The following is a 72,089-nucleotide window of genomic DNA, read 5'->3' as shown; positions in this document are numbered from 1 at the left end:
ATTCTGCCCATCCACGAGCATGGAATATGTTTCCATTTGTTTATGTCAGCTGTAATCTCTTTCAGCAGTGTTTTGTAGTTTTCTTTGTAGAGGTTTTTCACAACCTTGGTTAGGTATATTCTTAATTTTTTTTTTTCAACTATTGTGAAAGTGGTTGAGTTCTTGATTTGATTCTCAGCTTGGATGTTTTTGAGGTATAGCAGAGCTACTGATTTGTGTACATTAATTTTGTATCCTAAAACTTTGCTGAATTCGTTTACCTGTTCTATAAGTTTTTTGGGTGAGTTTTTAGAATTTTCTAGGTTTACAATTATTTCATCAGCAAACAGTGACAGTTTGACTTCCTCTTTACCTGTTTGGATGCCCTTTATTTCTTTCTCTTGTCTAATTGCTCTGGCTAGGACTTCCAGTACTATTTTCAATAGAAGTGGAGAAACTAGGCATCCTTGTCTTGTTCCAGTTCCTGGGGGGAATGCTTTCAACTTTTCCCCATTAAGTATAATGTTGGCTGTGGGTTTGTCCTAGACGGTTTTTCTTACCTTAAGCTATGCTCATTCTATGCCAATTTTGCTGAGGGTTTTAAACATAAAGATCCCTTGATGTGATGTTCTCTGACTTTCCCTAGGAATGAGGCTTCCTGAGAGCCAAACCATAGTTATTGTTTTTGCTCTTCCAGGTCTAGCCACCCAGTAGAGCTACTGAGCTCCATCCTGGTACTGGGGAATGTCTACAGAGACTCCTGTGATGTGATCCATCTTAAGTCTTGCAGCCATGACTACTAGCACCTGCTCCAGGTGAGGTAGCAGGGGAGCAAAGTGAGGGTCCTTGATTGTGTTTTTGTTTAGTGTGCTGGCTTTTTGTTTGTTGGCCTCTAGCCAGGAGGTGGTGCTTCCAAGAGCTCATCAGCTGTGGTCCTATAGGGACACACCTACAACCGTCTAATTTTCAACAAAGTCAACAAAACAAGCAATGGAGAAAAGGCCCTCTAGTCAATAAATGTGCTGGAATCACCAGCTAGCCATATGCAGAAGATTGAAACTGGATCCCTTTCTTATACCATATACAAAAACCAACTTGAGTTGGATTAAAGACTTAAATGTAAAAGCTAAAACTGTAAAAACCATAGAGGAAAACTTAGGATATACTATTCTAGACACATAGGCATTGATGAATATGCCCAACATCACTAATCATTAAAGAAATGCAAATCAAAACTATGGAGAGATACCATCTCACACTTGTCAGAATAGCTATTATTAAAAAAGTCAAAAAAATAACATGCTGGTGAGGTTGTGAAGGTTGTGAAGGGAATATTTATACACTACTGTTAGGAATGTAAATTAGTTGAACCACTGTTTTAAGAAGTTAAAACAGGACAACCATTTGACCCAGCAATCCCATTCCTTGGTATATACCCAAAGGAATATAAATTGTTCTACCATGAAGACACATGCATGTGTACGTTCATCTCAGCACCATTCACAATAGCAAAGACTTTCAATCAACCTAAATGTCCATCAATAGTAGACTAGATAAAGAAAATGTGGTACATATATGCCGCAGAATACTACACAGCCATAAAAAACAACAAGATCATGTCCTTTGCAGCAATATGTATGGAGATGGAGGCTATTACCCTCTGCTAATTAACACATGAACAGAAAATCATATACCACATCTTATCACTTATAAGTGATAACTAAACATTAAGTATACTTGGACAAAAAGATGGGAACAATAGACACTAGGGCCTACTGAAGGGTGGAGCACGAGAGTAGGATAAGGACTGAAAAACTCTCTTTTGAGTACTGTGCTTATTACCTGGGTGACAAAATAATCTGTACACCAAGCCCCTGCAACATGCAATATACCAATACATGTACTCCCTGAACCTAAAACAAAATTTTGAAAGGGGGGGAAAAAAAAAACGCAGAGAAAGACAAAACCCTTCAAGAAGCTGAGGAGCTAAGACCAAATAAGTGAACCATCTTCAGGGATCTGTGACACAGCTGAGTATCTCTGCTGATTAGCTGAGTTCCTCAAGGTCATGTGGACATAGGACAGGAATAAGACAAGAAGCAGAACATGCTAGGGAACCTAAAGATAGGTCTGCCCCCCTGTAGTGGTTAAAAGTAAATTTGTGTGGGTATCTTTTAAAAATTATCTCGGAGCTTTATTAAAATATTAAATTCATAGTGTGTATTCTTACATGCTGTGGAGAATAAGAGCCTCCCCCATGCTTAGGGAGAAGCAGACAAGTAGAGCTTGAAGTTATTTCCCCAAGACCAGAGTTGGGTAATTAGGCTATCACCACCGGAGAAAGGTCATCCTTATCATAATTGCCAATGCCCAGAGAAGCTTCCAGAACCAGTCAGAAAATACTATGCTGGCACCACTTCCCAAGACAGGAGAGTTTGCACTGTCATAATTTGGATTAGATCTGGATTTGGGGAGCAGGACAGTATCTTGGAACCTGAAGCCACCCTGCTTGGATTGAAGTCCCACTCTTTTGCTTACTAGTTATGTGATCTTATATGAAATACTTAACCTGTCTGTGCCTCAGTTCCTTTATTTCAAAATAAGGATAATAATTGGACCTATGATATAAAAATGATTTGAAGACTAAGTGAATTCAGTATACACAGGGAATGGAAAAGTACCTGGTACATAATAATTGCTCTGTAAGTATTAGCTATTACTACCAATGTTAGTATTAGTATTGCTGTTGATGTAGTTATGTAACTCTTAGCATAGAAGAGGTAGAGTAAATGTATGCATTGGAGGAGACTAATAGAGTCCATAAACAGGTTCCATATCTTCAGAATATAAATAAGAATTTGCAAATTTTGCATTTAATCTATTGTCAATATAAAAGCATAAATATACCTATAGATTGTTGATGAAAATAGATATGCTCTTTCTAACTGAAACTCTCAATGCTTATTTACAAATGGAGTTAATAGATGAGATAAAAGACTATATCTACAATAGATATAGATGAGATGAGATAAAAAGATTAGAAAAGATAAATAGATGAGATAAAAGACTACATTCACAATAAATAGAAGAGATAAAAGACAATATCCACAACAAATTATATGTAAGGGAAAGTCATCAACATGACTTGATTTATTTGTCTTAACTAACAGCTGGTACTGTGAATATGATTTACCATTAAAAACAAACACTAATTGCCATGGGAATAATATATTAATTGATGCTATTTGGTTATTTTTTAATGGACTAAGAGCCATATATTAGGCAGAGATCAAGTTCAAACATTTAATAAAAAACTCAATGAACATATTTAAATTCCCAACAAATTGCAACACAAATCCTGGAAGCCGCAGTGAGGCACCACCTGGCTAGCAAATTTGTCATTCTCCTAGCTCTCTTTCTTCTTCAGCTCAGCAGCCCTGCCCACCAACTCATCCTAAGAATGTCAACTATTGTAATTAAGTGCCTGCTGCAAATGAAATCACAGTTGGAAGAAAATTTAAACATTCAAAATGAGTATGACTTTGTATAATAAACTTTATAGGAGGCCATTGGTTTGAACTGAGCTTCTGCACTAGGTCTAACAGACCAAACCAAAATGCAGTTACTCATCCTGAAATTCCATACCACCAAGCCAAAACTAACATCTATATCTGACCTTCCAAGAACAGAAGAGAGAGAAATAATAGTCAAATTCCAAACAGGACAGTTTTAGCTGCCATGATAAGGAAGTCCCCTCTGCTTTAACCTTTACAAGAAACTTTGAAATGACCAATCTGCTTTTTGTTCTTTATTTCTGCTTTCCTCAGCCCTTTTCTGTCTATAAAACACCCTTCTCTGCTCGGCTTATGGAAACAGTCATTCTGTTTTATAGAATAAGATATTGCCTGATATTAGAATCACAAATAAAAGCCAATTAAGATCTTTAAAGTAAATTTGTTGTAATTGTGTCTTTTGATGGCCTTTATGTGAATGGTAAAGATAGGATTTAGAGAAGGAAGATAAGACTCCCTTTTCTCCTTGTTCAGAATGCCATTTTCTTTCTGACCTTGCACAGACCCTCTTTTCACTGAGTCCCATAATTGTTGGACTGTCACACCTCAGCTAACTCACTGCTGCCGACCTTCGATCCTCCACACACCTAGTTACGCTCCCAAGGCCAGATCCTCCTGCTAATTCCAAGCTTGCTAGTCAATCTTGGCAGCTTACTTTCCTCCGCTAACCTTCACTTTCCCAGTTGACTTCTTTATAAACTATCTCAGCACTAAATGTAGGTCTCTACATAACCCCTGTCTCTCAACCCCAGAGAAAATTCATATCTTCAATTACATCAGTCTTATTCTCTACTTAATATAAATTATGGCATTATTCATGGGCATTCTAGGCCATGATCTAGAAACTGAGAAAACAAGGTTAAATACAAGGTGGCCATTCTCTTGAGGATCTCACAATTTAGCCAGAAACATAATCCATGCAATCACTAAAATGTTATACTTACAATAGAAGACAAGTACATAAATTACCTGTGATCATATATATATACATACACATTACATATATATACACACATATATATGTGTGTATATATGTAATGTGTATGTATATATATGTAAATGCGAGTTCATTAGGTATTAACTCACATGATCACAAAGTCGCACAATAGGCTGTCTGCAGGCTGACGAGCAAGAAAACCCAGTCTGAGTTCCAAAACTGAAGAATTTGGAGTCTGATGTTTGAGGGCAGGAAGCATCCAGCACAAGAGAAAGATGTAGACTGGGAGGCTAGGCCGGCCTCTCTTTTCATATTTTTGGCCTGCTTATATTCTAGCCATGCTGGCAGCTGATTAGATTGTGCACACCAAGACTAAGGGTATATCTGCCTTTCCCAGCCCACTGATTCAAATGTTAATCTCCTTTGACAACACCCTCGCAGACACACCCAGGATTAATACTTTGTATCCTTCAGTCCAATCGAGTTGACACTCATTATTAACCATCACAAGTCCAACCCTTGTTAATTTGAACCCATAAACATCTAACATCTCTTGCGATCATACATAATCTTCAAATAAAGACAATAATAAGGTCATAATTATACCTAACATAGAACAACTATCCTTCATACAACCAGAAATGCATCAATCACCAACCCAAATACTATAACATAAAGTTAGCAATACTTAAATACTGATGTGAAGTCAATAAATCTTATGTCACATGATAAAGGAGAAAGGAAATAAAATGAAGTTATTTTCTTAGTACAAGTGTATAAACATGTTTTTAACAAAAGAAGGAGGAAATACTCATGACAATTACAGTCCTCGTTTCTGCAGTTGGTCATGTGGTTGTAGTTGGTATTGTTAACTACCTTCTTCTACTACCCCTTCTGTATTTCCTTTGCCTTCAGCAAATACCTCAGCAGTTTGTGGGGTTTTTTTGTTTGTTTGTTTTTTTCCTGGTGGAGTGACCAAAAACATCATTCTTGAAGGGTCTGGGCCATCTATAGTCCTGTCTGGACTGAGCTGTAGTAATTTCCCGTTGACCTTAATCACAGGGCATGATAATACTAAGACACTCCCTGATGGATCTCCTGTATTCCATGCATACTCTTCCTTACTGTGGAGTAGGAGACTGATTTCATCTTGATAGTCCGGGTCAGTCACCCCAGCCAACACTGTAACTTCCTTCTTAGCCTGTTGCCTTAAAGGTAGGAGGAGCCCAAAGTGTCCAGGTGGCAATCAATCTTCACTTCCAGTTTAATGGAATCATTGTTGTGTCTCCTGGGGTGGCATTCCTTCCTCTTGAACTAAGATCTCTAGGCCAGCAGAACGTAATGTCATGGGAACAGGAAGCAAAAATTTTGCTAGTGGATCACTAAGGATAATGGTGCCACTTCCATTTCTACCCCTTGATTCCTGGACCTGTGAATCCTGGTAATGGAAGAAACAATGCCATACATTGGATTCTGATTCAGAACATACACGACCTTCTGGAGAACTTTGTCCCAGCCCTGCAAAGAATTGTCACATAGCTGGAGTTGTAGTTGTGACTTCAAAAGACCATTCCAACATTCTATCAATCCAGCTGCTTCATGATGCTGGGGAACATGGTAAGATCAGTGAATTCCGTGAGCATGAGCCCACTTCCACACTTCTTTAGCCATAAAGCAAGTGCCTTGGACAGAGGCAATGCTGTGTGGAATAGCATGATTGTGGATAAGACATGCCGTGAGTCCATGGATGGTAGTCTTGGCAGAAGCATTGCATGCAGGATAAGCAAACCCATATCCTGAGTTAAGTGTCTATAAAAGTGAGAGCAAACCTCTGCCCTTTCCATGATGGAACAGCTCCAATATAATCAACATGCCACAAGCTAGCTGGCTGATCACCCCAAAGAATGGTGCCATATCGAGGGCTCAGGGTTGGTCTCTGCTGCTGGCAAATTGGGCACTCAGTAGCAGCCGTAGCCAGGTCAGCCTTGGTGAGTGGAAGTCCATGTTGCTGAGCCCATGTATAACCTCCATCCCTGCCACCATGGCCACTGTGTTCATGGGCTCATTGAGTGATAACAGGGGTGGCTGGGGAAAGAGACTGAGTGGTGTCCACAGAACAGGTCATCCTATCCACTTGATTGTTAAAATCCTCCTCTGCTGAGGTCACCCATTGGTGAGCACTCACGTGAGATACAAATATCTTTATGGTTTTTGACCACTCAGGGGGGTCCACCCACATACCTCTTCCCTACGTTTCTTTGTCACCAGTTTTCCAATCATGCTTCTTCCATGTCCCTGACCATCCAAACAAACCACTGGCTACAGCCCATAAATCAATATATAATCACCCATCTGGCCATTTCTCCTTCCATGCAAAGTGCACAACCAGGTACACTGCTCGATGTTCTGCCCACTGGGAAGATTTCCCTTCACCACTTTCCTTCAGGGACGTCCTAGTAAGGGGCTGTAGTGCTGCAGCTGTACATTTTCAGGTGATGGATCTTGTAGAACCATCTGTGAACCAGGCCCTAGCCTTCTCTTTCTCTGTCAACTGATCACAGGAAACTCCCCATGAGGCCATTGGTGCAGGCTGGAGGAGAGAGGAGGGTGGCAGGAGTAGACACCAAGGGAATTTGAGCCACTTCCTCATATAACTTACTTGTGCCTTCAGGACCTGCTAGAACCTGATTATGTATATACCACTTCTGTTTGATAATGGAATGCTGCTGTGCATGACCAACTTTATGGCTAGATGGGTCAGAAAGCACCCAGATCATGATAGGCAGTCCAGGTCACATGTTGACTTGATGACTCATAGTCAAACGTTTAGTTTCTATCAAAGCCCAGTAACAGGCCAAGAGCTGTCTCTTAAAAGGAGAGCAGTTATCTGCAGAAGATGGCAGGGACTTGATCCAAAATCCCAGAGTCCTCTGCTGTGATTCACCTACAGGGTCTGCCAAAGGCACCAAACAGTATCCCTATCTGCCACTGACACCTCAAGCACCATAGAATCTGCTGGGTCATATGGCCCAAGTGGCAGAGCGGGTTGCACAGCAGCCTGGACCTGTTGCAGAGCTTTCTCCTGTTCTGGACCCCACTCAAAACTGGCAGCCTTTTGGGTGACTCAGTAAATGGGCTGGGGTAATGCCCAAATGAGGAATGTGTTGCCTCCAAAATCCAAACAGGCCCACTAGGCATTATGCCTCTTTCTTGGCTGTAGGAAGGGCCAAATGCAGCAACTTATCATAACTTCACCTGGGAAAGAATATCTTGACAGGCCCCACACCACTGGATGCCTAGAAATCTTACTGAGGTAGAAGGTCCTTGAATTTTAGTCGGATTTATTTTCCATCCTCCAGTACACAAATGTCTCACCCAATAGGTCCAGTGTGTTTGCGACTTCTTGCTCACTGGATCCAATTAGCGTAATGTCGTCGATGTAATGAGCCAGTATGCTATCTTATGGAAGTGAAAAGTGATCAGCATCTCTCCAAATAAGATTATAATACAAATCCAGAGAGTTGATAAACTCCTGAGGTAGGACAGTAAAGGTATATCACCGGCCTTGCCAGCTGAAAGCAAATTGCTTCTGGGGGACCTTATGGACAAGAATGGAGAAAAAGGCATTTGCCAAGTCAGTGGCTGCATACCAGGTACCAGGGGATGTGTTAATTTGCTCAAGCAATGAAACCATAACTGCTACAGCAGCTGCAATTGCAGTCACCACTTGGTTAAGCTTATGATAATCCATTGTCATTCTCCAAGATTCATCTGTCTTCTGCATGGACAAAATGGGAGAGTTGAATGGAGATGTGATGTGAATCACCACCCCTGCATCTTTCAAGTCCTTGATGGTGGCACTAATCTCTGCAATCCCTCCAGCAATGCAATATTGTTTTTGATTTACTATTTTTCTAAGTAGAGGTAGCTCTAAAGGCTTCCATTCGGCCTTTTCCACCATAATAGCCCTTGCCCTACCAGTCAGGGAGCCAACTTAGGGGTTTGCCAGGTGCTAATTATGTCTATGCCAATTATGCATTCTGGCACTGGGGAAATGACCACAGGAAGAGTCCAGGAACTCACTGGACCCACTGTAAGTTGCACCTGAGCTATAACTCCAACCTGACCTCCATATGCACCTACTTTAACTGGAGGACCACAGTGGCGTTTTGGATCCCCTAGAATCAATGTCAGGTCAGAGCCACTGCCCACTAGTGCCCGAAATGTCTGATCATTTTTCTTTTCCCAATGCATAGCTACCCTGGTAAAAGGCTGGAGGTCTCCTTTTGGAAGGATGGGAGAAAAATTCACTGTGTAAATTGTCAGAAATGTAGCGGGGTCCTTCTTCAAGGGGACCTGAACTCCCGTTCATTCAAGGGGCTCTGGGTCTCTAAACTGGCTCATGTCTGGAAATTGATTGAGGGGCTATGATTTTCTGTTTTTATCATTCAAATTAGCCTTCTGTTCATTCAACCTAGGTTTTCTGCTTGTATAAATTAAGTAGGAATGCAGTAGGCTTCCTATCATTTTCACTTCTAGGAACACTGTGATTAATTAGCTAATGCCAGAGCTCTACACAAGTCAGACTATTCTGATTGCCACTTTGCCTCTGCTGTCCATTACAGTAGCTATGCCCACCTTGCCTTTGCCAGTTGAGTGCCGCCACTTAATGCCTGCCATCTTGAGATCCGATTATTCCCATTGTATTTAAATTTTGTAGTTGAGTGACTGCAGTTCCCAGTGTTACATCTGGAATACAGAGAAGAGCAATTACAGGGCTCTTTGAAGATGCGGAGGCTGCCCTCACAAATCTATTTCACAAGGCATTAGTCAAGGGTGTATCTTCTGGACCCTCCCAGCTGGGATGAGTAGCTCTAAAGTGATTAATCCACTCCACCATCCCAATCTCCCTAAGCCTTTTGATCCCTTTTTCTACATTAAACCAACAAAGATATGGCATTTCCAGCTCACTCACAGTGGGCCATCATTTAATCCATATTTCAGCTAACCAAGCAAATAAACAATTAGAACCTTTTTTAACTCCCCAAGCTGCAACATTAAATGCAAAGTCCCTACTTAGTGGGCTCAAATCAATAAATTCAGCCTGATCCAACTCTATGTTCATTCTGCCATTACCCCAAACCCTTAATATCCATTCCCATGCTTGTTCTCCAGATTTCTGTTTATATGAATTAGAAAACTCAAGCAGTTCTTTTTGAGTGTAGAACACTTCCTTAGGGGTCACACTCTCAACCTCTCTTCTAGGGGCCCACCAGGACTTTAGTCTAGTTATAGGTATAGAAGCAAACAGGGGTGTTGGAGGTGGCTCCTGATGAGAATCAACATTATCTTGCCTGACAAGTGCCTCAGTGGAGGCCATCATTGTCGCCTCAGGCAAAACAGGATTTATCTCCTTAGACAAAGGTGGACAGGCTGATAGTAGCATGGGTCAGGGTGGGGATCTTGCCACTACTGGGGATGGGGAAGCTGTTTCCTCTAGCAAAAAAGGTTCATCAGAGTTTACAAACTCAGTGTTTCCTGCTTCATCAGTGTCCTCCCATACATCACCGTTCCAAGTTGCAGGGTCCCATTCTTTTCCAATCAATATCCTCACTTTAACAGTAGACATCTCGTGAGGCTGTGCATGACCTTTAGTTGCAGGTCAGCTACTCGTATGATAAGAGCTTGTGTCTGTTTTTCCACAATTTCACTTTTTCTCTACAGGAATAAGACTCTCACTCAGGGCAATCTTACCAGATTTGAAGCTTAGTATCTGCTTCAGAAGCCAAGTGATAGAATTCCTGTGTTCATCATTTTCTTTCATTACTTCATTCATTGAACTTAGGAGCAACCAACCAGCTTCATTATGTTCCATATGTTCTCCACATATGGTCAAAGGTATTACGTATGGAGTCACTGAATTCCTTGCCTCTCACGAGTGATGAATCACGAGTGTCAAATGCATTTATTTTGCATAACTCTAAACAGTTTACATCAACGATTATCAGTGTTCTCCATACTATTAGAAGTAGAGTCCTTAGCATTTTTGGGTCTAATTATATTAAGCAGCCAACTCCAGAAACACCAAAACCAATGAAAGAACTCCATTCTTAGAATTCTGTTCCTCTAGAACAACTCCTGGTACCAAAATCCGTATTATTCAAGGTTCTCTAAAGGGACAGAATTATAGACCATCTGCTGCTTTCTTATATTCTAGCTGTGCTGGCAGCTGATTATTTTGTGCCCACCCAGATTTAGTGTGGGTCTGCCTTTCCCAGCCCACTGACTCAAGTGTTAATCTCATCTGGCCACACCCTCATACACACACCCAGGATCAATAATTTGTATCCTTCAATCCAATCAAGTTGACACTCAGTATTAACCATCACACTGCCCTTGTTCAGAACTATCTCCCACTCACTTTCTAAAACATTCAAAACTTTCATCATCCTCTGCCAGCAGTCTATCCAATATTTAAATCTCTCTTTTCCAGAAGGCTGACTTGCCACCCACTTTATCAAGAAAATTGAAAGTATCAACATGAGCTACCTCAAACTAGAAGTAGCTGCCTTTTATTCCTGTCATGTCTTTTCAGGCCAACTTCCATGTATGGTTATAATCACATTTCCTTATGCCTCCTTTGGGTCTTTGCTCCATTTCTCTTATGTTTTCAAAATTTTTTATTATTTTTTCTCCCTCACATCTCTCTCAGCATATCAGGTAATTTCTTGATCCAAAGTACACCCTTGGTGGACATTCCTTCTCTTCTCAGCCAACCTTCTTGAAAAAGCACTATCCTTAATTTTTCATGTCTTTTTTCCATTCACTTCTCCAGCCACTGTACTCTACCTTCAGTCCACTCCTCTGAAACAACTGTGGCCAAAGTCATGACAGCCTAAACCAACAATTTAACCCATTGTTTAATCCAATGAACACTTCTTGCAGTTCCCATCTTACTAAATCTCTGCTGCTTTTGATACAGTTCTGATATTTTTCTTCTTGAAAATTCTTCATTTTTGTGGATTCCATGGCATACACTCTTTCACAGTATTTCACCTAACCAATAGTACCATTTTAGCCTATTTCACATGGTTCCTATTGTCTTTCAGGCTCTTTATTACACTCAGCAGTTTCCATTAGTTCATATTTTAGTCTAATTTATCAAACTGCCTACTCTAGGACTTTGGAATATACCTGTGAGCAACACAAGGTTTCTACACCCTTATAGTTTACATCCCTGTTTGTGTCTGTGTGGAATAAGTTAAGTCAGATACAGGGAAACAGCCTATAATAAAATAAACAATGACAAACAACAAATTTTGATATGGACTATTTAGATAATTTAATTAAGCTGATGTGATAGTGATTCGGAGTCAGAGGATGTTTCATTGAGACTATATTTATGTTGATCTCTGAATGACAGAAGAATGCAGCCACAGACTGTTGCTAGTAAGAATAGTTCAAGAGGAAAATTGCTCATCTGATGTTGTGAATGAATTTACCATGTTTGAAGAGGACAGAGATGTCTATTGGGTTGAAAGTCTAGTGGGTGATGAAAAAAATATAGTTAGGGAATGTGCCAGATCAGTAGAGATTTAAAGTCAATATGAGAAAGCTTTAATGAGAAACAGGAAAATAATATGATATAATTCATATCTTTGTATTGATATATAATATTTGTACAAATTAATGTGCACATACAATATTTCATTAAAGGAATATAATGTATAATGATCAAGCCAGAGTATTTGGAGTAATAATCACCTCAAGTATTTCTATGTGTGGGGAACATTTCAAGTCCTCTTTTCTAGCTATTTTGAATTATACAATACATTGTTGTTAACTATAATCACCCTACTCTTCTATCAAACGTTGCAACCTATTCCTTCTATCTGATTGTATGTTTGAGGAGAATTAGTATTAGTCTTCTTTGAATGTTTGGTAGAATTTGGCAGTAAAGCCATTCAGTCCTGGACTTTTCCTTGTTGGGATATTTTTTTTTTATTACAGCTTCAACTTAATTACACATTATTGATCTGTACAGATTTTTTATTTCTTTCTGATTCAATCTTGATGGTTGAAATTAATCCATTAATTAATGCAGAAATTAATCCATTTCCTTTAGGGTTTACAATTGATTAGTATATTGTTTTCCATAACAGACTCTTCTGAAGTTTCAGCTACAATGTCTCCTTTTACATTCGTAATTTTGTTTAGTTGGGTTTTGTTTTCTTTTCTCTTGGTTAATCTAGCTAATATTTTATTGATTCTTTTGTTTATTCTTCGTATTGTGTTTTTTTAGTCTCTGTTTAGTTTTGCTCTGTTCTTTATTATTTCTTTACATTTACTAAAGTTGGGCTTGGTTTTTCCTTGCTTTTCTAGTTTCTAGAGATGCATCACTAGAGTGTTTATTTGAAATCTTTCTACTTTTCTGATTTACCATTTATTTCTGTAAACTTTCCCCTTAGCACTGCTTTTGATGCACCCCACAGGTTTTGGAATGTTGTGTTTCAATCCTAGTTTGTTTCAGCAATTTGTTTCTTGTCTCTTTATTTTCTTTCTTGACTCATTGGTTATTCTGGAGTATGTTAATTTTCACATATTTGTACAGTTTCCAAAATTTTACCTTATTATTTATTTCTAGTTTTATTACTTTGTGATCCAGGAAGATGCCTAATATGATTTTGATTTTGTTTTAATTTGCTGAGTCTTGTTTTGTGTCCTAACATATGATCTGTCCTAGAGAATGTTCTGTGTGCTGAGAAGAAAGTGTATTTTGTAGCTGTTATGTAAAATATTCTGTACATTTCTGTTCCATTTGCTCTAAAGTGCAGTTTAAATCCAATGTTTTTGTTTGTTTGTCAATTTTCTGTCTGGACGATATGTCTAATTTGAGAGTGGAGTGTTGAAGTTTCCAACTACTATGTATTATAGTCTATCTTTTCCTTTAGCTCTATTAATATTTGCTTTATATATCTGGATGCTCCGGTGTGGGATGCATATATGTTTAGAATTGTTATATCCTTGATCCCTTTATCATTATATAATGACCTTCTTTGTCTCTTGCTCTTCCAGAGGGTGGTCTTGCTTTCAGTGGCAGTAGCTGTATGTAGGCAGTTGGGAAGCACATACTTCCCTCGTGCTTCTCTGTGGTGGCAGCTGCAGCTGCTTTGTGCAGGAAAGTGTGTCCTCAGGGCACATGAAAATTCACAGTGGCTCTGATGTTGGAGCAGTAAGGACTTTGCCAATGGCTCTTGCTTCAGGCTAGCTGGCATCAGCATGTCATGGTGGTGGCTACAGGTGAGAAATGTAAATGGTGCTCTAGAGATCTAGTGATGTAAGGGCTTTTGGTCCCCAGGGCAGAATACAGTCTAGTCTCTCAAAATGTTGTCATGCTGCAGCTTCTTAGTGTTCAGAGTAGGTATGGGGCCCAGTGTGAGTTCTCTCCCTGGAGCAATGCCTTCATGTAGTTTTCAGGAAGCTCCCTATTTAAGCCTCAGGCCCACTAATGTCTAGGTGTTTTCCTGCGGCCTGGATATAGGAGTTTATAGTTAGAATGTGAACTACTGGGGGTCAATCACTTACAATTTCCCCCATTCAGGAGCCACTCCAGGCTCTTAGAGAATCCCAGCTGAGAAGACTACCTTGCTTCCCTCTCCCTTCCTGCTTTAAATATTTCCTTTCACTCCTCCATTGAATGCAGTGTTTTTCCTTATATGATCTGATGAAATTGTGATTATCTACCCACGATTTTGCTGCTTTTTTGTGATGGAGGTGAGTTACAAGATGCCTTTAGTTATCTATTTTGAAGCCCCTCCAAAAATGTATAGCTTTATAGGGTCAGGCTGCCTTGGGAAAGTATGTTGAAATTAGCAAAAGTGGCAACAAAAAGACTACTTAGATGATAGTTGCACTGAACTGTTTGGGATGTAGCAATGGCCTCCTGGGCAATTGAGAATTGTAGGAGTAAAGATGAAAGCAGAGGACATTTTGGGGTACATTTGGAGGTGGTGGCAGAAGTTGCCAGTAAATTGAGAATAAAGAATGATGGAAAAAAAATAATGAATGATTGGCTAGATCATTGTGAACTGGTGATGTAAATAATTATGTTGAGGAATGGGTGAGTGGTAGTTACAGTAGTGAAACAGGTATGAAGTGTTCTGTTTTGGCAATGTTTGAGGTTATTATTGACATACTTATGGAGGTGTTAGCTAGGAATTTGATAAAGATCAGTTTGGAATTCAAGGGAAGGCATAACGCAGATGATATAAACTTGGAAGTTACTACACATAACTTGTACGTAAAGCTGTGGGACAAGATAAGGTCTACAAGGGAGATTGTGTTGATACAAAGGGAGGGGGGCATGGAGCACTGATTCATTTCAAGATTTAGTCATCAAAAGAGGATATGAGGCTAGCAAATGAGACCTAGAAGAGAAATAACCAGAGTAATATATTATAGAAGTCAAGATAAAAACGTATTTTAAGAAGGAGGAAATAAATAATACTGCTTTGGACCAAATAAGAAAAGACTAATGATGAGAACATTCTATTTTGACAACTTGAAAGTCAATTGTGTGTCCTCACAATGGTGAGGACAAGGACCCTATTACAGAAGGGGAGAGGACAAGGTGATGGGGAAATAGAATCAGCGACTCGAGATGACACCTTCAAAAAGTTGTATGATCACAGGTAGGAAAGAAATGAAGTGACAACTAGAAGAGGAAGTAAGGTCATGAGAGGATTTGTGCTTTTGTTTGTTGTATTCACTTGATTTTGTTATTAAGATAGATAAAACAACTTTATATTTGTTGTAGATTTCTGTAAGGCACCACTATCAACTTCATCCTTCAACAGTGGGCTATGGAAACTTTTCTACACTCCTTTGTCTCACTCACTCATATCCCATCAATTATCATAAACTGTCAGATTTACCCTCTATTTCTTGAATCCAGCTCCTTTTCCCCATCTCTACTGCCATTGTTTTAGTTCAGACACTTACCTAGATTATGTTATACTCTCCCTTCCTCAATTTCTCATTCTTTAAATACTTTCTGTAAATTGCAACCAGAGTTGAGCAGATTAACTACAATTATTTTAAAACCTTCCATGCTGATAATAGAATTAAGCTGAAGCATTGTAACTTTGGATAAGAAGCCCAATCAACTTTCTTTTTTTTTTTTTTTTAATTATACTTTAAGTTCTAGGGTACATGTGCACAACATGCTGGTTTCTTACATATGTATACATGTGCCATGTTGGTGTGCTGCACCCCATTAACGTGTCATTTACATTAGCTATATCTCCTAATGCTATCCCTCCCCCTTCCCCCACCCCAAGACAGGCCCTGGTGTGTGATGTTCCCCTTCCTGTGTCCAAGTGTTCTCATTGTTCAATTCCCACCTATGAGTGAGAACATGCAGTGTTTGGTTTTTTGTCCTTCTGATACTTTGCTGAGAATGATGGTTTCCAGCTTCATCTATGTCCCTATAAAGGACATGAACTCATCATTTTTTATGGCTGCATAGTATTCCATGGTGTATATGTGCCACATTTTCTTAATCTAGTCTATCATTGATGGACATTTGGGCTGGTTCCAAGTCTTTGCTATTGTGAATAGTGCTGCAACACACATATATGTGCATGTGTCTTCATAGCAGCATGATTTATAATCCTTTGGGTATATACCCAGTAATAGGATGGCTGGGTCAAATGGTATTTCTAGTTCTAGATCCTTGAGGAATCGCCATACTGTCTTCCACAATGGTTGAACTAGTTTACGTCCCAACAACAGTGTAAAAGTGTTCCTGTTTCTCCACATCCTCTCCAGCACCTGTTGTTTCCTGACTTTTTAATGATTGCCATTCAAACTGGTGTGAGATGGTATCTCATTGTGGTTTTGATTTGCATTTCTCTGATGGCCCATGATGATGAGCATTTTTTCATGTGTCTGTTGGCTGCATAAACGTTTTCTTCTGAGAAGTGTCTGTTCATATCCTTCGCCCACTTGTTGATGGGGTTGTTTGTTTTTTTTCTTGTAAATTTGTTTGAGTCCCTTGTAGATTCTGGATATTAGCCCTTTATCAGATGAGTAGATTGCAAAAATTTTCTCCCATTCTGTAGGTTGCCTGTTCACTCTGATGGTAGTTTCTTTTGCTGTGCAGAAGCTCTTTAGTTTAATTGGATCCCATTTGTCGATTTTGGCTTTTGTTGCCATTGTTTTTGGTGTTTTAGACATGAAGTCCTTGTCCATGCCTATGTCCTGAATGGTATTGCCTAGGTTTTCTTCCAGGGTTTTTATGGTTTTAGGTCTAAAGTTTAAGTCTTTAATCCATCTTGAATTAATTTTTGTATAAGTGTAAGGAAGGGATTGAGTTTCAGCTTTCTACATGTGGCTAGTCAATTTTCCCAGCACCATTTATTAAATACGGAATCTTTTCCCCATTTCTTGTTTTTGTCAGGTTTGTCAAAGATCAGATGGTTGTAGATGTGTGGTATTATTTCTGAGGCCTCTGTTCTGTTCCATTGGTCTGTATTTCTGTTTTGATACCAGTACCATGCTGTTTTGGTTACTGTAGCCTTGTGGTATAGTTTGAAGTCAGGTAGTGTGATGCCTCCAGCTTTGTTCTTTTGGCTTAGGATTGACTTGGCACTGTGGGCTCTTTTTTGGTTCCATATAAAATTTAAAGTAGTTTTTTCCAATTTTCTGAAGAAAGTCATTGGTAGCTTGATGGGGATGGCATTGAATGTATAATTTACCTTGGGCAGTATGGCCATTTTCACCATATTGATTCTTCCTATCCATGAGCATGGAATGTTCTTCCATTTGTTTGTGTCCTCTTTGATTTCATTGAACAGTCATTTGTAGTTCTTCTTGAAGAGTTCCTTCACATCCCTTGTAAGTTGGATTCCTAGGTATCTTATTCTCTTTGAAGCAATTGTGAATGGGAGTTCACTCATGATTTGGCTCTCTGTCTGTTATTGGTGTGTAAGAATGCTTGTGATTTTTGCACATTGATTTTGTATCCTGAGACTTTGCTGAAGTTGTTTATCAGCTTAAGGAGATTTTGGGCTGAGACGATGAGGTTTTCTAGATATACAATCATGTCATCTGCAAACAGGGACAATTTGACTTCCTCTTTTCCTAATTGAATACCCTTTATTTCTTTCACCTTCCTGATTGCCCTGGCCAGAATTTCCAACATTATGTTGAATAGGAGTGGTGAGAGAGGGCATCCCTGTCTTGTGCCAGTTTTCAAAGGGAATGCTTCCAGTTTTTGCCCAGTCAGTATGATATTGGCTGTGGGTTTGTCATAAGTAGCTTATTATTATTTTGAGATACGTCCCATCAATACCTAATTTATTGAGAGTTTTTAGCATGAAGAGCTGTTGAATTTTGTCAAAGGCCTTTTCTGCATCTATTGAGATAATCATGTGGTTTTTGTCATTGGTTCTGTTTATATGCTGGATTACGTTCAACTTTCTTAATTTCCTGTCATGTTTTGCTGTATTATTTATCAGTGCTGTGGCAAATTAAACTACTAAACTTGCTTTTTGCTGAAATCGCATATTGTTTTGGGCTGAAGTATTTCTCTGACTGACTTTCCTATCCTTTATGAGATATTTTTTATTCCTTTAGGTTTAGATTAATATTACACTTCTTTCAAAAGCATTCCTTGAAACTCTAAATTGCTTAAGCACACCATTCTTATATCAGCTTAAATGTGTGTGTGTGTGTGTATATGTGTGCACATGTGTTTTTTATCAACTTTCTTAATTTCCTCTCATGTTTTCCTTTATTTATCAGTGCTGTGGCAAATTAAACTACTGAACTTGTTTTTTGCTGAAAACCCATATTGTTTTGGGCTAAAGTATTTCTCCGATTGACTTTCCTATCCCTTACTAGATATTTTTTATTCCTTAAGGTTTAGATTAATATTCTACTTCTTTCAAAAACATTCCTTGAAACACCAAATTGCTTAAGTTCACCATTCTTATATTAGCTTAAATGTGTGCGTATGTGTGCACATGTGTTTTTTATTGAATCTAAATTATCTGCTTAAGCATTTGTCTTCATCACTACCATAAGGCTCTTTAGGACAGGATCCTTGTATAATTAATTTTTGTTATTTTGAGCCATAGCTGATATCTTAGCAGGACTACGTGGTTGATAATCTGAACATTAGCCCACTATGCAGATATGATGTTCAGTGATACTTATGCATTACAAATATCCTTTCCCAAATGGAACTTACATGTTTACATGCAACTTATCATAGCAAGAAAACACAGATTTTGGACATGAAAAAAATTAGCCTTAAAATTCCAGAACTATTGTTTATTGGTTGTCCTGTAAGTCACCCAAGTTCTTTGAGCCAGAGTGTCTTTAATCATAAAATGATGATACTAATACTTATTCTATGATGTTACTAATATTTAGGAATATTTTGAGAAATAAAATACACAATATTTTAAATATATATACCTAAGATAATATCTGGAAAATAATAAATGGTCTTCAAATGGTAATTCCCTTCCCTTTTGAAAATTTCAGATTTATTCATTTCCTGAATATGTATTAAGCACTAACTGTAATACAGACACCATTCTAGACATTAAAATTCAACAATAAGCAAGACAAACATGACTCTTACTCTCACAGAATTTCTATACTCTGATTGGGAAAACCAGGGCTCAACAAACAATTACACAATTTGTTATTTAATTGTAATTATGAAAAGTGCAACCAAGAAGCATTGTGTGTTATGAAAGTATTAAGCTTGCTACTCATAACTTTCTTTTCATTATTTTGCTCAGATGTTCTTTGATTAGTGGTCATTTAGGCACTTGCCCAATGTTATTATTTTGGAGACAACCTATCAGTGAGCTATATATATATATGTATATATACGTATATATACATATATATATATATAAGTATATATACGTATATATACATATATATATATATAAAAACATTATCATTAAAGCAAAGCACTGGATAATGTTGTAGTGGATGCTAAGAAGTATACCATAGTCTTTGGTGTCAAGGAGCTCAGTAATAGAAACAAGCACTAAAAATGAATAATTTTTTTAAAAGCGCCATAGAAATTTAAAGGCAGAAATTCCCAGATGTGGAATACTTCAGTTTAAAGATGGCATCTGAATTGGACTTTTCAGAATCAATAGCAGTTTGAAAGCAAATTCTTTTTCACAATATCTATCCACTATCACCAAAAAATTGTTCATTTGTAATCTGAAAACCTTACTCTTAACCAACACCCACTACATTAATATAGGAACGTATTGCTTGTCCCCTAGATTATTGAAAAAGATTTCTATTTGGCTTTCACCTCACTATGCTTTGAATGTGTCCCCCAAAGTTCATGTGTTGAAAACTTAATTCCCAGTGAAGCAAGGTTGAAAAGTGGTGCTTAATGGGAGGTGTTTATGTCATGGGAGCAACAGCCTCATGAATTGATTAATGCCATTACCATGGGACTGTATTTGTTATTTTGGGACTGGTTTCTTATTAAAAGACTAAGTTCAGACCCCGCTTGCTCTCTCTCTCTCTCTCTCTGTCTCTCTCCCTCTCTCTCGCCCTCTTTTTGCCCTTCTGTCATGTGATGCCTTTGCCTGTTATAAGGCATCAAAAAGGCCCTCCCCATATGATTGGCCCATCAATCTTGGATTTCTCAGCCTCCAGAATGTGCGCCAATAAATTTCTGTTCATTATACATTTTCCATTCTGTAGTATTCTGTTATACTAAGAATAACTATGGACTGAGATTCTCCTCCAATTACTTTCTTCATTGTTTTCAGGGTGAACTTAGCAGAAAACACAAATCTAATTCAGTCACATCCTTGCACTTAATCTTTCATTTGCTTTTTGGGTTTTCAAATAAAGCCCAGCATTCCCAACATGGAATATGAACTCTTGCATGATTCAAGTGCCATGGTCTGCATGCTGAAACTTAGCCATAGCAAACAATGTGCAAATCCCAAATAGCCCATACACTCTCAGATCATTGTGCTTTTCCCCATCCTCCTTCTTCATTTTATTTTTCTAACACCTACTATGCTTATAGGTTCAGATAATGTACCATCTTTCACAGGTAGCTTTTGCTGACTCTCCTCCAATTTCTGATAAGAAGTGTTCATCTGCTCCCATAAAACTGTCTACCTAAACAGCTATCACCTATACTTACTTATCTGCTTATCATTTTCCCCCATTAGACTGTGACCTTTTGCAGGGCAAGAGTTATGTTTCTTGGTATTGTTTTTCCAACACTTAAGACTTCCTGTCATCACAAAAAAAAAGCAACAACAACAAAAATCATTTTACATATTTAATCTCAAAACCTCAAGAATAAATACATGAATTGTTGAAGTAACGGAGATATTTCAAGTTATAATATAAAATTTTACAAGATGGCTAAAGAAAATGAAGGCACAACCTGTTAGAGGAGAGAAAACAATCTAATTTGGAAAAAAGAAATTTTCGGAAGGGGAACAATAAATAACAAGCCTAGAAAACATATGGAGCAGGGCTATGAGATAGAGCTTTCTGTGATGATGGATTTTTTTCTATTTTGCACTGTCCAGTACAGTAGCCACTAGCTGCCTGGATGACTGGGGACATGAAATGTGGCTAGTGTGGTGGAAACACTAAATTTTAGCCCATTTTAATTAATTTAATTTTAAATTTAAATCATTGCCATGGGGTGACTGTATTGGATAGCACAAAACGGACAGGTCTATAGAAGGCCCTGGATATCAGGTTAATGAGACAATATTTTGTAGGTAATTAAAACAAACTGAAGTATTCTAAGAAGAAAATTAACATAATTCAAAGAATGTCTCAGTTATGAAAACTAAATACTAATAAGCAATGATATAAAGGTATGAAAATTACAAACTGTTATAATTTGCATGCTGGTTTATTTCTTCTAGAAATTTTGTTTTGTTTCTCACTTTAACCATCTAATGAGGTGAAGATAATGGACAATAATTTTTTATCTAACTTACTAATGTGAAATGATAATACAATATTTTGAAAATAGCTTCAATAGAATTGGAGCAAAAAGCCTGAATATCAATTATTTTGTTATTATCTAATTAATTGGATAACAAAATGTACCATTTATAATTTGAAAACATTTTGACTTTTCATTGCATACATTTCATATAGTAGATAAATAATTGCATTCAACTGTTGGATATGTATCCAGAAAATTTCTGATATTATACAGCTACCAGGCAATGGCTTAGATATAAGGTAAACACAAATCCCACTTTCCTAGGACAACCCAGTTATGCCTAATATACATCAGTTGACAAACATATTAAAACATTTTATCCTCCCATTTCTGCATCATAAATGTTATCTTTGGATAATAACTTATATGGTCACAATTTGTGCATCTCTATCACAAACTACAATGTACACTTCTTTTAGAAAATATGCACATTATGCTACTTTATAGTAAAAACATCCAATATACTTCTATTTGTTTATTTCTCTGCCACCAAAAGCATAAGCAGCAAGGTAAGGAAAGTTTAGATACTCAGATCAAGACACTCTGAACACATCTGAAATACTTATGAACATTTAACGTGAATTTACCTTCATAAATTTGCTGACAGTATTGTATCTTCCTTATATGGTTTGTCAAGATTAAACCAAAATGATTACATAAAACATTTAACATAGTACTTAGCAGAGCCAAACTAATTAGCAAATGTTAGACAATCTAATTCTTACTGTTATTTTGTGTCATTATTATTAATGTCGATTTTTGTTCTACTACCTCTCCTGGCAGGTTCAAACATCCTGGGGTAAGGTTTGGCTGGCAAGAGCATGGTGCCTCTTAGGCATATCTGGTGGCTCCCCTCCTAGGCAGGACAGGTGGAAGGGACACCAAGAGATTTTCTGTCTTCTCTTTGGCCATAGTTTCTTACATGTGTCAGAACAGGTTAGGTGTAAAGCTACACTTACCTGACCAGTCTCAGCAGGGGAAGCAATATATCTGCAATACATCTCATGATCTTTCACATAGAAATCCTTGCATTTATATATTTATACAACATTCCCCCAAATGTTTTCTTTTTACATACCCAAAGCAGGTTTGCTCAAACGTATTTCAAATTATAGTTTCATTAGAATATAAAAAGAAGCTAGAGGTCTTATGTCATCTAATTTAGATAATATTCCTGCCTCCCAAATTGTGATAAAGACAGTGTTTAGAAAACACTTTTTTATAGTGTTTAAAAATAGTTACTATTATTATTTTCAAATTGATTTAGAGATTATGATAGATGAACAATACTGCGAAGATATTAATAAAGATGTGAGGGAAAGGTCAATGGAAAGGCATATAAATTAATTCAAAACAATGACCATTTTAGGTTTTAAGAGAATTAATAAATTTGGAGGCAAAGGACTGAAAATCTAATAAGTTTACCTGGAAATTAAATGCATTTTGGCACAGTCTTCTTAAATTTTCCAAAAAAAAAAAATTATAAGTGTTGTGATCCTTGGGGAAAAAATCTTCAAATATTCTAAATATGTTTGGATAGAGTTTCAAGCATTGGATGGAAGAAAGGCAGAACTGTATGAATATACTCTAAGAAAGTAAACAACCTGCACATTGTGCACATGTACCCTAAAACTTAAAGTATAATAATAATAATAATAAAAAGAAAGTAAAGTTGAGATTTGTGTATCTTATGTGCTTATGTGAACCAACTTGGCCACAAACAGGAGACCAGGAGCAAGGACATGAGGAGACAATAGTTACAGGGCTTTTTATGACAATTAGGACTCAAAAAAATTATAGGCTTCTGAAAAAGAGAATGCCAAGATCTAAATGGTGGTTCAGGTATCTGGTTTTTTTTTTTTACTACTTATATGGAGAATGATTTGCACATGGGGAAAGGCTACAGGAAGGCAATAATTAAATTGTATCCAGATGAAAAAAGCAGAAGTCAGAACACAATGAAGCCAGGGTGCAATATTAGTGTTTTAGCCTTCTTATCTGTTCTTTAAAAGAGAAGTGAAAGACTTGTTATTTTCAGATAACTAAATTGGGACATGTTAACAGCCTCAATAGAAGTAGAAAAACAATACAGTGATTCCTACACAATTAACACATAAACCAACATATTATAATTAGATTCAGCATACAAATTAATCAACAAAACATTAATTAAAATAATTAAGCAAAGCAAATGAAAGAACGTGTTGACAAAATCCACTGCTCTTTTTTTCTTTTTGGTCCTCCATGCCACTTGATACATAGCCAGTCAGTTTTTACATTGAATCTCACTATAACTCTCTTCAAACTTGGGAAGATATCAAGACTTTTGTTCAGTATAAGACGGTGATTTTCATTAGATTTAGAGAAAATATGTTCCAAATTTAACACCAACATCATTTCTAATGACCCAGGCTCATCAACCCACGGTCAAGAGAACAGGCCATGTGAGAAAATATTGCTGATATTTTTATCAAGAAGCAAGTAGGAGATTAGGATACTGAGGGAAAGAGATGGAGTGCTGCAAAGACAAAGAGAAATGGAGAATTTCCCAGGAGAACAGAACCAAGATATTTACAAATAAAAACAATCCAGACATATAGGAAGAGACTTTATTCAGGAGAAAAACTATTGCAGTAGAGAGAAAGAGCCATTCTCAGATATCTGCAAGCATCTCAAAATCAACAGAAAAAAAAATTCCTCTTTTATAGGTAAGAAAGGCAAGCAAAGATAAGCAGAATCACATAAAGGGAAGTTAGAGAAGCCAATAGAAATGAACCATTGGATCTGACAGGAAAGTGTCTTGCCAGTTCCCAGGAGAAGCAGAAAAGGGGGGCTCATTCCACTTTTTAGTGCTTGCTTAGGCTTAAAGGCAAGCAGGGTTCAGAAGCTTTTAGGAAAGAGAGTAGCCTTACTCTAGTTTAGTCAAAACAAAGCCATGGTAAGACACTGGCAACAGTAAACATTTGGTCAGAATTATGCCAGCAGACTAAGATACATAATTGAGTGGGAGGCTGTATGCAAAATTTACAGTGAAGATAGGATTAAGGAAACTAGTGCAGAAATTAGGAATTGTTACAGAACTAGAAATACGAGATGATGGAGGCCATGTGTCAGTAATAATTGGCACCAAGACCTAAAATTGTCGCCCAGTGCCTCAATCATAATGTGCCAAATCCCCTGCATAGTTAGAGAGAGTTACCCAGCAAATCAAAGAGGAGCTAGGTGCAATAGAAGAAGCTTCTTATTGGAGCAGAATGAGAAATAGAACAAAATCCTCAGAAAATAACAAAAACAAACAAATGTATATTCATAATATAGTTCTATTATTTGAAATTTTTATTCAATATCACAATGTGATAAACAGTTTTAATTGAAAATTAGGCTATCTGAAATATCATCTGACAAAAGCTTTTCTAAAAATTGAATTATGATTGTTGTGACTTATTCAAGAGACCTGATTATCAATTTATGTTCACAAAGATGGAGATATATTCACAGTGATAGTAATGATGGCTAATATTTACTGGGTATTCTCTATGTGCCCAACACTGAGCTTATGTGTTTCATACATTATAACATGTAATCCTCTGAATAACCTGATGAATATGTATTAGTAGTAGTATTACCATTTTGCAGGTAATGATAAACTTTACTGAAATCCCATGAGGTAAGTAAATGAGGCTCTGAACATTTACATAATTACTGAATGTCACATAGCTCCTAAGTGCAGCACCAGAACCTGAATCCAGATATTTCAGGTTCTAGAAGCCATGCTCTTTCCCCCTAATCTACACTGTATAAAAGATGCAGTTACACTCCAGTGAATTTGTTTGCATTAGCTGATGTTCTGCCTTGTTCTGACCATGGGTATTTCTTCACATATACATACATTTGGACTGAACATGTATATTTAATATATTCAGTTCATTCCCACTGGATTCTTTGGGGGTCTGTCCGCCTTTTTGGTGGGAATCATCTTATCTTATAATCCCTCAACACTGATATAATCTTTGTACTATGTTGTCTCTCACTTCTTAATGGGTTCTTGAAGTTTGCAATTGGTAAGTCTTCTTTGTCAACTCAGTATCACAAAATTGGAGAGCAATTGCAATAGTATCCTTGACATTTCCAAAGGATTCAAATATAACATTAATAGATAATATTTATGTTATGAAATTGAACAAAAGTTTTACAAGCCAGTCAACATGTATAAGAGAAACAATGTCTAATGCATAGAATTCTTCACTATGCTTGCTAATATAATGACTGTCATGCTTCAGTTCTACTAAATTACTTAAAGATCTGGGAACTGGGGAAAGAAAGGGGAAAAGTAACTAACATCTACTGAGACGAAACTATGTGCCAGCCATTTCAGATATATGATTTAATTTAATTTTATCACATGTCATATAATTTAAGCATTACAGCTCCTCTTCCTAATAAGGAAACCAAAATTCAGGGGTTAAACAACTTTCTCAAGTAACTATGTTTGCAAAACTGAGACTTTAAGTTAAATTTCTATGACTCTAAGCCTATAACTTTCTCATCTCACAGCCACTACATTCAGTCATCCAGTGACCTCAGCAACTTTTCAGTTGAAGATTCTGCATCACCAGATAACAAAACAAACTCAAGAGCTAATCAATATGCATTTTGAAATTAATTTATTTAAGCTTTGAGGTTTTATTCTACCTATTTTTCATGAGCATTCAGCTATTATTAAGCTAGGCATTAAAGAAACTTGCAAAAATGTAAAACAATGCCACCCTTCTCACTAGTTTTTGTTTGTTTTGGACAATCTAGTTGTTATTCACATAATATATTATATATGTTAACACATAATGGATTTATTGTTATTTTTAATGAATTAATATTTCAATTACCAGTTTTAATTTCTAATGGTGAAAATATCTATAAATATGACCCACATAAACAAAAACTCTGGTATTCTTTGTAATTTAGAGTATAAAGGAATCCTGATACTAAAAACTTAAGAGTGTTTTTCTAAGCCAGTATTAGCATTTTTTTAAATTTCTACATTTTCTAAAACCGACAACCCCACTTAATCAACCAAATTCGAGGGGCTAAGTCTTTCAGTAATTTTTTGTTTTATATTTATCTTGTATTTACAGCTTCTATGGTCTGCTTTGTTCCCAGTGAGTACAAAACACCTGCTTAACAAATAAATTGCATCATTTAATACTCTGATCTCCAGGCTCAGTTATACCATTAGGAAGCAGTGTGTCCAGTAGACACAGCAACATGTTCCTGAGAATGCAGGAGAGTAAGACCCAATTTGACATTATGTTATATTTCACAGAATTCTTTTAAATAATGAACATGGCTCATTCTTTTCATCAACAAATACAATACTATTATTAGGCATCAGGTACTATTGTTAGGCACTGGGGCATCAGAATTGAATATTATTGATACAGCTCCTGTAGTCTTTGGAGCTTTGGTTGTATGTGAAGGTAACCACTAAACAATGAATTGCACAATTAATCACTGAATTATAATTTACAATAAGAGTTACAAGAGACTTATAAAATATTATAAAATCCTACAAGGCATATTGAAATAAACATATTATCAAATGCCTGCCTCCATAAGTCAGAAAAATGGCTTAGGCTAGCTTCTCCCTGTTTAAAATAAGGAAGGGAGTGTCACTGACCTATACTCATTCTGTGTATCACTTACCAAATTTTTGTTCATATAATTATTGGCTCAATAATTATTTGAGCAATGTTTATTTTCTCCATTATTCTATATGTTCCATAAGATAAATTTATATTTTGTTCACAGCAGAACTCCCTGAACTAGCAAAGCACATGGTACATCATGAAAAATGGTAGGTGCTTAATAATACATTTGTTGAGTAAATAAATGAATACCACATCTATCCAGAAGGCTTGGTAGAGCTTCCTCCTAGATCCACATATTTACTGAACTGTTTTATGTATATAAAATTGATATTCCAAAAGAATTTTTAAAAAAGTCTGAGGATTTTTAAACTTCAATTACTTTCTGGTAAGCAAGAGTGTGACAATATACTAATGTGACAAGATACACACATTTAAGAAAATGTAGTCTCCTAAGTGTTAGCATCTGCCAGTGAACAAAGAAAAACAGAAAGAAAGGTCCTGACCTCATGAAGTTTACATGTTTGCACAGTCATACAAAGACAAACTGAAGTCATACACAGTTAAAACTGCAATGTATTTGAAGAGATTAAGGTAAATCATGTTTAACAGATAAGTTGGTTAAAGGATTATATTATTCTACTTGGAATGTTGTAACAAAATGCTACAGACCAGGCAGCTTGAACAGCAGCCATTTATTTCTCACAGTTCTAGAGACTGGGAAGTCCAAGATCCAGGTGCTGGTCAATTTGGTTCCTGATGAGGGCCCTTTTCCTGGCTTGTGGATAGCCACCTTCTGCTACCTTCTTGCTGTGTCTTCACGTGGCAGAGAAAACTATTTGTCTCTTTTCCTATTCTTATAAAGTCACTATTCCTACCATGAGGGCCCCTCTCTCATGACCTCATCTAATCCTACTTACATCCCAAAGACCCCATCTCCAAAAAAACAAAAATCATTATGAGTATTATGGCTTCAATATGAGAATATTAGGGGACAAAATCCATTGCATAGCAAGAAATAAAGGACAGAATTTATTCTGTAAGATAAAAGGGGAAAATTAATACAGCTTGTCTGGGATAGAACCCTGGACTTATGGGTATATAGTCACAGATGCAAACACTTAGAAATAGACATTGAGTGAGCAAGGAGCCATTGTGATCATCTTTGAGCCTAGGCTGGGAAGAAAGTTGAATATACAAGTGAAATATGAAATTAATTTAATAAATATTTAAATTTATAAAATATTAAGAGTCTGACAAATTGCTGTCTAAGGAATCTAATATTGGGGATATTGAAATGTATATCTTTCCCCAACTAAAATGCAGCAAACCACACACTACTGACAGAAGAATATAAAGAATGATCCATTTTGCCCATTTCTATTTCAAGCTTCTGTGAATGAACTTAATGTCAAATAGGTATGAGTAGAAATCTCAAAGGGTGAAAGATATAGCTGTTTCTAGAAGCTAACAATTTGAAGGATTAATCTATTCTTGCTGAAACTGAACATTCTTTTCCAATTAGTCAGACTTTTAACATCCAGGCAAAACATTCCATTTCCCTGAATAAAACAAAGTAAATGAAAAAAAAACTGTTAGCACTCATTAGCTAATGCTCAAAAGATTTTCTGCCTTCTTTGAAGGGAAAAATATACTTGATTTTGAGTGATTTTGCTGTGATTTCATCAGTAGTTTGAATACAGGCTCTAATTAAAGACATAGTATCATATATTTGAAATCATAATTTCATTAAAGAATAGTATAAAACTGATTAATATTTTTTAAAGTGAATAAAAATTTTAACCTTTCAATAACAATTTTATATTAAAAAGTGCTTAAAGGTAATATAAGAGTATAGATAATATATAGATTATATATTTATATGTGTATACAAAAATATACATTATATATGTATATGATATATCTATATTATATATAAGGAGAAAGATGTGTACACACATATGCATATATATAACACATTCATAGAAAATAAGCTAGTAGCGAGGTACTACTATCTTGTACAAACAGTACTTTATGGCCTACGATTCCTCAGTAAGACCATTGATATTAAGGTTGAAGTGCAAGTGTTGCTAAAATATATCATTAAGGAACCTATATGTTGCTATTAATTAATGATAAGTGAGAAGTGCTGAGCTGATGCTTCTGCTGCCCATTTTTTGGTGAGCTGATTTTGTAAATCAGGAAGTCTAATGAATGAAACTTATAGGACTTCAATGACAGATCAATCTAAAGGGAAGAAAAAGCTGAGAATGTGAAAGTCACAGGCTAGGGGACATTTGCAGTGGGCCTGACTCTTACATGGCTACCAACTCCCTGAATCACAATGTATCATTGTTGGCTCCAAGAAGGAGTCTGCCTTTTAGGTTAAACATGAAGTCAAAAGTGTCCGGGAATGGTGGCACTGGTAGCTTTATGTTTTTGAGTGGCCTTTATGTTTTTAAGCGGCCATCTCAGGATGCCAGCTATTGCTGAAAGAAAAGAGTCCAACCCCCAAGAGAAAGAATGTAAAATAAGACAGTCAGGAAAATTGGTCTTCACAAAATAGGTTGGAATTCCAATCCTGAGATCCAGCTCTAAGGGATGAATAGGTATATACTTTAAAAACCAAAACCAATCTCTTTTGTAAGGGATGAGCAAACATAGTGGATGTTCCTGGAGAAAGCTGTGATTTGATAGGCAATGGGAATTTAGGACTTACTCCACTACCACCAGATATGAGGCTATAGCATAGCATACCATATCCAAGAGGTCACTTGTGATTATGTTTGAAACGTCTAATAGATGATTAAGCTTGTCATGTATCAGGACTGACTTGACTGAAGGACTGAATGGAGCTGAAGACAGGAATTTAACTTTATCAATGCCTAATTTTGTCCTGGCCCACAAAACTAACTCAGGACTATTTTCAAGTAAGGAAACAGAAACTAGTAAATGCTAAGTGAAGAGTTTTCTTTTGGCAAATAAACAGCCAAAACAGAAGCAACTTGGGAAGAAAAGAAAACCAGAGGACACAACTCAAGCAGATAGTGACATAAGGAGGACAAATGCAAACAGCTGGCAAGAGAAGAATCAGTTGATCAAGATAAAAGTAGAAACAAGAGAAAAACTGGAGAAACAGAGAGATTTTATTAGAGAGGCAACACATTTTATGGGACAAGAACAGAGGTTGATGATGACATTGTGAGATAGAGGTGAAGAGCAGAGAAACAGAAGAAGAACAAGAGAGAAGGGAAAAGAGAAAGAAGTAGACTGAAAAACCATGTAAATCTACCTTGGGTTGATGAATTTTAACTGACTTCCTGTAAGTGAAACAATTAATGATCTGAACAAAATTCTACATGTAAAGGCTTTCCTATATCTAATTTTTGCATGCATAGAAATAGTCGATACATTTATTTCGTAAGTCTGCACACAGTGGTATTAAGTATGTTATCAAGAAAATAAAGGCATATCTCAGAAATATTGCAGATTGAATTCTAGGCCATACAAATAAAACAAATATCACAATAAAGTGATTCCCACTAAATTTTTAGTTTCCCAGTGCATATAAAACTTATGCTTACACCATACTGTAGTCTACGTGTATAATAGCATTATATCTTTAAAAATGTGCATGCTTCAATTTTAAAAGATCTCATTGCTAAAAATAAATGCTAATTATCATCTGAGCCTTCAGCAGTCATACTATTTTGATGGTGGAAGATTTTACTTCGATGTTGATGGCTGGTGACCGATCAGGGTGGTGATCGCTGAAGGTTGGGGAGACTGGTAATTTCTTAAAATAAAGCAAAAATGAAGTTCGCCACATCAATTGACTCTTCCTTTCTTGAATTATTTATATGTAGCATTTGTGTTGTTTGACAGCATTTTATGCAAAACCGAAGTAGAATTTCTTTACTCTTTTTTTAATTAATTAATTTATTATTATTATACTTTAAGTTTTAGGGTACATGTGCACAATGTGCAGGTTAGTTACATATGTATACATGTGACATGCTGGTGTGCTGCACCCACTAACTCATCATCTAGCATTAGGTATATCTCCCAATGCTAACCCTCCCCCACTCCACCCACCCCACAACTGTCCCCAGAGTGTGATGTTCCCCTTCCTGTGTCCATGTGTTCTCATTGCTCAATTCACACCTATGAGTGAGAATATGCGGTGTTTGGTTTTTTGTTCTTGCGATAGTTTACTGAGAATGATGATTTCCAATTTCATCCATGTCCCTACAAAGGACATGAACTCATCATTTTTGATGGCTGCATAGTATTCCATGGTGTATATGTGCCACATTTTCTTAATCCAGTCTATCAGTGTTGGACATTTGGGTTGGTTCCAAGTCTTTGCTATTGTGAATAATGCCACAATCAACATACGTGTGCATGTGTCTTTATAGCAGCATGATTTATAGTCCTTTGGGTATATACCCAGTAATGGGATGGCTGGGTCAAATGGTATTTCCAGTTCTAGATCCTTGAGGAATCGCCACACTGACTTCCACAATGGTTGAACTAGTTTACAGTCCCACCAACAGTGTAAAAGTGTTCCTGTTTCTCCACATCCTCTCCAGCACCTGTTGTTTCCTGACTTTTTAATGATTGCCATTCTAACTGGTGTGAGATGGTATCTCATTGTGGTTTTGATTTGCATTTCTCTAATGGCCAGTGATGGTGAGCATTTTTTCAGGTGTTTTAAAGAAGTGTCTGTTCAAGTCCTTCACCCACTTTTTGATGGGGTTGTTTGTTTTTTTCTTGTGAATTTGTTGGAGTTCATTGTAGATTCTGGATATTAGCCCTTTGTCAGATGAGTAGGTAGCGAAAATTTTCTCCCATTTTGTAGGTTGCCTGTTCACTCTGCTGGTACTTTCTTTTGCTGTGCAGAAGCTCTTTAGTTTAATTAGATCCCATTTGTCAATTTTGGCTTTTGTTGCCATTGCTTTTGGTGTTTTAGACATGAAGTCCTTGCCCATGCCTATGTCCTGAATGGTAATGCCTAGGTTTTCTTCTAGGGTTTTTATGGTTTTAGGTCTAATGTTTAAGTCTTCAATCCATCTTGAATTGATTTTTGTATAAGGCATAAGGAAGGGATCCAGTTTCAGCTTTCTACATATGGCTAGCCAGTATTCCCAGCACCATTTATTGAATAGGGAATCCTTTCCCCATTTCTTGTTTTTCTCAGGTTTGTCAAAGATCAGATAGTTGTAGATATGTGGCATTATTTCTGAGGGCTCTGTTCTGTTCCATTGATCTATATCTCTGTTTTGGTACCAGTACCATGCTGTTTTGGGTACTGTAGACTTGTAGTATAGTTTGAAGTCAGGTAGTGTGATGCCTCCAGCTTTGTTCTTTTGGCTTAGGATTGACATGGCAATGCGGGCCCTTTTTTGGTTCCATATGAAATTTAAAGTAGTTTTTTCCACTTCTGTGAAGGAAGTCATTGGTAGCTTGATGGGGATGGCATTGAATCTGTAAATTACCTTGGGAAGGATGGCCATTTTCACGATATTGATTCTTCCTACCCATGAGCATGGAATGTTCTTCCATTTGTTTGTATCCTCTTTTATTTCCTTGAGCAGTGGTTTGTAGTTCTCCTTGAAGAGGTCCTTCACATCCCTTGTAAGTTGGATTCCTAGGTATTTTATTCTCTTTGAAGCAATTGTGAATGGGAGTTCACTCATGATTTGGCTCTCTGCTTTTCTGTTATTGGTGTATAAGAATGCTTGTGATTTTTGTACATTGATTTTGTATCCTGAGACTTTGCTGAAGTTGCTTATCAGTTTAAGGAGATTTTGGGCTGAGACGATGGGGTTTTCTAGATATACAATCATGCCATCTGGAAACAGGGACAATTTGACTTCCTCTTTTCCTAATTGAATACCCATTATTTCCTTCTCCTGCCTAATTGCCCTGGCCAGAACTTCCAACACTATGTTGAATAGGAGTGGTGAGAGAGGGCATCCCTGTCTTGTGCCAGTTTTCAAAGGGAATGTTTCCAGTTTTTGCCCATTCAGTATGATATTGGCTGTGGGTTTGTCATAGATAGCTCTTATTATTTTGAGATACGTCCCATCAATACCTAATTTATTGAGAGTTTTTAACATGAAGGTTGTTGAATTTTGTCAAAGACCTTTTCTGCATCTATTGAGATAATGATGTGGTTTTTGTCTTTGGTTCTGTTTATATGCTGGATTACATTAATTGATTTGCATATATTGAACCAGCCTTGCATTCCAGAGATGAAGCCCACTTGATCATGGTGGATAAGCTTTTTGATGTGCTGCTGGATTCTGTTTGCCAGTATTTTATTGAGGATTTTTGCATCAATGTTCATCAAGGATATTGGTCTAAAATTCTCTTTTTTGATTGTGTCTCTGCCCAGCTTTGGTATCAGGATGATGCTGGCCTCATAAAATGAGTTAGGGAGGATTCCCTCTTTTTCTATTGATTGGAATAGTTTCAGAAGGAATGGTACCAGTTCCTCCTTGTACCTCTGGTAGAATTCGGCTGTGGCTCCATCTGGTCCTGGACTCTTTTTGGTTGGGAAGCTATTGATTATTGCCACAATTTCAGCTCCTGTTATTGGTCTATTCAGAGATTCAACTTCTTCCTGGTTTAGTCTAGGGAGTGTGTATGTGTTGAGGAATTTATCCATTTCTTCTAGATTTTCTAGTTTATTTGTGTAGAGGTGTTTGTAGTATTATCTGAAGGTAGTTTGTATTTCTGTGGGATCGGTGGTGATATCCTCTTTATCATTTTTTATTGCATCTATTTGATTCTTCTCTCTTTTTTTCTTTATTAACCTTGCTAGCGGTCTATCAATTTTGTTGATCCTTTCAAAAAACCAGCTCCTGGATTCATTAATTTTTTGAAGGGTTTTTGTGTCTCTATTTCCTTCAGTTCTGCTCTGATTTTAGTTATTTCTTGCCTTCTGCTAGCTTTTGAATGTCTTTGCTCTTGCTTTTCTAGTTCTTTTAATTGTGATGTTAGGGTGTCAATTTTGGATCTTTCCTGCTTTCTCTTGTGGGCATTTAGTGCTATAAATTTCCCTCTACACACTGCTTTGAATACATCCTAAAGATTCTGGTATGTTGTGTCTTGGTTCTCGTTGGTTTATCTCTGCCTTCATTTTGTTATGTACCCAGTAGTCATTCAGGAGCAGGTTGTTCAGTTTCCATGTAGTTGAGCGGTTTTGAGGGAGATTCTTAATCCTGAGTTCTAGTTTGATTGCACTGTGATCTGAGAGATAGTTTGTTATAATTTCTGTTCTTTTACATTTGCTGAGGAGAGCTTTACTTCCAAGTATGTGGTCAATTTTGGAATAGGTGTGGTGTGATGCTGAAAAAAATGTATATTCTGTTGATTTGGGGTGGAGAGTTCTGTAGATGTCTTAGGTCCACTTGGTGCAGAGCTGAGTTCAATTCCTGGGTATCCTTGTTAACTTTCTGTCTCGTCGATCTGTCTAATGTTGACAGTGGGGTGTTAAAGTCTCCTATTATTAATGTGTGTGAGTCTAAGTCTCTTTGTAAGTCACTCAGGACTTGCTTTATGAATCTGGGTGCTCCTGTATTGGGTGCATATATATTGAGGATAGTTAGCTCTTCTTGTTGAATTAATCCCTTTACCATTATGTAATGGCCTTCTTTGTCTCTTTTGATCTTTGTTGGTTTAAAGTCTGTTTTATCAGAGACTAGGATTGCAACCCCTGCCTTTTTTTGTTTTCCATTTGCTTGGTACATCAGCCCCCATCCTTTTATTTTGAGCCTATGTGTGTCTCTGCACGTGAGATGGGTTTCCTAAATACAGCACACTGATGGGTCTTGACTCTTTATCCAATTTGCCAGTCTGTGTCTTTTAATTGGAGCATTTAGTCAATTTACATTTAAAGTTAATATTGTTATGTGTGAATTTGATCCTGTCATTATGATGTTAGCTGGTTATTTTGCTCATTAGTTGATGCAGTTTCTTCCTTGTCTTGATGGTCTTTACACTTTGACATGATTTTGCAGTGGCTGGTACCAGTTGTTCCTTTCCATGTTTAGCGTTTCCTTCAGGAGCTCTTTTAGGGCAGGCCTGGTGGTGACAAAATCTCTCAGCATTTGCTTGTCTGTAAAGTATTTTATTTCTCCCTCACTTATGAAGCTTAGTTTGGCTGGATATGAAATTCTGGGTTGAAAATTCCTTTCTTTAAGAATGTTGAATATTGGCCCCCACTCTCTTCTGGCTTGTAGGGTTTCTGCCGAGAGATCCGCTGTTAGTCTGATGGGCTTCCCTTTGATGGTAACCCGACCTTTCTCTCTGGCTGCCCTTAACATTTTTTCCTTCATTTCAACTTTGGTGAATCTGACAATTATGTGTCTTGGAGTTGCTCTTCTCGAGGAGTATCTTTGTGGCGTTTCCTGAATCTGAATGTTGGCCTGCCTTGCTAGATTGGGGAAGTTCTCCTGGATAATATCCTGCAGAGTGTTTTCCAACTTGTTTCCATTCTCCCCGTCACTTTCAGGTACACCAATCAGATGTAGATTTGGTCTTTTCACATAGTCCCATATTTCTTGGAGGCTTTGCTCATTTCTTTTTATTCTTTTTTCTCTAAACTTCCCTTCTCGCTTCATTTCATTCATTTCGTCTTCCAGGGCTGATACCCTTTCTTCCATTTGATCGCATCGGCTCCTGAGGCTTCTGCATTCTTCACGTAGTTCTCGAGCCTTGGTTTTCAGCTCCATCAGCTCCTTTAAGCACTTCTCTGTATTGGTTATTCTAGTTATATATTCTTCTAAATTTTTTTCAAAGTTTTCAACTTCTTTGCCTTTGGTTTGAATATCCTCCTGTAGCTCTGAGTAATTTGATCATCTGAAGCCTTCTTTTCTCAGCTCGTCATAGTCATTCTCCGTCCAGCTTTGTTCCGTTGCTGGTGAGGAATTGTGTTCCTTTGGAGGAGGACAGGCACTCTGCTTTTTAGAGTTTCTGCTTTTCTTCTCTGTTTTTTCCCCATCTTTGTGGTTTTATCTACTTTTGGTCTTTGATGATGGTGATGTACAGATGGGTTTTTGGTGTGGATGTCCTTTCTGTTTGTTAGTTTTCCTTCTAACAGACAGGACCCTCAGCTGCAGGTCTGTTGGAGTACCCGGCCGTGTGAGATGTCAGTCTGCCCCTGCTGGGGGGTGCCTCCCAGTTAGGCTGTTCGGGGGTCAGGGGTCAGGGACCCACTTGAGGAGGCATTCTGCCCATTCTCAGATCTCCAGCTGCGTGCTGGGAGAACCACTGCTCTCTTCAAAGCTGTCAGACAGGGATATTTAAGTCTGCAGAGGTTACTGCTGTCTTTTTGTTTGTCTGTGCCCTGCCCCCAGAGGTGGAGCCTACAGAGGCAGGCAGGCCTCCTTGAGCTGTGGTGGGCTCCACTCAGTTCGAGCTTCCTGGCTGCTGTTTACCTAAGCAAGCCTGGGCAATGGCTGGCCCCCCTCCCCCAGCCTCACTGCCACCTTGCAGTTTGATCTCAGACTGCTGTGCTAGCAATCAGGGAGACTCCATGGGCGTAGGACTCTCTGAGCCAGGTGCGGGATATAATCTCCTGGTGTGCCATTTTTTAAGCCCGTGGGAAAAGCGCAGTATTTGGGTGGGAGTGACCCGATTTTCCAGGTGCCGTCTGTCATCCCTTTCTTTGACTAGGAAAGGGAACTCCCTGACCCCTGGCACTTCCCGAGTGAGGCAGTGCCTCACCCTTCTTCGGCTCATGCACGGTGCATGCACCCACTGACCTGCGCCCACTGTCTGGCACTCCCTAGTGAGATGAACCCAGTACCTCAGATGGAAATGCAGAAATCACCAGTCTTCTGTGTCGCTCATGCTGGGAGCTGTAGATGGGAGCTGTTACTATTCAGCCATCTTGGCCCCCCCGAAGTAGAATTTCTTTCAAAATTAGAGTCATTCTTCTCAAACCCTGACACTGCTTTATCAACTAAGTTTATGTTACATTCTAAATTTTTTGTTGGTGTTTCAACAATGTTCACAACATATTCACCAGGAGTAGATTTCATCTCAAGAAAATACTTTATTTGCTCATTCATAAGAAGCGAGTCTTCATTCATTCAATTTTTATCATGAGATTGCAGCAATTCAGTTGCAGCTTCAGGCTCCACTTCTAATTCTAGTTCTCTTGTTATTTCTACCACATCTACAATTACTTCCTTTCACTTGAACACTTAGAGACCATTGTAGAGTTATTAATTGGCCTAATTTCAATATTGTTCTGTCTCAGGGAAAGGGAAGTTTGAGGAGAGGGAGAGAGACAGGGGATGGTCCAGTGGTGGAGCAGTCAGAACACACACAACATTTATCAATTAAGTTCAGTGTCTTATATGGACATGGTTCATGGTGTCTCAAAACAATTACCATAATGACATCAAATATCACTGCTCATATGTCTCCATAATATACATAATAGCAAGGAAAAAGTTGGAAATAATTGTGAGAACTACCAAAGTGTGATGCAGAGACACTAAATGAGCACATACTGCTGGGAAAACTTGCTCAATGCAGGGTTGGCATAAACCTACAATTTGTAAAGAATGCAATATCTCCAAAGTGCAATAAAATGAGATATGCCTGCAATCCAATATAAAACTAAGAGCAGGTTGAAGATTATAACAAAATACCTGCTTGTTATCATGCAGGTATTTTAATTTCATTCTTAGAGTGGTGCCTGGTAACTCTTTTATTGTTTTTCTAAAATTAGGTTACCTAGTAGTACTTCTTGTGTTTGTGGTGCTTCAAGCTTTAATAGCTTTATAGGAGGTATCTGTGTGTGTGTGTGTGTGTGTGTGTGTGTGTTTGTGTGTGTGTGTGTGTGCTCCAATTATGGTCAGTACTTTATAACAATATTGTTTTATGAAAATAAACATATTTATAAAAATTTTATATGGATTTTGAGCATAAACATAATACTTCAAAGAAATTTATGCTCAAGCAGACAATACTAATCAGATCAAACATCCCCCCTCCGTGATATACTTTAGAAGAAGATGTGGAGTTATAATTGGGTCTGCTCACTAAATGGAGAAAGAAAATATCATACTTCCCTAAAATTATACAAAATGATTAATATTCTCTTAATTTTAGCTTTTATAATGTGGACAGACAATAGGTAATTAAAAGCTGAAGATAAGATCAAAGTTTCTTTCTAGTAAGGTTATCTTCATTGTTATCAAGCCATTGAGTGGTACTGACAGTTGACTGCAAAATTGACTAGTTTTATCCCACCTTCTTTTATCTACACCCTCTTACCCCCAGGAAAATCCTCTTATAGAGAACAAAATATTGATATAGCCCAAGAACGAGAAAGCCAAGCATGTAAAGAATGGTCACTGGTCCTTCAAAAAAAAGAAAGTCTCCAGTTTGGTTGAGGGAGGGTATCCTATGTGGATTGTTGTTCCCTTGACAAGTTATAATGTTTTCAGCACAGAACATATGGCTCAGAAATTTCTTACTGCTTCTAGGTTTCTCCTGTTTCAATCAGAAATAAAACTTATTACAAAGACAAGTTTACTCTTCTAATACTAATGGCTTTTGAGATGCTCATATGATTGGGATATAAATAGAGTTTGTAAGATTGGTGAGATAACCAATAATAATACTTAGGAAACAAATTAGGAGTATAAATTGTTGACTAAAAATAACCGCTTCATAGGGACCCAATCGCACAGTGAGTGGGAATGAGTAAGGAACAGCCTCCGGGGAATAAAGAACTTTCTGAGATGAATTACAAGTAATAAAAGAAGAAAACCACACTCTTAACTGATGAATAGAAATCCCTGAGGAGAAAAGTGCTCATTTGTACGTTCCTTCTTTAGTATGGCTTATTTCTAAGATGTTGATTTTATTGTATGAGATGCTTCTTCTCTGCTCAGATTGGTCTAGATGGAGAAGATAGCCATATAAATGTGATTGCTTTAACTGAGTTTTACTAAATGTTTCAACATTTAATCAGTTTTTACACCCTTTAACTGATATATTATTTATAGTCAAAGCTGTTAAGAAAATGTATAAAATATACCAAAATAAAAAAGAGAACTTTTCCTCCCCTGCCCCTTCTCATTTACATGGCAATGACTGACATCTTAATCACCTTGAGACATTTTGTCTCCCTTCCTCATTGTACTTCTTTCCATTAAACTTATCACCATCTGACATACCATGTGTGTGGGGTAAGTGTAATTCCAAGATGACCTCCAGTGAATTACACCCAGAAATTAAACCCCTACTTTTAAGTCTAAGCAGGACATGTGTCTTGCTTCTAGATAACAGTGTGTGACAAAGGCGATGGGATGGCACTCCTTTGATTAGGTTATGCTTATAAAACTCCTTGTTAGCTGACTGGAGCAAGAGCTTCTCGTGATGGCCTGAAGAAAGAGGCTGCCAGGTTGTAAGAGACTGTAACCACATGGAAAAAAACTGTGGGACCCTCCAGCAGTTGACAGTGGCCCGGATCACGGCCAACAAGACAATGGGAACCTCAGTCTTACAGCTTGAAGCAACTGTAGTCAGCCAACAATCACGTTATCTTGGAAGCGAACCCAAGCTCCAGGAAGGAATGCAGCCTTACCAATGCCTTGATTGAAGCTTTGCAGGGGACCCAGATTAGCCACATCTGGACTCCTGACATGTGGACACTGTGAGTTAATAAATATTTGCTGTTGTAAATCACCTAGTTTGTGGCAATTTGTTACCCAGCAATAGAAAACTAATACACTATTTGCTTTATCTATATATCTAAATTTTTATTCTCTATTTCTTGTCCTGGCATCAAAACATACATAGCTTATAAACTTGAGATAAACAGGATTGTTTTTGTTTTTGTTCTTGTTTGTTTGGCCTGCTTTTCAAACTGCTGTCTCCAGTGCCTAGAAGATTACTCAGCACCTGGTAGGCTTTCCATATGTTAAACAAAATTATATTTTTGAAAAGTTCCAAGTTTCCATTAGTGAATCTATCTTACCTTAGAGATACTATAAAATAAAATTTCAGAAAGCATATTTTTAAAATGAGATTAGAAAATTGCTTTTAAATGAAAGTGTGACATTTAAAAATTATTTAGTCATGCATTCAACTGACATATATTAAACACAGAGGAGCACAGAGCTGGAGGCAACTTGCTTCTCTTCAGTTTAATAAAGGAGGTAAGTGCATAACCCCAAATTACAGGATGGCAAGGAATTCTCATAATAATGGTATTAGCAAAGTGCTAAATAAGCAAAGGATGAAAGTAATTACAGCTAGCATTTCTAAGTTGTTGTTTTGTCCCATATCCTTCACAAGCACATTACATTTATTTTTTCACTTTGTTCTCATTATGGTCCTATGAGCAATCACTGTTCATGGCTTTGTTTCATAGTTGAAAAAAGACTCAGCCAGTTTAGGTAACCAACCCATGGTCATAAAGTGACAAAGCTGAGGTTTTGACTCATATCTGCCTAATTCTAGAGCCCAATTATACTATCACTGTATCAATGGCTCTCAAACATTAATGTGAATAAGCATGACTTGAACAGTTTGAAAAAGCGATTCTAAAAGACTTGTCTCCAGTGAATCTAGGATGAAGCTCAGAAATATGCTTCTCTCTCCCTTTTCCTTAAGCAATTATCCAATCACTGCTGATTCAGGAGATCCAAGACCACACTTCAAGCTACATGGCAATGTGCTATAAATCCAGTCCATGGAAGAAGTAAAAAGGTAATTCTTGGGGCCAGGTATGGTGGCTCATACCTGTAATCCCAGCACTTTGAGAGGCTGAGGCAGGCAGATCACTTGAGGCCAGGAGTTTGAGAAGAGCCTGCCCAACATGGCAAAACCCTATTTCTACTAAAAAGACAAAAATTAGCCAGGCTTGGTGGCTTGCACCTGTAATCCCAGCTACTTGGGAGGCTGAGGCACTAGAATTCCTTGAATCCAGGAGGCGGAGGCTGCAGTGAGCCAAGATCGTGCACTACAGCCTGGGCAACAGAGCAAGACTCTGTATCAAAAAATAAAATAAATAACAAAAAAGGTAACACTTCATTATATATAAAGCAGGAAGTAGAAAATGGAAGCAGATGAACGTCTAGGCCAATATCACAACATGCAAGTTTGAGAATGCAAGGCACATTCCAGAAATTGTAGCTGAGACTTACAGTGGGCATGGCAGTGTTAGAGAGATTGCAGTCGTGTGTTGACAAACAACGGGGATATGTTCTGAAAAATGCATTGTTAGGTGATTTTGCTGTGAAAATATTATAAAACATACACAAACCTAGTTGGTGTAGCCTATTGTGCCTAGGCTACAAAACTGTATAGCATGTTACTGTACTGAACACTGTAGGCAATTGTAACACAATAGTAAGTATTTATGTATCTAAACACATCTAAACATAGAAAAGAAGTAGTAAAAATTCAATATTTTAATCTTATGAAACCATCCTCACACATGCAGTCTGCCATGGACAGATCATTATGCGGGTCGTGACTGTAACAGGAGAGGGAGGTAGAGGCCTGGTCATGACGTCTGTATGCTATCCAAAGAAAGGGTTATCATGTAGTGATTAAATGCACAGAATCAGAGGACAAACTACCTGGAGTTTATTTCAAGCACCTCTTATAAAAGATTTGAGAATATGAATAATTCATTCAACTGCTCTGTGACTCAGTTTTCTTATCTACAATTGAGGATAGTAATCCTATCTCATAGGTGTATTATTTAGATAAAATAACATATAAAGCATTTTTGAAAGTGTCTGGAACATAAGCACACAATAAACATTAGTCATTAATTTTATGGCTGGAGTCAACATGTTGCCCCTGAGTAATTTTTATGGCAAATCTCTCTTTGATAGCTTTTCAGTAGCTGGATTCAATAGAGGGAAATTCTAAAAACAAGACCAGCTAAAAAACTACTCCATGTATGCCAAATGCATACAGTTTGGGGAGGGATAGAGAAGTGGGATCAAATTTGAGAAATATTTGGGAGTAAAAGTTATAGAATTTGAGAATAAATTGGATGTTGAGAGCAAAATAATGAGAATGACTCCCAGATAACTAACTTAGGCAACTGGTGGTTTTACTAGTGAATTCCCCTTGCTATACCCTGAATGTCTGCATTGATAGGTTGTGATAGCAGATGTTGATTTTTTTCCCCCTTTTCATTAGCTGACTGTCTGAAGGGGTCAGTAATTTCTTCTATGCTGAAGGCAACATCATTGCTTTATCTGCTCCAGGGACATAAATACAGCTGATTTAACGGTTTCTTCAAGCTGCCTTAACCTTGCTTTCGGCTATATCTTGATTTATATCAACATACTTAAAGTCTTGTTAATATCACTTGGGGTAGAATGTCAAATAGAATTAGCTTTCTAGTAAGTTTGCTCTCACCTCCTCTCACTTTCAGGTTCATCAAAGAAAGACTATGTTTTTGTCATTGCCAAATTACTGATATACAGCATAGAAAGCACATTCCTATTAATTACAATTCTATGTCAGAAATAACTTGACACTGGAGCTGGTGAAGGTATCCATTATGGACACACTTATGGCATACCTTGTCCCTATCCCCAAAGCCCAGCTACAAAATGCCAAGCATTGTCATTATGAAGCAAAATAGTTAGAGAATAGGGGTGATTCTAACAAGTACCGACACTTGAAGAACTTTTAGTGAATAGCAAATCATGGTAGCATATTTTTGGAGAAAGTGAACCTTACATTTTGATAAGTAAAGAGAAGTCCCTGACTCCATATGAGGCTCTAATCCTTATTCCTCTAGTCCTTATCCCATAATAACTTTCCGGGATATAACAATATATCCTGTTAGTTGCCCCTAAAGATTCAGACCCAACTACTTGTAGGTTTATATATAAACATGAGGAATATTGGTGAGGCAGAAAGTCAACAATATGTGAATCAATATATATTTTAGAAAATCAGTATGTGGCAAGATGAAGGAGGCATTTGAGAAATAAAAATTGGAGACAAAGTGATTGGTTGGGAGGTTATTGCTGGTAAAAATGAATAAGGATCTCAACTGGAGTGATGGTGGAGATGAGTTTGGCTATCTTAGGAGATAGTGCATACACAGCTTATTTCTTTGCCATAATCCACAGATATCAGTCCACAGCTAAAATATTCAAGGGTCCCTTATAAAAAATCAAACATAAATCTCATTAACACAGCAGCCTTACCTTTTGTTACACTAGCTCTTTCATCCTCAGAATGATCTCCACCCATTTACTTTTTGCCAGACAGAATTAAACATATCATATTTCCCACTAATTCATTTAAAAACTACATTACACAAATATTTATGGAGCACCTACTATGTGCCATGCCCATTCCTCCTATGTTTTCTACTCTAGTGATAAAACAATACAACCTGAATTAGAAATCTGAAAATTACTTAGACATGTAATCAATAAATTTGTTGAACACCTACCATGTTCCAGACAGTGTTCTGTGTGCTAGGGATATAGTAATAAACACAATAGTGTATCCATCTGCATGGGGCTTACAGTCTAGATAGGAGGCCCACAGTCAATAAACAAAATGATATATTTGCTATGCCAGTTGGTTCTAAATAGCATTGAGGACACCAACACAGTAGGGGAGGGGAATTAAGAGTGTTAGCTTGGAAGAATGAGATTTTAAATAAAGTGGTCAGGGAAGAACTACCACCCAGGCGTATTTGTGCAGAGCCATGTAGAAGATGAAGAAGCAAGCCATATGGAGCTACAAAGGAAAAGCATTCCAGGCAGAAGAAATTGGAAATGCAAAGCCTTGCAGTAGGAGCATGTCTGTGTCTTCAGGGAACAGCAAAGAAATCCAGTGCAATTGGAGCAGAGAGAACCTGGGGGAGCAAGTAGAAGATGAGATAACAGAGAAAACGTAGGGCCAGAGTTTATGGACCATTGCAAAGATTTTAAATTCTACTAAGAATAAAATTTTTGAATGGAAGAATAATACAATACATGCTATGTTTTTTACTAGACTACTAAAAATCACACAGATGAAAGTAAGGAGGCTATTGCAATAATTCTGACAAGAGGCAATATTATTGTGGACTAAGTGGAAAGGACGAGCTGGATTCTGAAAATATTTTGTTTACCTGATTGATTGACACATAATATGCAGATGTTGGAGAAAGAGAGAACTCAAAGAGAATTCGAAAGTCAAGTTGCCATTTACTAAGATGAAGAAGACGTTGAATGAGCAGACTTCAAAGAAAAGACCAAAAATTGGATTTTAAACTATAAAGCCTAGGATGTCCATTAAAAATCTAAGTGGTCGAGACCATCCTGGCCAACATGGTGAAACTCCATCTCTACTAAAATACAAAAAATTAGTCAGGCATGGTGGGGCACATCTGTAGTCCCAGCTACTTAGAAGGCTGAGGCAGGGGAATCTCTTGATCTCCCGCCTCCGCAGGGAGGCGGAGATTGCAGTGAGCTAAGATCGTGCCACTGCACTCCAGCCGGGCGACAGAGTGAGACCCCGTCTAAAATTATATATATATATATATATATATATATATATATATCTAAGTGAAGATATTTAGCAAACAGTTGGATATAGTCATGCGGTAAGGAGAATAACACAAGCTGGAGACATAAATTTAGGAGATGGCATTTTTACTGCCCAATATAGTAGTGATGGAAGCCGTGGGCCCTCTAGAGTGTCTGCTGCCAACACACCGGCTGCAGGAGGGAGGCACAGGCAGGGCTGCCTGCTCCATGAAGTCAGTGGGAGCCAGGGACAAGTGGAAGCCCCATCCCTTCCAAGTTGGGCGGGCGCTCCCTTGGTGCCACTGCAGCCACCCAAGTTAAGACTGCAGACCCAGGCTCCCAGCTCTTGGGGCTGGGAGTAAGTGGAAGCCCTGCCCTCCTGGGTGCATCGTCAGCCACCCAAACTGCAGCTGCAGACCTGGGCCTCTCATCCCACAGAGCAGGCAGCAGCCCTGCCCTCCTGAGCACAGCTGCAGCCGTGCAAACCGCAGCTGCAGGCCCAGGCATCTCTGCACTCTTGGGGGCCTGGGAAGGCCCCACCTGACCCCACAGGCTCAAAAGTGTTTGCTCCTGCTGCCTGATTTCTCCCTGCTGTTGGCACCCACTCTAATCTAGGAACAAAGTCGGAGTCAAGCCCAGGAGCTGTCACAGCCTGGCAGCGTGTGCACATGCTCAGGGAAGTGTTAACACGCCAGCCTCTTGCTGCCTTGGCCCCCTCTCAACTTTGGGCACCGAGGAGCATAGGAGGAAACCTGAATTGGGGCCGAGGGTACCTTGGCACTTGCCTGTAGGCAACCCTTGGCACCTACACCCTGGGTGCCATGAACAGCAGCAGGAGCCAGTCAGGTTACTGGGTGGAAGGGGGTGGTCCCTGGCAAGGGTTCACCCCCAGGCCAGGGAGGGCCTGAAGGCCGGGGGCTGGGCTGCCAGTCTCACCAACCAGAGTAGGAACTTGTGGTACCTTTTCTGGGCCCACCCATGACCACCTACGGACCAATTGTCATGCACTTGCTCCCTTCTGAGGCCCATTAAAGATCAGAGCTCAGCCAGAGTGGAACAGACGTTGGAACAACCAGCTGCAGAGGGAGCTACCCACTCTGGGGCCTCTTCTCTTCTGAGAGCTGCGCACACAATGGGATGACTGGCTGGAGCAAAGAGCTACCCTCTCTCCTGATAGCTGAACACTTGTCAGGACAACTTGCCTAGCAGAGAGAAGCTAACCTCTGTGCTACGAACTGAACACTCATCAGGACATACTGCTTGTGGAAAGGAGCAGCCTCCTGCGAGTTTCCTCTGAGTTATTCTGTCACTCAATAAAGCTCCCTTTGTATTGCTCAGCCTTCACTTGTCTATGTACCTCATTCTTCCTGGTTTCAGGACAAGAACTTGGGACCCACCGAATGGCAAGCCTGAAAGAGCTGTAACACAAAGAGGACTGAGACATTCCCCTTGCTTGCCCCATTGTCGGCAAAGAGAAGGAAAGAAGAGCTGTGGCCCCTCAGGGAACCCAGACCTGGGAGCTCCCTAAGCCAGAGCTGTGACTCCCTCTTTGGGACCCTGTGGTTCCTAGCGTCTCCCAACTCCAAGCCACCAACATGTTTCCTGGTGCCAGCCATGGAAGCTGCTTGCAGTGCACCTGGTCTGGCGGCAGCCTTGCAGAGATTTGGCACCCATGCCAGCACCTGGAGCTGCCGGCCTCACTGCAGCAGCCGGCACATCTGACTGCGCAATGGCCAAACTCTATGCTTACTCACACACCGCTCACCATTCTATGCCTGACTCACCGTTGGCAGGCATGGGATCCAGGCCGGTAGCGTATGCTGAGCACAGTCCGCCAGGCTGAGTGGGTGAAATAAGCGCAGCAGGCCTAAGCAAAACTTGAGCAAAGGCACCACCAGCCACAGAGGTTTCCAGCCAGAAAAATGACACCCCAAAGATCCTGTAATAGTAGACACTAGACATATGTGGCTATTTAAATTTAAATTAATTTTAAAATAAAATAAAAATTCAACGAGTATTTTTAGCCACATTTCAAGTGCTCCATGTGGCTACTGGCATATATATGCCTAGTAGTGTCATATTAACCCAGTAGTGTCATATTAAACAACACAACTTCCATCATCTCAAAAAGTTCTACTGGACAATGCTAGATTGATAGTGTTAAAGACACAAGATATGAGATGAATCACCAACTCAGTGACTCTGTTTCTAGGCTTGGAGAGAGAAAGAGATGGGAATGAAGGATTTCTTTTTCTTACCACCTCACATATAATCTGCTGCAAAAGTCTTCCGATTTGGCTTTAGACAATGTCTCCTTCTCCTCCTCTGCCTTCACTTTGTGCTCGGCCTTCCTTGCCTCTTGTTTGGATGATTACAGTAGCCTCCTAACTGATATTTCTAACTCAGACCTGTGTTTCTGTTTGTTCTTGCTATTTCAAAAACCCATTTTACTTTCTGATATATCCTACCCCTTCTTATCTTTCAATGACCAGCTTAAATGTCATTTACTCTGAAACTTATGTACTCTCACCCCAGACTATGTCACCCTTTCTCCACATAGAAGATCTTAGCACTATTTGTATGTCTCTAAGATAGTACTTTTCACAGTATACTGTAATTATCATGACTCTTTGGCTCTTTTGAGTAAGTTTTATGTATCTAACACATAGTAAACATTGAATAAATGCTTGTTGAGCACCTCTCTTAATTATCATATTGATTTACTAAGAGCTCCTGAAGTGAATACTGTTATATAAATCATTTGATTACAAATAAGAAAACTGTGATTAGAAATACATTTGAATATAAGTGATTTTAAAAATTATTTAAATCTGGAATGAGCTTTGAAATTAATCTAATTTTACAGATGAATAGACTAATACCAAGAGAGTTCAATTAGTTTTTGAGCCAGAAGGATTTCAAATATCCTGGCCATTACTCAAGTGCTTGGCTTTTCCCAAGAGTTCCACATCTATCTTCTCACCCTATCCCCTCAACAGTGCTGTGCTTGAATGGACATTTGGCATGACAAAGGTAAACATATATATCTCCCCAGCTACATATTACAGTGGCACGTTGATTACAAAGTAAAGATTTATGCCTGAGTAGAAACAAAGCTGATGCAATAATTAATTTAGAAATAATATGAATCGGGCCAGGCACAGTGGCTCACACCTGTAATCTCAGGACTTTGAGAGGCTGAGGTGGGTGGATCACCTTAGGTCAGGAGCTTGAGACCAGCCTGGCCAACATGGCGAAACCCCATCTCTACTAAAAATATGAAAATTAGCCGGGCATGGTGGCGGGTGCCTGTAATCCCAGCCAGGGCAGAAGAATCACTTGAACCTGGGAGGCAGAGGTTGCAGTGAGTGGAGATTGTTGTACTCCAGCCTGGGTGACAAGAGAGAAATTCTGTCTAAAAACAGAAAGAAAGAAAACTAAATAATGAATCACAGACTCAATCCCTTTGTCCTCATAGGTGTGTAAAAACATCCTGTACTTATTGAATAAAAAAAAAATGGAATGATCTGGTTTCTTGCAGTAAATTGTTTCAGTGCCTAAGCAATGCTTAGAGAGAGTTGAAAATACTTCCATCTCCAGAATGTGCAGCAAAACGAATGACTGCCACAAAGAGAGCTGAGCTTCTCAATACTCATTTTCTCACAGACAAATTAATTGTATTAGGGTTCAATTTTCTTTCTTGTTTTTTTCTCAAAGGTGGCATATTTGCACCTTTAGGAACACCTATGCATTGGTGTTCTTTTATTATTATTGTTATTATACTTTAAGTTCTGGGATATGTGTGCAGAACGTGCAGGTTCGTTACATAGGTATACGCGTGCCATGGTGGTTTTCTGCATGCATCAACCCAACATATACATTAGGGATTTCTCCTAATGCTATCCATCTCCTAGCCCCCCACTCGCAACAGGCCCCAGTGTGTGATGTTCCCCTCCCTGTGTCCACGTGTTCTCATTGTTCAAATCCCACTTATGACTGAGAACATGCAGTATTTTGTTTTCTGTTCCCGTGTTAGTTCGCTGAGAATGATAGTTTCCAGTTTCATCCATGTCCCTGCAAAGGAAATGAACTCATCCTTTTTAATGTCTGCATAGTATTCCATGGTGTATATGTGACACATTTTCTTTATCTAGTCTATCACTGATGGGTATTTGGGTTGGTTCCAAGTCTTTGCTATTGTGAATAGTGCAAATAAACATACAGGTGCATGTGTCTTTATAGTAGAATGATTTATAATCCTTTGGGTATATACCCAGTAATGGGATTGCTGGGTCAAATGGTATTTCTGATTCTAGATCCTTGAAGAATTGCCACACTGTCTTCCACAATGGTTGAATTAATTTAAACATTTAAACTCCCACCAGCAGTGTAAAAGCATTCCTATTTCTCCACATCCTCTCCAGCATATTTTGTTTCCTGACTTTTTAATGATCGCCATTCTAACTGGTGTGAGCTTGTATCTCATTGTGGTTTTGATTTGCATTTCTCTAATGACTAGTGATGATGAGCTTTCTTTCATATGTTTGTTGGCCACATAAATGTCTTCTTTTGACATTTGAGAGGTGTTTGTTCATATACTTTGCCTACTTCTTGATGGGGTTGGTTTTTTCTCATAAATTTGTTTAAGTTCCTTATACAGTCTGGATATTAGCCCTTTGTCAGATGGATAGATTGCAAAAATGTTCTCCCAATCTGTAGGTTGCCTGTTCACTCTGATAATAGTTTCTTTTGCTGTGCAGAAGCTCTTTAGTTTAATTAGATCCTATTTGTCAATTTTGGCTTTTGTTGCCATTGCTTTAGGTGTTTTAGTCATGAAGTCTTCGTCCATGCCTATGTCCTGAGTGGTATTGCCTAGGTTTTCTTCTAGGATTTTTATGGTTTTAGGTCTTAAGTTTGAATCTTTAATCCATCTTGAGTTAATTTTTGTATAAGGTATAAGGAAGGGCTCCAGCTTCAGTTTTCAGCATATGGCTAGCCAGTTTTCCCAACACCATTTATTAAATAGGGAATCCTTTCCCCATTGCTTGTTTTTTTCAGGTTTGTCAAAGATCAGATGGTTGTAGATGTGTAGCATTATTTCTGAGGCCTCTGTTCTGTTTCATTGGTCTATATATCTGTTTTGGTACCAGTACCATGCTGTTTTGGTTACTGTAGCCTTGTAGTACAATTTGAAGTCAGGCAGTGTGATGCCTCCAGCTTTGTTCTTTTTGCTTAGGACTGTCTTGGCTATACGAGCTCTTTTTTCGTTCCATATAAAATTTAAAGTAGTTTTTTTCTAATTCTGTGGAGAAAGTCAATGGTAGCTTGAGGGGATAGCACTGAATCTACAAATTACTTTGGGAAGTATGGCCATTTTCATGATATTGATTCTTCCTATCCATGAGCATGGAATGCTTTTCCATTTGTTTGTGTCCTCTCTTATTTCCTTGAGCAGCAGTTTGTAGTTCTCCTTGAAGAGGTCCTTCACTTCCCTTTTAAGTTGTATTCCTAGGTATTGTATTCTCTTTGTAGCATTTGTTAAAGAGAGTTTACTTATCTGTTTGTCTATTATTGGTGTATAGGAATGCTTGTGACTTTTGCACATTGATTTTGTATCCTGAGACTTTGCTGAAGTTGCCTATCAACTTAAGGAGATTTTGCACTGAGACTATGGGGTTTCCTTAATATACAAGCATGTCATCTGCAAACAGAGACAATTTGATTTCCTCTCTTCCTGTTTGAATACAATTTATTTGTTTCTCTTGCCTGATTGCCCAGGCCAGAACTTCCAATATTATGTTGAATAGCAGTGGTGAGAGAAGGCATCCTGGTCTTGTGCTGGTTTTCAAAGGGAATGCTTCCTGCTTTTGCCCATTCAGTATGATATTGGCTGTGGGTTTGTCATAAATAGCTCTTATTATTTCGTGATACATTCCATCAATACCTAGTTTATTTAGAGTTTTTAACATGAAGAGTGTTGAATTTTATCGAAGGCCTTTTCTGCATCTATTGACACAATCACATGGTTTTTGTCGTTGATTCTGTTTATGTGATGGATGACATTTATTGATTTGCATATGTTGAACCAGCCTTGCATCCCAGGGATGAAGCCAACTTGATCATGGCGGATAAGCTTTTTGATGTGCTGCTCAATTTGGTTTGTCAGTATTTTATTGATTTATTTATTTGCATCAATGTTCATCAGAGATAGTGGCCTGAAATTTTCTGTTTTTGTTGTGTCTCTGCCAGGTTTTGGTATCAGATGATGCTGGCTCATAAAATGACTTAGGGAGGAGTCCCCATTTTTATATTGTTTGGAATATTTTCAGAAGGAATGGTAACAGCTCCTTTTTGTACATCTGGTAGAAATCAGCTGTGAATCTGTCTGGTCCTGGGCTTTTTTTGGTTGGTAGGCTATTAATTACAGCCTTAATTTCAGAACTTGCTATTGGTGTATTCAGGAATTTGACTTCTTCTTGGTTTAGTCTTGGTAGGGTGTATGTGTCTAGGAACCTATCCATTTTTTTCTGGATTTTCTAATTTATTTGCATAGAGGTGTTTATAGTATTCTCTGATGGTAGTTTGTATTTCTGTGGGATTGGTGGTGATATCCCCTTTATCATTTTTTATTGTGTCTATTTGGTTCTTCTCTCTTTTCTTCTTTATTAGTCTGGCTAGCAGTCTATCTATTTTGTTAATCTTTTGAAAAAAAACAGCTCCTGGATTCACTGATGTTTTGAAGGTTTTGTTTTGTGTCTCTATATGCTTCAGTTCTGCTCTGATCTTAGTTATTTCTTATCTTCTGCCAGCTTTTGAATTTGTTTGTTCTAGCTTCTCTAATTCTTTTAATTGTGATGTTAGGGTGTTCATTTTAGATCTTTCCTGCTTTCTCTTCTGGGCATTTAGTACTATAAATTTACCTCTAAACACTGCTTTAACTGTGTTCCAGAGATTCTGTTACATTGTGTCTTTGTTCTCATTGGTTTCAAAGAACTTATTCATTTTTGCCTTAATTTCATTATTTACCCAGTATCATTCAGACAGGTTGTTCATGTAGTTGTGAAGTTTAGAGAGAGTTTCTTAATCCTGAGTTCTGCTGTGATTGCACTGTGGTCTGAAAGACTGTTATGATTTCCATTCTTTTGTATTTGCTGAGGAGTGTTTCACTTCAAATTATGTGGTCAATTTTAGAATAAGTGTGATGTGGTGCTGAGAAGAATGTATATTCTGTTGATTTGGGGTGGAGAGTTCTGTAGATGTCTATTAGGTCAGCTTGGTCCAACGCTGAGTTAAAGTCCTGAATATCCTTGTTTATTTTCTGCCTCATTGATCTGTTTAACATTGACAGTGGGGTGTTAAAGTCTCCCACTATTATTGTGTAGGAGTATAAGTCTCTTTGTAGGTCTCTAAGAACTTGCTTTGTGAACCTAGGTGCTCCTGTTTTGGGTGCATATATATTTCGGGTAGTTAGCTCTTATTGCTGCATTGTTCCCTTTACCATTATGTAATGCCTTTCTTTGTCTTTTTTGATCTTTATTGGTTTAAAGTCTGTCTTATCAGAAATTAGAATTGCAACTCCTACTTTTTTTTTTTCCTTTCTTTCCATTTGCTTGGTAAATATTCCTCCATCTCTTTATTTTGAGTCTATGTTTGTCTTTGTATGTGAGATGGGTCTCCTGAATACAGCACACCAATGGATCTTGGCTCTTTATCCAATTTGCCAGTCTGTGTCTTTTAATTGGGGCATTTAGCCCATTTACATTTAAGGTTAATATTGTTATGTGTGAATTTGATCCTGTCATTATGATGCTAGCTGGTTATTTTGCCCATTAGTTGATGCAGTTTCTTCATAGTGTTGATGGTCATTACAATTTGGTATGTTTTTGCAGTGGCTGGTACCAGTATTTCCTTTCCATATTTAGTGCTTCCTTTAGGAACTCTTGTAAGGCAGGCCTGGTGGTGACAAAATCTCTCAGAATTTACTTGTCTATAAAGGATTTTATTTCTCCTTCACTTATGAAGCATAGTTTGGCTGGATATGAAATTCTGGTTTGAAAATTATTCTCTTTAATACTAGCCCCAACTCTCTTCTGGCTTGTAGGGTTTCTGCAGAGAAATCTGCCGTTAGTCTGATGGGCTTCCCTTTGTGGGTAACTCGACTTTTCTCCCTGGCTGCCCTTAACATTTTTTCCTTCATTTCAACCTTGGTGAATCTGACAATTGTATGTCTTGGGATTGCTCTTCTCGAGGCGTCTCTTTGTGGTGGTCTCTGTAGTTCCTGAATTTGAATGTTGACCTGTCTTGCTAGATTGGGGAATTTCTTCTAGATAATATCCTGAAGAGTGTTTTCTAACTTGGTTCCATTCTCCCCGTCACTTTCAGGAACACCAATCAAATGTAGGTTTGGTCTTTTCACATAGTCCCATATTTCTTGGAGGCTTTGTTTGTTCCTTTTCATTCTTTTTTCTCTAATCTTGTCTTCACACTTTACTTCATCTGATCTCCTTTCTTTCACTTGGTCAATTCAGCTATTGATACTTGTATATGCTTCACGAAGTTCTCGTGCTGTGTTTTTCAACTCCATCAGGTCTTTATGTTCTTTTCTATACTGGTTATTCTAGTTAGCAATTCCTCTAATCTTTTTTCAAGGTTCTGAGCTTCCTTACATTGGGTTAGAACATGCTCCTTTAGCTTGGAGGAGTTTGTTATTACCCACCTTCTGAAGCCTACTTCTGTCAATTTGTCAAACTCATTCTCCATCCAGTTTTGTTCCCTTGCTGGCAAGGAGTTATGATCCCATGGAGGAGAAGAGGCTTCCTAGTTTTTTGAGTTTTCAGGCTTTTTGCACTGATTTTTTCCTCATCTTTCTGGATTTATCTACCTTTGGTCTTTGATGTTGGTGACCTTTGGATGGGGTTTTTGTGTGGACATGCTTTTTCTTGACATTGATGCTATTCCTTTCTGTTTGTTAGTTTTCCTTCTGACAGTCAGACCCCTCTGCTGGAGTTTGCTGGAGGTCCATTCCAGACCCTGTTTGCCTAGGTATCACCAGTGGAAGCTGCAGAACAGCAATGATTGCTGCCTTGTCCTTCCTCTGAGAGCTTCATCCCATAGGGGCACCGGCCAGATGCCTGCCGGAGCTCTCCTGTATGAGGTGTCTGTCAATCCCTGCTGGGAGTTGTCTCCCAGTCAGGAGGCACAGGGGGCAGGGATCCACTCGGTGAGTCAGTCTGTACCTTAGAGCTCCAACTCTGTGCTGGGAGATCCGCTGCTCTCTTCAGAGCCATAAGGCAGGAATGTTTAAGTCTGCTGAAGCTGCGCCCCCAACTGCCCTTCCCCCAGGTGCTCTGTCCCAGAGAGATGGGAGTTTTATCTAAAAACCCCTGACTGGGGCTGCTGCCTTTCTTTCAGAGATGCCCTGCCCAGAGAGGAGGAATCTAGAGAAGACTAGCCTTGAATTTTCTAAGAAAAAAGATATCTATAGACACAAACAATCTCTACTATTTAATAATGCACACCCACCCACATACTTACACACACATGCACACATAGAGTAGATAATGTGCAAAAACATTTATAGTAATTTCTCTCTAAGAAACTTTCAGAGATATATGTGGTCATACTGAAAGCATTAAGAGTCTTAATAATGAGTATTTACCATGAGTGAAACTGAGATATTACTATGTTCCAATTAAAAACAACTGAACATATAGCAAAATACTCATAAATGCCATTTATCCAAAGGCTTAACTTCAAAATATACATCTGTTGTTTTTCTGAAAAGCAAGGCTGGGGAGACATATCTATAAGAAATATTCTCTAAAAACATTAAGTAAATGACACTTGGCCATAGTTCTAAACTGAAATTATTAAGACTATTTCTGGTTGCCAAAGAAACCTAATTATAGTGTGCTTCATGATACTTTTTCCTTTTGGCTTTTTGATCTAAGATTTTAGTCTCAAAAAAACTGTTTTTAATATATTTTTCTCTTACGAAAAATGTTATTTGAAACTCATTTTCTGTTTTTTTTCCACATATGTATAATGAGTATGAATAAGAAATTTATGTGAGAAATTCCCAAGATCTTGTTTCCTCCGGGGTTTGCTAGTATAAAGGGAAAAAGAGTCTGTACATGACAGGTTTTATGGCTAGGATTATATATCAGTATTTAGTCTTGAAATCTAGTACTACAAATACTGCATATTTGGTTATCTTTGATTGACAGATCACAAACTCTACCACAGTTCAACTAATGCATTTTACAATGAATTTAAACTAGACAAAGAAGCAGAGGAGTGGACAGAGCTTTCCACTGCCTCTTTGTATTACTCTGAAATGTTTTCTCGAGTTCAGAGCTCTCAGAAGTCTATGTGTAGAGAGAAGTTCCCTGGGTCAGAGGCTCATGGTATGGTGGGCTCCCTGACTTTTATATTCAGAGCCACATTAGTTCATAGCAGTAGCTTATGTTCTTCTACTCAGTTAATCACATCACAGAGCCTGCTTTGCAAGGTCCAGTCCTTGCAATTCTTCCTGTACAGGCACCAAGACAATGTCCTCTTCTTTATGTGTGCCTGACATACATATATTTACTTATTTTCAAATAGGAGCTTTAGTGATCAGGCCAACAATAGACAACCATACCACCCAAGGGATAAAGTTGTTCCTGTATCCTTACAGAAAAATAAATAAGAGCAGTAGGATAGACAGTGGTTATAGGCCCTTCATTGTCATTGCTCTTCTATGCAGAGATAACACTGAGTGCAAAAGAAAAAGAATCCAGTCTCAATGCCCTCAATGTGAATTATAATTAAGAAACTGTCTGAAGTGATTTGTTTTTAAATTTAAGCCAGGCTTGGAGACTGGGTTAAATAAACCAATTAGTGCCAAATATTATGGTTTTATTTAAAACCAAACGTATTTTCCAATAAGCCAATATTTGTAACATGTTTTATGTTAGTCAGTTGAAAGTAAACTTCAAAAGAAAGGAGACAAGTTAATATTTTTGGCAAGCAATTTTGAAGTCTCCCACCATGAAGCACTTAAAAATTTGTAAGATGCTATTATCAATTTTTAAGGGATATTTTGAATTTAAACATTAAATATTCTTATTCCAGTGGTCATATTGTAAAGAATATGACAATCACTTCAACATATTTTTTGTTTGTCAAAAGAAAATAATTACATGTAAATATCTTAATATCCTTTGCCTAGGTTAATAATTTTCTGACTAGCTAGGTACTCAATTTATCAGGAAAGAATATTATCAACTTTAAATAACAGATGATCTACCTCAAATTCCCTACAATTGATAGATCAACCCAGCCATATAACTAAACATATACAGAAGGTACTACAGTTCCCCAATACAGCCAGCCTTCCCCCACTTATAAAAATTGTTTTCTTTATTGTTACCCAAATATAGTCTGGTCCTTCAGACTCTAAATTTCTTTTTCATGTTGTTTCTTCTCTAATATTAACATTATTCTTAAAAACATCAGCATAATTAGTGATACAAGAGATGTGAAAACAGGGTGTGATGGGGACACATAGGTGACAATCTTAGCTCTGGCTCAGTCTGGGAGCCTTTTAAGAAACATTGATGAAAAACGTATTTAGGCAGAGAAGAGAAGATGGACATTCTAGAAAGAAGAAGAATTATGCTTTAAAAATAATTGATATTTTATAGGAGAGAATATAAGAAATGTAGGCCAGGTTTAGTTTCCGAAGGGTCTTGTGTAACTTACCAAGCCTGGGCTATATCTAGAATATTAGAATGAATCAAAGAAGGATTTAAACAGAGAAGAAAATGAGCACGACTATGTTTTTGGAAGACAATGAAAGTGCTGTAGAGAATAGATTTAATCAAGTTAAATCTGGAAGCTGTGTGGAGAATAAATTTAATCAAATTGGACTAAAGACTAGGTTAGAAGTAACTAAAATGCATTTCTTCTCTCAGGGAGAAATAACAAGTGATTAGATTTAGGGCAATGGCATTGAGAATACAGACAGAATGGGTCCTAGAAAGGTCAACTAGATTGGTGACCAACAAGACGGGGAAGGTGATGGACAGTAAGAAATTTAGAATGTCACAATTCATGGAGTCATTGACATAAAAAGTGGAAGGTTGTTGGAGGGGGGAATGATGAGTTTGAGTAAATTATATATTGTGAAATAACAATAAAATTTGTAAATAGGCAGCAACTAGTAGACATTGTGCTAACCTACTTTTATTTTTATCTCATTTTCACCTTATCAAAAAACCTTTGTGAGGTAAATTATTAGTAGTAGTATTACTATCCCATGCTACAAATAAGGAAATTTAAAGAAACCCAGTAACCTTTCCAAGGTTACTCAGGTAAATTATATGCCCAGTAGACTGTTGGGTATACATGGTGAAAGCTCAGAAGACAGCCTTCCTGTGAACATTTAAGTGTAGAATCTGCCGGCTTTGTAGTTGAAGTCATGAAAGGAGATACATTTACTCATTTATAATGCATAGAATTAGAAGAGAAGACCAAAGGCAAAACTCTAGGGAAGACCAATTTTCTAGAAGTAGGATGAAAAGTGAACATACAGAAAAAGGTGAGAGGGCGAGGTAGAAAACATCAAGAAGGATGAAATGCTTTAAAGTTTAAAATCTCCATATTGGTCAGGTAGTAGAGCATAAAATATGTCATCTGGATGTAGCATTTAGTAGGTTAGGAGTGGCTTGAAGTAGAGAATGAGCAATGAATTTTTCAGGGCTGAAATCAGACAGCAGTGTGTGGAGGCATGACTAGGAAGAAAAATTGACCAAGTGATATGAAGTATAATGACAGATAAAAGGAGACAATTGTTTGAACAATGTTCCCTACAAGATGGGATTTTGAGCAAGAGTGAACTGATCAAGCCTTAACAGAAGTAAGAACTTCTCCTTCACTCAATATAATGAAGACTCTTCTCTGTCAAAACCCACATCCACCATTCAGGTTTTCTAAACAAGATGGTGGTGGGGAGAGAATATAGAACTGAAGTTGTTGATTTTTAATACTATTTTAAATATTTTCAAGAATTTGACATTTATCTGCCTGGCAGTTGTCTCTAGCTAATGACTGAAGTTTGAGATCAGATTCTTTCCTTTTTGTTTATCATGGATTTTCATCTTTATATCACTTTTACTTCATTATTGTTATAGAAGATATAATACATTCAATTCTGTAGTGAAAATGTGTTTTGCTGTTGTTGTTGTTTTTCTAAAACACATTCTTCTGTTAGAGACTTAATAGCAACTGTAGGTAAAGGACAAATTACTTCAGACAAAGATGGAATGGATATTAGAAAGTTTATTTCACTTTCTATTTTCTGTTGCCTCACAATTCTAGATGACGTTTATTTCCACTACTCATCACTGTCTCTCCATTGCTTCCAAACTACATTTCTAATCCTCAGTTATCTTATTCTATTTGGGGTGACATAATGAAATATCATAGATATATGTGACTTAAACAACAGAAATGTATTTTCTCATAGTTCTGGAGGCTAAAGTCAGAGATCAGGGTACCAGCGTGGTCAGGTGATGGTGAAGGTTCTCTTCTTGGCTTACAGAGGGCTGCCTTCACTCTGTGTCCTCACATAGTGGGGAGAAAGAGAGATCTTTTTATCTGATTATAAGCACACCAGTTCTATTGGATTAGGCCCCACCTTATTACCTCATATGATAACCTTAATTACCTATCTCTGAACACAGTTGCATGGGGGGTTAGAGCTTCTACATTATGAATCAGAGGGGGAGGAGACATAGTTTAGTAAATAGCCCTGACATAACAGTTAGTGTCCTTTATTAAATGACTCCAACTTGCCTTTTCAGTTTTATCAATCTTTGATCATTTGAGGGTGTGTAACTAGATAGCACTTTCACAAGCCTGGGACCTTGGTTACTTGGGAAAACCTAATAACAATTCACACCCCCCTGATTATCCATGGACTGAGGCAGCGCAAAGAACTTAACAGGGCCTGTTGGCAGGGAGAGAGATCCTGCCCCTTAGGCTGTGAGGCTTATGACCAGCTAATAAAGGAAGCGCCAGTGCCTTCTCCAGCAAGATCAAGGGCTGGTTCAAGGCTTTCAGTTAGAGTAGTAAGAGATGGTGAAATCTTCCTCCTAGGAGTCTACTAGAATATGTACGCCTTATGCCCTTTTCCGTTTATTGACTTTCATTTTCAAAGCAGTCTTTTTCTAGATAAGGCCAGCATTTGCTCTTGGTTACAGCTACAGGAAACCCATGTTATATGAGGTTAACTCTACTCTCTTGTTTTCTTACTGTATAAATACACCAGCCACTCAGAGAGGATTCGTTTTCCAAAGTAGTTGTACTCTCACAATTCCTACTGTTTGAGTTCTTGATCTCTATGCCTAGGATTTCTCTTTCTTCTCTTCTACTTGGTAAGTATCTTCTAGTAACCTTTCATTAATGAGACATTCTCTATCCATTACCACATAGCCAAGATAAATCACTTCCTCAATCACCTAACCACAACACTTGTAGTATTCTTTATTACAGCATTTATAATATTAAAAGTATTTTTTTTTCTGTTTTGTTTTGTTTTATTGGAGATGGAGTCTCCCTGTGTTGCCCAGGCTAGGCTGGAACTCCTGGTCTCATGCTATCCTCCCTCCTCAGCCTTCCCAGTGGCTGGGACTACAAGAATGCATCACTGCACGTGACTTTCAAAAGACATATTCTAATTATTTAATATGAATTTACTAAAGGCAAAAATTATATCACATCTTTCCTTATATTCTTAGGTTTTATGACCATGCCTGGAATATGGTAGATGCATGCTATGTGTATGCTGAGTAAAACATTAAATAAAAAAAGTCTTTAATCATGGAATCTATAAAAGTATGTATAGCCTGTAACTCACATTGTACTAATTCATTCATTGATTTTTTTATTTAAAAAAAGTTATTCGATACACTCTATGTTTCAATCACCACGTTAGGTACCCTGGGTACACCCATGAACAGCAAAGTGAAGTGTAGAGTCATAAGGACTGGATTCACTTTTGGGATCTTCCATTTACTTGCACACTATCTTGGGCAAGACAGTTTAACCCTTCAAGCTCCAGTTTTATTATATATAAAATAGGAAGGATCATAGTGCTTTCCTATGTTATGTGTCATGAGAGTGAAATACGATAAATCAATTAAAATGTTTAACACTTTTTTGACATAAAATAAATATTAGTAACTCAGTAACATTAATAAACTCAGTAAAAGACATTATTTTTCTTCTCCTTATACTTCCTGTCATTGTTACATGAAGAATGACCATTGCTTTCATAGAGCCCATCATTAGTAGGTACATAGTATCTCTTAGTATTGGCATCATATGGTTTCACATGTATAAATATTACTTGTCTAATAGGATTGTAAATTACTTGGAGTCAGAGTATCTGTGTAAACAGAAGCCTTTGTGAAGAGTAATTTCTCTTTCATGATGATGCCGTAATATCATTATTCAAGAGCCACAAAACTAGTCAAGAAAAAAAATTAGTTGTTTGATATCTGCATTAAAGGTGAAGAATCAGGGGTGAATATCATCTGTTGGATGAACAGCAATAAGTGCAATAATAAAAAACGCTTTGATGGAACGGTTGTTATGGATCAGACACAGTGCTATGCATGGTCTAAATTATTTTCTCCTCACAGCATCCACTTGATGCAAATATCCTTTACACTGTGGAAACTGAGGCTCAGAAATCTTAAGTAGGCTGTCCAAAGTCACTTCCTCTTCTACCCATACTTCATCAGGCTATTGATTGCAATTTTTTCAAACAATTACAACAGGCTGCTCTGCCTGTGGAGTAGCCATTCTTTATTCCTTTACTTTCTTAATAAACTAATTTTCACTTTTAAAAAAAAAAATAAATAAATAAATAAATAAATAAATAAATAAATACAACACCCCAGCACCTTATGTTTTATTTTTTGACATCCTTTTTCTTCTCAATCACAGTTGTTCCTTTCTGTCCATCCCCACACTGTAAAGCAATGTATGACACATTACATTTTTGTTTTGTATTGGAAACCCACTAGAGTATTTCTGTTTTGAGACTTTTTTTCTCCTCAGGAACTGTGAAACTATAAAGAAAAGTAGAAATTCTCTAGGAAATAGGAAAATCAGGGTGATAAATAAGCAGAGGGAAATAACCATGGATAACATCACACTATTGGATACAGAGACAGTTAAATATGTACTGGAGATATATACTCAGTCTCAAATATGGGCCAAGGGGAGCAAATGTATGTAGTGAATGTCATGGCCAGCCCCATTCATTTGGCCCATTTATCTTTATAGTTTCTGTTGATGCTTTGAAATGTTTTGTGTCCTCCATTTTCGTTTGGTAATATGTGTGTATTCTCATTGAATAGTAATTGATATTGAAACTCTATTGCCCTTCCTTTTCACTTTTAATAAAGTGTTATTATAAATAGTTACAATAAAATTATCCAGCATAAGTCTGGAAGACCCCATTTTTTCTTCCTGTATTAACATGAGAACATTTTCTAGTTTGTGAGATTTACATGCAGTGAACAGAAATTGCACCGTACAAGGTGATTAAATATGAAAAAAAGACCAGAGATAAGTGTCCTTTCTTTCCCAACTCTTTCTAGCTGCAACCTAGCCACCCTTTCAAGGACAGCATGCAGTGTACTCTCTGATAAAATGCAGTGTTCTTGGACACAGGTGGCTAAGAGCAGAACATTCCTTTCAGTGTCAGAGAGGGCTGACGTAGTTAACACTGCTACCTTCATGAGACACTTGGTGAACCAGTCTATTGTACAGGGGCCTGCAGTGACCTAAAAGATTCATGATGCTGCCAGACTATGAGTTGGTTTACATTGTTCTGGACAATAAAAAAAGGGAAGTCATTAAAATATACATTGTGAAAACAATGGTCTCCTAAGGTCTCTTTATGTGATTATTGTTCTGGTGTTGGAAGGAGGTCACAGTTACGGAGTACAGGTCTCTTGTATTACTAACAATCCAAATATATTTGTTCTCTCAGATAATGCTTCTCACTCTTAGTAGCCCACCCTTTGCCATACCCACTGAAACAAGTGAGAGAGGTTTTACTTCAATCTCTACTGTAAGTGCCTCTGCTTGTCATGACCCAGGTCCCTTCTAGGCTGGTCATGTAACCATGACATTCTTGCAGTTGTCCTCCAGAGATGAAGCTCTGCGCTTCTGTGATTCATGATCATATCTCCTGAACGTGAAAGTCACTATTGTGTGACTACTGGGTGCTGATTGCTTCACATCTACACTTCTAGTCATGTGCTCTGAAGTTCTGGAGAGACCTTCTTCTTATTTTATATCCCCTATTATTCATCTGAACCTTGAGCAGCAATAGCTTTAACCCTTAGATTCTGTGTTTTTGTTGTGGAACTTTTCCTTAGTTCAGCTAAAGACTAAAGAAGAAGTCCTTGCCACATGGCCACAAAAATTTAGGCTCACAGACTGTTCGAAAGGTGAGAAAAATAAGATTTATTGGGAAATAAAGAAAAGGAAAAAAGCACTTTGGGAGGCCGAGGTGGGCGGATCACGAGGTTAGGAGATCGAGACCATCCTGGCTAACACGGTGAAATCCCATCTCTACTAAATATACAAAAAATTAGCCGGGCATGGTGGCGGGCACCTGTAGTCCCAGCTACTCGGGAGGCTGAAGCAGGAGAACGGCGTGAACCCAGGAGGCGGAGCTTGCAGTGAGCCGAGATAGCACCACTGCACTCTAGCCTGGGCGACAGAGCCACACTCCATCTCAAAAAAAAAAAAAAAAAAAAAAAAATAGAGAAAGGGAAAAAAAGAAAACAGAGTCTCTTAGCAAAGCAAGAGTGTGTGTTTCCTGCCAGTGGGCTTCCTACCTCACGATTAAATTTCAGGATTCGCCCAGGAAGAGGAAGGGACAGGCTTCTCCCCTATGCAAATTGAGCAAACTTCTGTGGCTCCACCCCAGTGTGCAGGCTGGTTGGAGTTTCTCTGGGGACCCCTAACCACCTGGCTGCCCTATTTTGGCCTACAGAAACTACATTCTTCTAGATTTAAGGCATTTCTCTAGTATACAGTTTGCTCTATCAGATAAATTTGTGTTGTATAGATAAGAAATGAAAGGGAAAAATAAAGCAGAGAAGATACAGAGTTCCATGGGTTTCAATTTTAGATCAAATAGACATGGAAGGTTTCATTGAAAAGGCCTTAAAGAAATGAGGAAGATACCATCAAATGTGAGGAACAGAATCTTCCAGGCTGAAGGAAAATTAAAATACAAAGACACTGCAGGATAAATATGCCTAATGTGTTCAAAGAAGAGCAAGGAAGACAGTATGGTAAGAAATGGTGAAGAAGTAGGGAAAGAAGAGATGAGAAAAGCAAGGGAGCCTAGGTTGTTTAGGGCAGTACTGTCCAGTAGAAATAGGATATAAGTCACATATGTAAGTTTAAACTTTCTAGCAGCCACATTATAAAGTAAAAACAGACTGAAATTAATTGTAATAATATATGCTATTTAACTCAGCATGTGGGAATTATTTTTACCAGGATCAATAAAAAATTGTTGAGATGTTTACATTTTTCATACTAAGTTTCAGAATCTTGTATGTATTTTACATGTACAGCACTCCTCAGTTTGGTCTAGTCATATTTGGGGTGCTCAGTAGCCACATGTGGATAGGACTACTGCGCTGGACAGGGGAGACTGTACAGACTCAAATGCTATTTTAAGAACTTTAGATTTTACTGTTAGTGAGATAACAAGCTACTAGAGGATTTTTTGGGGAAAAAAAAGACATGATTTGACTCACACATTGTAACAGAATCATTCTGACTACCGTGTTGTGCAAACTGTAAAATGGAAAGGGATCCAATTTGGAGATTATTGCAATATTCCATGTGAGAGGATGCTATCGTAGCTGAGGTATCTGCTTCGGAGGCTGAGACAAGTGGTGGGCTTCTGGGTATATTTTGAAAGCAGAGCTGATATCACTTGCTAGCAGATTGTTTGTCAGATGTGAGAGAAAGAGAACAGTCAAAAAAATAAATTGAGCCAGATATGTATTTTATTTAATGATTCTCTGACAATTCCAAAGTGCGACACTGGTCAAGAATCATCGGATTGGTGGTAGCTCCTGTTTCTTTATCCAGAAGTAATCCCCATTATTTTGTTTTGAATCTCTAGGCCTGGGAAAATTATTTATTTTGGATAGGGAAGCAGTGGGATTTGGAGCTGGAAAAGTAGGTAAGAACTTCTAAGTACCTTAGAAGGTAGGCAACAGGGAAGCAGTAAGTATCTGTCATCAGACAACTTCTGTGATTAGAACTATGATTAAGAAAATGAGCTGGACACAATGGCTCACACCTGTCTGTAATCCCAGCACTTTTGAAGGCTGAGGCAGAAGGATTGCTTGAGCCAAGGAATTCAAGAGCAGCCTGGGCAATATAGTGAGACCCATCTCTACAATTTTTTTTTTTAATTAGCCAGGCATGGTGTGCACACCTGTGGTACCAGCTACTCAGGTGACTGAGGTGGGAGGATTGCCTGAGGCCAGGAGGTTGAAGCTGCACTAAGCCATGATTGCATCACTGCACTCCAGCCTGGGTGACAGGGTGAGAGAAAAAAGAAAAGAAAAGAATAGAGAAGAGAAGGAAAAGAAAAAAAAAAGAAAAGAGAAAGAAAGAAAAGGAATGAGAAAGAAAGAAAGAGAGAGAGAGGGAGGGAGGGAGGGAGGAAGGAAGGAAGGGAATGATAAAAAGAAGAAAGAAAGAAAAGAAAAAAAGAAAGAAAGAAAGAAAGAAGAAAGAAAAAGGAAAGAAAGGAAAGAAAGAAAAAGAAAAGAAAGAAAGAAAGAAAAAGAAAAAGAAAGAAAGAAAGAAGAGAAAGAAGAGAAAGAGTCAGTGAAGAGAAGCTGGGAGTCTGCTTTGAAGTCTATTTCAATGATTTAGGTAAAAGGTTCCAAAAGCTTAAACTAGGGTACTTTTGTGGTGTTGAATATTTCTGTTTTTTGATCAGGATGGATGATGGCTATATAAGTATTCTCAGTCTCTGAAAATTTGTGGATCTATACAATTATCATATGAGTATCATATTGTAATAAAAAGCAAAATAAAAAGAAGTTGAACAATCTCTCTGAAAAATAACATTCTCTTGGCTCATAATATAAAACCCAGAAGGCCAATATTTTAATTTATAATGAAAAACAAAATTATTATTTAGACTGAACAACTGCCTTAACTCAATCTGTAGGCAAAACTACCTAAGAAGCCAAAATCTAATGAGAAGGTGACTAAGTGAAAGTGGAATCAGAACAAATAGAATTATTCAAATGAAATTGAGATTGGTATTGTGGAGCCCTGATAGCATAATTCACCCATTTTCTTTACAAGGACACAAGTTTTGAATTCTTCTATGGAGATTACTGGAAGATTTTATGTCTCATTTTCTATCTTGCCACTGCTGAACAATCTACCAAGATTGAGACAACTTTTTGTTGTTATTTCCATGAAATACTTTAACACCTTTGGTAAAGTCTTGGAGATACACTTATTTTGAGATTAACTTCTGAATCCTATTCTAGAATATCTATATTATGATTTTTCTAAAGAAATTTCCAAGCTTGTAGAGGAAAGCCGTATTGTTAAGCCCAAGTAAAACCCACAGCATCTGCGTGACGCTCTAGACATAGCAGTTAGAGAGTGTTGAAAAGTCATAGATGACCTAGAAGTCATGCCCCTGAAGAATGTTATACACTTTGATTAACTGAAACAAATATGGCTGGAGGAGGAGCAGGAGTGACGAGGATAATGATTGTTGCAACTTGAGGTGAGATAGACAATTGCGTTCACTCTGTATCCCAGAAGCTCTGGAAGATAACAGTTTGAGGTATAAATATTTTGATCATTTTTGTCCTGAGGGAGACTAAAATTTTAGGAATCATAGAAATCACCAAGGGAAGAAGAAGCAGGGAAGAAGAAGCAGGAAAGAAGAAGCTTGGATTCAGGACCTTGTAGAGTATGATCGTTTAAAGAGGGAAAAAGGAGGCGGGACTGAGGACGAAAAAATCACTGGCATGGATTTTTGAAGTTGTCAGAAATAACGGCATAGAAGATAAATATATCTGTATACTATGTGCTTCAAGAAAGGTAGGGTATTGCTCAGGGGATGGATGTGTGAAAACAGAAACAAAGATTGGGGGAAGATTATAGGGCAAAGAATTCAAAGAGAAGTGAGGGAAGAAAGCAAAACAAAACAAAACACCTTGCGAGGAAGTAAGAGGAATGGCATTCACTGCTTCTTACCGGGAAATTTGAGAAGAAGCATTTCTACTCATGCTGGAAAGATTTTAAAGAAAAAAATGTGTCAACTGGTGTGTTCTACTTTAATAACGACTGTAATGGCTGAAATTATACTTGGAGAATTTCTGGTGCCATCACGTTAGGTATTTTTTTCTGAACTGTTTATTTGTATGTTTCAAAGGTGAGTTTTAATGAATTTTTACATTCCACATTCAGACAGCAAAGTCACATGTTGATAAACTTACTGACATTCATCTGCTTATCATTGTTTCCCTGCAAACCCCAAATTGCATATAAACAGAAAAACTAATCAACCGAAGCAGAAACACGGTATCAATTAGGTTGGTGCCTGGGAACAGAAAAAATAGCAAACAAAATTAATTCCAATCAGTTTGGTAATAAAAAATCAAAAACGTGTAATAATTTGAGATGACTATGCCAGAAAGTAGTTGTGATTTGGCAAATGGTTTTTATATAAATGCTTAGAATCCTTCTAAAAAGTATTCCTATTTGTATTTTGCTGTCATTTCAAAATTATGTTTAAAATCACTGTAAGGATAGTTATGACTATCTGAAACAGGAAATTGAGCTTTTGAAACAAACGTCTATTTCTCTTTTGTGACTGCAATCACATGTTGCAGATATTTTGAAACTGGAAAAGGGTAACAATAATACCAATAAACATTTATTGAGCATTTAGTATATACTTTTACACACTTTGTTTAATTGTTATGGTAGCCATTCAAAGTTTGATGGGCTTTACTATATTAAAGGACCTGCAGGTAGGAGAATTCCTGTGATAGGAGGTTCCCCAAATTACTTTCAAAGGTGCTCTAAGAGAAAAGAGTAGGTTTAAATGCATAGCAAGCAAAGAGAGCACCAACCCTTGATCACCTGGATGGAACCAGGCAAGTAAGACTCAGGAGCAGCTACATGCCATCTGGTACATGGAAGAGGAGAAACAGAAGTCCAGATTCTAGGCAAGAGAAGTAGGGTGATAACAACCATGATCCCCTTTGCCTGACCATCAACCTGGCAAGAGGGCTAAGCTATGGTGTGGAGAAGCTTTGAATGAAGTTGGAAACCTTGATTATTGGGTGGAACTGAATATATTAATTACTGAATTTGTATTTTTTTAGAATCTATTATTTAAGATTTTCCAGAACATTTATTTCAGCATTTCTTAAATTGCATTTAATAGGTATATGGACACCAAAAAATGACCTTACAAAGGCAGAAAAATAAAAGGTATATCAGATTTCTGATTTTAGTTTATGTGTCTCTTTTTGTCAACATAATATTTATACCTATATGAGAAATGCAGTTTATTTAGAAGAGAATTCAAGGCCTGTGAAAACTGGGCCTGCTTGTCTTCCCTGTTTCATGCATTCCCTTCTATCCTTCTCTCCTAGAAGTATGTACAACTACTACATGCCAAGTAATTTTATGAGTCTGTTTTATGTTCAAGGTAGTTGATTTCATGAAATTTTCTATACCATATTGCTAAAATATAATTTTAATAAGTTAAAAACATAATTCTCATGCAAATATGAAACAAACACCTGAAAAAATATTTTATTTAACTCATTAATTAGTGAGGGAATGAGTAAGATGTCAATACCATTTGGCAGGAAAATACAATGCATAATATATAAATATATATACATACATAAATATAGTATATAATATAAATACAATATATAATATTTATATGAGTATGTGTGTGTATATATATAAATGTATATATATGTAAATGTATATATATTAAGTAATGGCACTGGAAACACACAAACAATATGTTGTTAGAAAAGCTGAAAAAAGTTTGCAAATATATTTGAGACCTGTTAATATTCCATATTCTGATAGGGTGATAAAATGCAACCTTTAGGGTTATTATTTATACTGAATAGAAATCAATTCTATCTTTACCGGAAAAAAATTTATTTTCACTCCTATGAATGTGAATCATTTACGTGACTCTCAGTTTTCTAAAACTTAACAGCTACCTTTAGAGAGTTGAAAGTAGCCTAGTCAATATGAAGTCAACCAAAGACGCACAATTACAACCCTCTAAACTTCACTGAGCACGGATATAACAACCAACAGTCTCTTTTGCTGATTTCCATACCTTGAACTATTTTTTTAAAACCATTAATAGCCTGATAAACACTCATTCATCTTTCAAGTCACACCCCAAGTTGCCATCTACATTATGAAAATATTTTGAATGCCTTCAGGCACAGTTTAAGTCCCACTCTATTCTATGTGACTCCTCTGTTATATCACCTGCATCACACTTTACCTTTAGAGGATAGTAATTGTGTATGGCTTTTCTCTCTCCTCAGTAAATAATAATGTTTCTGGCGTATAAAATCATGGTTAAGTTGCACTGTAATTAGGGAATCCTGGTTTGAAGCCTGGTTCCATCATTCAATAGCTGTATAACCTTGGGCAAGTTGTTTAACCTGTCGGAATTTTATTGATCTCATCTTTTAAATGAGAATAATGTCTAACACAAAGTTTTATTGTGAGGAATAAATGAGGTAAAACGTATAAAACATTTATTGCAATATAGCCTCTCGATAAATAATGGTAGCAATAGTAGTAAAGATATCAAGAACAGAAAATGGTAGAAGGAAGTGAAATTCAGATATACAAGGTTAAACTCATCAGCCCTGAGAATTTCTCAAAATGTATGTTTGACTTGGGAAGATCTTTATTCTGAGTCACAGATACGTATCAACTAAAAGTAGATACTGAAAAAAGTGCAAGTTATTTACTCTATCAAATTTTGTTAATCATAGTAATTCACAAATCAATTGATATTTCTTCATAAACTTATCTGTAAAATAGAGTAAAAAAAGTTTAAACAATGAAATTAAAAAGTAAATTTAGCTCAAAAGGAATTTTCTGCAGTTTCTTTTTTTGTTCTAGTTCAAGTTACACAAAGTAAAATACCTAGAATTACATAATTTCAGGCCCTCTCTCCCACATATTATTGATGTTTTCAAAAATTATACAGACAATAGTTATCTTTAGAAAAATATGGCTAAACAGTGAAAAATTTTTATTTTAATGATTGCATAAAAAACACAATTCTAGGCACAAGAAGTGATGCAAGAGAAATTAGAATCACTATGGTTTCCAGCAGAGTACTTATACTTATTTGAGTATTCCTATAGAAGAAAATACAGCACTCCTCAATCAAAAAAACCTGCTTTATATATTTTCTTCCAAACCACCAGCCTTCTCATTCTGGGGGAAGAGTGAGGAAAAATTAAGTATGTTTTAAAGACAGAATCAGGCTGGTTGTAGTGGCTCATGCTTGTAATCCCAGCACTTTGGGAGGCCAAGGCGGGTGCAGCACTTGAGGCCAGGAGTTCGATACTGGCCTGGCCAACATGGTGAAACCCCATCTCTACTAAAAATACCAAAATTAGCTGAGAGTGGTGGCGCATGCCTGTAATTCCAGCTGCTCGGTAAGCTGAGGCAGGAGAATCGCTGGAATCCAGCATGAAGAGACTGCAGTGAGCCAAGATCACGCCACTGCACTCCAACCTGGGCCACAAAGCGAGACTCTGTCTCAAAAAAAAAAAAAAGACAGAATGAAAACCCAAAACATGACAACAAATTACTTGAATTTGTCATGGAGGTTTATCTTCAACCCAACAAAACAACCACCACCATAAAAAAGTGGAATAACGACAGACATCAATCTATTCTCCAAAGAGGTATAGCATTTCAGCACAATAGTTAGATTCCAGAAAAGTTTCTCTAAGTTAAATTTTTATAAATTCCAACACATTTTAAAAGTCCTGGAAGGACTAATGATTGTAAGGAATCCTGAGTTCAATCTATTTTTAAAATGTAGAAATTCAGTGGCCTTTTCCTTTTTTCTATTCTATGAACACATACTTTTATAGAACAAAATCAGGAGTTGGCTGATTCCAGATTACTTTTTTCTGACTATTCTAAGTTGTGATATCTGATTTTGAAAGCCAATATATGGCCATGAACTGCGCTATCATGAATAATAAATATATTTAATATATTGAGTGGTTTATGCCGGTAAACCAAGTGCTTTATCTAGATTATCTCATTTGATTTTCACAGTACACAATGAAGTGCACCTTTTTATTATCTTTAGTTTACAGAAAAGGAAATAGAGATGAGATAATTGATCCAAATTAAATGATTGAACCTGGATCGGGTACAGTCAGTTTGATGCCAAAGCCAAAATCATACAGCTTTCCCATTCAACTTTTCCTACCTTAAAGGAACTGAGCAAATTTCGTTTTGTTTTGTTTGGTTTGGTTTTGTTGTTGAGACAGAGTTTTGCTCTGTCGCCCAGGATGGAGTGTAGCGGTGCAATCTCGGCCCACTGTAACTTCTGTTTCCCAGGTTCAAGCGATTCTTGTGCCTCAGCCTCCCAAGAAGCTGGGATTACATGTATGAGCCACCACAGCCGGCTAATTTTTGTATTTTAGTAGAGACAGGGTTTCACCAGGCTGGTCTGGAACTCCTGGCTTCAAGTGATCCACCCATCTCGGCCTCCCAAAGTGCTGGGATTACAGGCATGAGCCAGCACAACAGGCCTAAAGAAACTGAGCAAGTATTTACATTCATACATGAAAAAAGATTTTGCTCATCAAATACACAAAGATAAAACTCCTTACTTTGGTCCATTATAAACAAGCTTAAGAAATAAACAAAACAAAACCTACCTATTTTTCCTTTAATCTTAAGAGGAATTTTTAAAAGCCCTTCTTTGGAAGTGTAAAGAAAGTAATGCTCACTTTATTTTTAGATTTTTATGAAAGGATTTGGGTTGCTGTGATTCTTAATCTGCATAAATGGAAAATGCATTTAGATAATTGTTAAATGTATTAAATCCACGTATCACTAGTGGGCCCAGTTTTCAGAGATAATGAAACATTCCAGAGAGCAAATAATGAGATGAATGTGTGCTTCTTAAGTAAAACTAACAAGGCTCATAAAGGGGTCAGCTTGGTAGAGTTGTAAGATGCCTCATCAGGATGGCCATGATTTCTCTCTCATTTATTTCTCTCATCAGAATTACTGCATAATTATACACTATCAGTTCAAAGGAATACATTAGAAATGCTAAAGGAAACAGACTTCTTTCCTTAAAAATAATGACTAACATAATAATTTTCCCAGTATTTCAATTAATAATCAAGAAATTTTGTTGAAATCTAAAGGGTTTGCAAGAATGAGGTGAGATGTCAGAAGAGATGTGGGTGGGTAAGTAGCTCTCAGTGATTATATCCCAGTCCTTCCCAGCTATTTAATTTCTCCTTTTTGTAGCCCTTTTATGAAATAGCAAGCAGGGGTCATATGACTGTCAACATTGCTTCGACAACAGGACTGTAATCTAACAAAGACAAAACAGTAATAAACTATCCAAAGTTTGGTTGCAGTTATTGAAGGGATCAATTTGATGTCTTGGAGAATATCAGTGAAATTTTGTCTTCTACATTTTAAATTTAGGAGTTATATAAGAGCCTAAAGGTGAAAAGATTATTTTTAGTGTTCTAAGTGTATGGGTTCTATATAACCCCTGACTTCATTAAATTTTGCAATAAAATAAAATAAATTGAGGCTAATAAAAGGGCCCATTAATACAATGGAAAAATGAATAAATTGAAGAATTGAAAATCTTACTAAGAAAACAGCAATTAGTAGCACTGGTATGTGATTGTGCCTATCAGGTATGATGATGGCAGCATTTTAAATTTTGAAGGATTAACATATTAAAATGTAAGATAATCTAGTTGTTTTAACTACCTTGTCAATTATCCAGTTGTTTAAACTAGATAATTTGCAAATCAGATTTAGGCTTAAATCTTTCTTTCAGAGTTGAGGCATGATTTTAGATTAGTGGCTTAAATCAAGCAGTTCTGTTTGGCTGCTCTCGTAAATGTGGAATCTTCCAAATCACAAACTGTTTATGTTGTTTCATAATTCTGTAGGAAAAGAACTGCAATTATATAACTATATGAGAAACCATCCTACTTTTCAGTTCTCCAGAAGACA

This window comes from Pongo pygmaeus, chromosome 1 (genome assembly GCF_028885625.2).
Source record: "Pongo pygmaeus isolate AG05252 chromosome 1, NHGRI_mPonPyg2-v2.0_pri, whole genome shotgun sequence".
In the NCBI taxonomy this organism is placed as follows: Eukaryota; Metazoa; Chordata; class Mammalia; order Primates; family Hominidae; genus Pongo; species Pongo pygmaeus.
Note: the sequence above shows the minus strand (reverse complement) of the source record.